Genomic DNA, 72,089 nt, shown 5'->3' on the forward strand with positions numbered 1-72,089 from the left:
TTTTCTAGGGGTGGGTACAAGGTAATTTAACTATATGTGGAGGTTACCCAAGTCCAGCGTACCAACCCACTTGCAAGTTTAATCCGGAGTGTTAGTCGGGTTAACTCATCATCCTCAAGTCCAGTCCCTTTCCAGATTGACCAACCGTCTAGTAGTAAAGCTCCAGTTCAGAGGGACCGATTGTCTAGTAGTCTGCCCCACGTCGGTCCTGACCCTAGATTGACCAACCTTCTAGTAGTCAGTCCTGACCCCAAATTGACTAGCCTTCTAGTAGTCGGACTGCTCATTGGGGTTAGTCTTGTGATCTGGATGAAACCGAGGAGATGGTGGATCCGGAATTACAAGAGGTAGAGGAAAATAGGGGGTGTTGATCCTGAGGGCATGAGCGATCAGAGTGAACATGAAGATACCAGGCATGTGCTAGGGTAGAGAAAATTTAGGAAGATACCAGGCATGTTTCAAATAATGGATAGTGGGTTTGAGCACCCGATTTCAGCTTTTAATGACACATTAGGGTTTCAGGAAGCAAATGCGGGTTTGTTTGGTATGCATGCAAAATTTGACGATGAATTGTCGGTGTGACAAGCCTATGACTCAAAAGAGCAAATGAAGAGTGCAATTGCCAAGTATCATATTCTTGTTGATCCCAAAGGCACTTAGAGGGGGGTGAATAGGGTCTTTTTAGATTTTTGTCTAATTAACAAAGTTCTAGCGTGTCTATAAGTTATTCTTGGCGGAAACTAGAATAACTTTATCCTAAACTAAAATGTAAAGTAAATAGTAGAGTTTATAGACAATTGACATGAGAGTTGTTTATGAAGTTCGGTACTAATGCTTACGTCTCTGGGACCCGCAACCTTCGAGATGGCTTGCCTTTCTTTACCCAATGAGGAATTATTACAAGGTGGAACCGGTGAGCCCTTACAATCTTCTGGAAAGTCACACGGCCCGAACAAGAGCACTAAAGGCTCAGAGAAAAATAATTCAATCTGCGAGGATTCAAGGATTACGAGGTGAGCACAAGGCTCGAAGTAGTAATTGATTTAATCATGCAGGATCACTCTAGGAGTTGTTGAATTGATTGAATAAGCTTGAGATTGATTATGAGTATTGAATTTGTAGTGCACAAGTAACAACAGCTTTCTCTAGATCTGTAAATAAGAAATATTGAAGTTGGGGGCGGCTAGGGTAGTTCTCCATACCTTAGTATAGCTTCTATTTATAGAGAGCTGATAAAAAAGAAGTAAGTGGTGCTGACTGTTGCAACAGTACAGGGGGCCGTTACAACGGTAGGTTAATCTGAGCAGTTTGGAGTGTAACAGTGGATACTGTTGACAACGGTTCCCACAATGATAATCATCGGACTGGTTTAGCGTTACATGACACTAAACCCTATTTTATGCGTCACAGGAATTATAGAGGATTTATTTATTCCGTTGCAACGGTTCCTGGATTGTTGCAACGGTAGGTCTTACGTAGGTCAATCTCAAGCTTATTTTAATCAATTTTATAGATTAATTATCCTTAATCTTGAGCTAATGCTTTTGCTATCCAATGTCTTGTACTTCATGACTACATCCTTGATATTGTATTGCAGTTCATTAATTCATCATTAATGTGTAATTACTGATCCTTCAGTTGTCATGAACCTGCACAGATTCTCAAGAAGGAAAACTGTAAAAATGCAATTATGTATATTTTGCAAATCCAGTCAAACGGATAAGTCGAGAGCTCCCAAAGACAACAATTCTTTGCAATAAAGAGATAAAGAATATCCATAGTGACAAAACAAGAATTAGGTTCAAGTGCAAGGACATCGTATGTTCTTGGTACATATTAGCAATGTGCTTGGACGGTGTGGGTAAGTATCTGGATCAAGATGAGAACGAGTGTCCAAAACCATGGAAGATATTTCAAGCACTGGATGGTGGTTACCGTTGGAGAATTATGACTATAAACGGGTCCGAATCACTAAATAACGACTTCAGGTCATTTCATAGGTTACTGGTAGTAGCAATAAGTGAGGACACATTTTACAAATGTCTCTCATGGTTTGCGCAAATGAGAGCAAAAGTGGAATTTGAAGCCAGCCAATGTCAACAGTTCTGATGTCATGTGCATAAGGTATTTTTATTTTTAACTTCATCTATTTTTCTTATTAACTTCATTTAAAAAATCATTTCTTTATCTTTCGTAGTTTATTAACAAATGGTTAGAGAGGTCAAATAGTATGAAGACACTTGGGGGATTTGGCAACTTCAACGAATTTGAGATAACATCCACACAAGAGAGAAGTCACTACTACTACATTCAGGCACTGATCAACACATGGAGGGAGTGAATGACCTGTGTATGACAATCAGTCATAATGGCTGGGAAACGAGGGCCCTGCCCTTATTCCACATGAAAAAAATATTACTTTGGGTCGAATGCGACATAATAGGATTCCAATGTGGCTGGATTTACTACATAAGAGGAGGAAAGGACACTAAGCCAGCCGAGATACATAGGAAAGACAAAATAGAGCTGCTCGAGATGCACGAGATAGTTAAATTTTTTTAATTCAATTCAACTTTCAAAAAAAATATTAAGACTTAATAATAACAATTACTATTTGTTTGTAAATTTTCAGGTTGAGAGGCAAGCAATACATATTTATCTAGGAGATAAATTTATGTTCTCATTGTATTATACCAAAAAAGATTGAGAGGCAAGTACAATATAAATAAGAGGAGGGATTCAACTACACTTTTTTTTGATAACACCGGATTACACCCTTTTTTTATAACACCGTATTACACCCTATTTTTCAAAGTCCAAACAGTCGATCTAAACCGTTCGACATGATGAAAATGTTAAAATGTACTTGCAGATACAATTTTATATTTTTTTGAATTTTTTTACTATTTATTAAGATGGGTACAAAAATTCAATGGTTTGAAAACAACGATTTTGATTTTGTAATATACTTAATAAATAGTAAAAAAAATTCAAAAAAATATAAAATTTTATCTGCAAGCACATTTTAATATATACATCATGTTGAACGGTTTAGATCGACTGATTGGAATTTGAAAACTTTGAAAATGAAAAGTGTAATTCGGTGTCACTAAAAAAGAGTGTAATTGAATCCCTCCTCTATAAATAATTTTAGTTGGCATCAGGAGTTTCTATATAACTCTGATTCATGTTGACATATCATCAGTTGTTATTTTTGTTTTGGCACCAAAGATGCCTATAAAAAAATAAAATAAAAAGAGAGCCAACTTGTGGTCCACATTTTGGGATAACGTCAAATTTTATATGTTTTTCATGAACTAGTTGTATTCTTAGGATTAATTTTGAATGTCTATCGAATTTTAGGAGAAAATTGGAGGTTTCTCATCTCTGAGGTCAAGATTAATTGAAATAAAGCACAAATGTTGAGCTGATCAATACTAAATTAAAAATATAACCTACCAAATGGTCTACCAATTTTGCTAGTGTTTGTGCACATAGCAATTTTTTTTGCCATTGTCTTGAACAATCTCATTTTCTCGCTAAGAAAGGAGGAGATCGCTTTTTCCTGAATTGCACTGCAGAAAATTCTTTAAAATTGAAATTGGAACAAAGAAATAATCCGACCACAATACAGACATATGGGATGCCCTCCGCCCAAAGGTGGATGCATGATTTTTATCAAGATAGACTAAAAAAGTATTGAATCGAGTTTAAATTATTGAATCGTGTTTAAACCTATTAAATTGAAACTAATTTTCAAATTATTGAATCGGGTTTAATCGCCAACATAAATTTGCTAGTGGAGTCAGGACAAAGAAAATCGTGCTAGTGGGTTATGCGATTTTTTTCCTTTAAGTTGTGCGAATTTTAAATAAAATGAGTTGTTTCTTAATTTCTAAACAAAATAGGATGTGCCTTAATTTCTAAACAAAATAAGCTCCACCTGAACAAGTTTTTTTTTTTTTTTTCGGAGCTACATTTGAGATTAGGTTGAGTCCATAATAGGAGAAACTAGTTTCCAAGGTATAGCAAGATTCCAAAATCTAGTGCCTAGAAACTGAATTTGAACCTTCAGTGAATGCCAACAAACCGATTTTGAATTTTCAGATTAAGACATTTATCCTACCCTACAATGCATTGGATTCGCCACTGCCTTTGCCACCGATCACGACCGCACTAATTTTGTTGATGCAATAAAATATTTTTTCATCATTATTAATAAAAAAAAATTGGAGTGCTCTACCACATAACTGATACAGGCAGAGACATTGAACATATTCTCTATCTCACATCATGAAACGATGCGTCAGGATTTCCAGGGAACAATACAAATCAAAAGTGATTTGGTCGAAGAAGTATCTGCACAATGGTCATATCTTAACTGATCAATCTGACCAGCTTTTTTTACTTCTTTTATTAAAGTTTTACTGTGTTTTTTGCGTTTGATTTTTCTACTTCTCAAAGGTCACATTCCTTTTTGAGACAGATTTTGTATCACTGTTTAAAGGTTCTAGTTCTGAACCCGGGCCTATGTAATTCTAATCGTAATTCTATTCGTTCAATATACAAAACAGAGACTTAATCTCTGTTTTTATCAAAAAAATTAGAACCGTTTTCGCATCATGATTTTACCTAATGACTCATAACTAACTACATTAGCTACATGCCTACATGTATGACAAGATGTGTATTCCATTTCTTTTGCTAAAGGCGATGCAAGGCCAAGTATAACTAAAAACAAACGAGAAAATAATTAATTGTTAGTTTAATTACAAAAGATAACTAGGACCGGAATTAGAAAATTTAGATAGGAGATTCACAAATAAAATGTAGAAACATATTATGCAGTAAGTTAAATTTTTGAATCAAGTTATCTTACAATCATATGAGCAACTTTACCACAAGACTACAAACAAACATTTTATGTTTTATAAGAGAACTAAACTATATAAAAAACTTATAGAAGAAGAAAATTCAATTTAATTTAAAATTTTTAATATACATAATTAAAAAAATTAGAATAATAAGGGTAGTTTAGTATCTTTTGGAGTCGAAATTTTTTTAAATACCACAATTAAACAAAAAAAACCATAGATTTGGGGATTTCCACATTTATTCAGTCCGCACAGACAATCAACGGCCCATTTATGGAGGACTGCAAATTGACTTAGAGGTCCCAAAACTTAAATATATTCAATATTACAGTGCATTTTTTGTGCTTTTGCGGGACATCTAAACTAATCTGCCCCCCCCCCCCCCCCCCCCCCCCATAAATGGGCTGCATATTGGCTATGCAGCCCGAATAAATATGAAAATTATCCAAATCTAGAGTGTTTTGGTTATCTTTTTTTTTTTGTGCTACAAATAAAATTTTTGGCTTATGGAATACACTAAGATCTACATCTAAAGGTAACGTAGATTGTGGGTTCGAAACTCAAATGAAAAATTCTATATAAATTTTTTTTTCTAGTAAATGTTGAAGATGAAGTAATCCATTTATTAATTTTATATCTACAAATAATCTTCACACAGGTATCAAATATGTAACTTGATCTTTATGAATATTGAAAATTTAAAATTTATCATCTTATCATCAGGTGCGTTTGGGTGAAATAAAGAATAGCTCGGAATAGCAGCTAACATGACATTTCTAAGGAATAGCGGAATAGCAGCTAATCCGAGTCATTTCTTTGTTGAGAATAGCATTTTTTTCACCCAAACGTGTTGTGTTGAAAATAGCTCGCCAAAAATAGTAGCTATTCTTGTGTCATCCAAACGAAACACTCGAATGAATGCATATCTCTAAGAAAGAATGAAATGCAGATTATTAATATCGCTTATAAGTTTAAATCTACGGTGGAAAGGGGAGTAGAGTGGGGACTGCAAAATTTTAATGTCGGCGGTCGATAAAATAATTAAAAAATAAAAAATATGAGATGAATTAAAAAAAAATCAGTAAACCATCTATTTTTTATTATTCTGTTTGAATTCTAGATCAAGATATTTTTGGTTTATCATTACAGTAAATTTTTAATGATGTATTTTTATATGTTAAGAATGATGATTTTTTTTTAAAGCTTCACATGTTGTAAAATGGTTAGAGGAGTTCGAACTCTCGACATTTGAATATTAAAAAATGTTACAACATTTTTTTAGCCAACTGTACTACCGTTCCATTTTCAAAGCATGATAATGTTAATAATAAAAAAATGCACTACAAAGTGTCACCACTCCTAGAGTCCTAGTGCCAAAATTGTTTGTTCAAACAATTTAGAATTAGTAAATAAATGAAATAAAATATTTAGTTTGATGTAGGAATATACTCATTAAAAAGTAGCTTGTTTCAAATTAATTTTTCTTTGATCTTGTGAAAATAGAGAAAGTACATAGGAATGTTTTTTCATCCCCATGTCTCTAAGGACGGTGTTATTTTGAGTACACGATTTAATTATTGAAAGCTAAGATACCTGACATCACTTTATACCCAATTTGTCCTTCAAATTTTTGTCTTCATATCTTGTGCAATAAATGCACAACACAAAAGGAAGCAACAAAATAAATTATAGTGGGATAAAATAAATGCTCCTAAAAAAGAAAATAATTAATGGGTCTTAAAAGAAAACAATTTTATAAAAATATTATACAATGCAAAAAACAAAGTACACAATAAGAATTTAACAATATGTTTTTTTTTTTATGTTTGTATGTTTAATTTAACATTTATAGAAATTTTATTGAAATCTTGTTCAATAAGGAACCATAATGCTAATTATCACTAAACTTTATTTTAAATTTTCAGTATGTTATATTTAAGTGAGACCAATTGTTATATCACAAATATATTTTCTTTAGAGAGAAACTGAAAGTTCATAATCCTAAAAGTCCTTTTCTTTGGTCCTATATATTACCCAATTGTTCTAATCCTAAAAAAAGAACTCATGCCATATCATTCCCTAACATCTTTTTATGTATTTTTTTTTTCATAAGATGTTTATACTTAATGTTATGAAAAGCACTCATGATAATTTTCTAGCCATAAACATACATAAATTAATTAATATGATAACATACATTCATAAATTAAGAATATTTATGAATGCAATTGAATTCAATACAAAGATTTATGCAATTGAACTGATTTAGTTGAGTGTGCGAATGAATCTTACATAGTTTTTGTGAGAAATCTGTGTTTGGAGATTTGTATAAAACATACAAGGTTTCTAAAATATTAACCGTGTATGGAGGTGTCTAAGCGTTCAGAGTTGACTAATAAAAAAACATGTGTACATATATAGATATCTTTAGTACACAGTTTCATTTTTGCGTGAGCGTCTCTTTACTTTACACACTGTTAATTTGAATTTTTATTGCATCTGTGTATCATATACTGTGTATGGTTAACGATTTTGTAGTAGTGAACTTTCATTTTAGAAATCTCATGCTAAAAGAATTTTCTTTTTAGAAAGAAATCGGATCAGATCAAATCGAATTCCTGAATATTAATTAAATCAGAGTTCGATCAATATTGTTGCCTTCACCATTTAATGCATGAATTCAACGAAAACATTATTGCAATTGATTAATTGGACTTCCGGGTACCGACAAGAGAAATCTGTTTCAAAGATTTGTAAATTGTACCCCCTCATTCGACTTTGACTTGGTGTACCTTTGTCCGGTAAGAACATTGCCCGTTACTGTACATATTGAACCATCAAGAATTCGTTCGTCTCTTCTCCATTTGAAGAAAAAAAATAGAGGAAAGTTGGCTCCGTTTTGCACGATTCCGATTTGAGTTAATACATATCAGTCGTTCGATTGTAAACGGAGCTCATCCGGCTCTATCTTAAAATATAGGGGATCTTTAATATTAGTGCAAATTTAATTCGTATAAATTTTAAAAATAATTGAACAGTTCCGATGTATTAACTCAAAAAATTCATTTTTGAGGATACAAATTCGTTTTGCACGATCCCCTCCTGCTAATAACAAAGAGAAAAATTGCTGAGCGAACTTCATTGTGTCAACTATGAATCTATTATGAGTTAGGCACGGGTAATATACATATTATGGATGGATCCGTATTATGGAGCCATATCTTTATATTTAAAGATTGAACAATCGATTTGAACTGTTAAACATAATCTTCATATTAAATGTAGATCAAATTTAATATTTTTTTAAAAAAAATACTATATTTTTATTTTAAAAAAATATAGCCAAGTAGAAAGTCATTGCTTTTGGATAACTCACAATTTTCAAATCAAGTGATTTTTGTTCTATCTAAAAAAATAGTAAAAAATTCTAAAAAATATAAAATTTTGTTATAAAGTATATTTTCATATAAAGATCATGTTAAACAGTTCAGATCTAAATGTTTCGACTTTAAAAGTAAAGATATAAGAGTTCGTAGTACGGGTTGTCGTATAATATGCATATTACCATAAGCATTATTATATATATATATAAATTATTATTGTATGTTTATGTTGTTCTAGCAATAATCTTTTTAGTCTATTTGACTAATTTGCAAAAACATACAATTATTGAATTTTACGATTTCTTCTATTTTAGAATTATGCAGGTTCAAGTCAAATGGAATTGCAATATGGAAATACTTGAACTGAAGAAATCATGAAGACTTATCAAGAATGTAAATTGTAAAATCTAAACTTGGTAAAGTATTTTTGATGTTGTTTCAACAGGATAAAAACGTTGGTAACGTTTGTAAAACGTTATAACGATTATACCTTAAGAAAACGCTGTGAAACAACTCGATCAAAGTCCAAAAAAGTCAAAAAAAGTCAAAAAACGTTGCTGTAACGTTTTAAAACGTTGGTAACGTTTTCTGTAACGTTTTAATTAATTTCCAAACTTCAGAAATTCCTGATTTTGATCAAGTTTTTACAGTACAAAACGTTATGTAACGTTTTATAAACGTTGTAACGTTTTGGATGAGTTAGCTGAGCTGTCAGAAAAGTGTAAACCTAAAATCGCATTATAAGTTAAAACGTTGTAACGTTTTTGAAACGTTTGTGTAACGTTTTGGTGCAGCTCTCGGACTTTTGAAGTTTCATAAAACGTTACCAACGTTTCTGGAAAACGTTGTAACGTTTTAGCTCAAACAGCTCATTTTTGAGCTGCCACTATAAATAGACTGAAGGGATCACTTTCAAATCTAACCTAGCCGTCCCTAAACTTCAAAAGAGGCGATTTTCTGAGAGCTTGGTTCCACCATTGTTGATTGAGCTTAAAACTTCAATATCTCTCAATCAATCTCAAACAACCTCAAATCCACTTCACTAATCTCTAGTTAGATTAGGTTAGAGTGATCTATTGAGTGTTTCTCTTGTTCTCGAGTTGCTCGTGTGACTTCCCTTGGTTGTAAGGGCTCGCCGGCGCTCATCTCTCGTTGGCCGTGACTTCCCGTTTTGTAAGGGCTCACGGTTCACAATTGTAATCCTTTCATATTGGGTAATAGAAAGGCGCACCTAGAAAGAGGTTGCGACGCCCCGGAGACGTAGGCCATTGTTTTGCCGAACTCCGTTATCATCCCGCGTGTCAATTTCTCTAAACTCATCTCTTTTACTTTCAATTGCAATTTATTTTCAGTTTTTGTTCATTTAGAGGTGCATTAAGTATAACAAATTGGTGTTGTAATTACGTTTTGATAAAATATGAATTTATAACAATAATTATATGATAGCTTAAACTTGTACGACCCGTTTGGCAATCAAAGATTTAGTATTATTCATATACTTTTCGGAAGAGTAGAAATAGTGAATGATGGGTTTAATAAAAATATTTGAGAAATTAACAATGGGCAAAAAAAACCTTGTATGAAAATTGAAAAAGTAGTCAAGTAACATAAAATATTTAAGTCCTAAATAAACAAATTTTGAACGTAAACAGCTTTTAATTAAATTAGGGGCAATTGTTGTCATACTAGTAAAAAATTTGACTGTACATAGAATAAAAATGTTATTACCTCTACTTTACTTTTCTTTTCAGTTTTTACTTCAGTTTTTTAAGTTTTTTCCTTTTATTTTATTTGTTTTCTCTTTTACTTATGTAAAACCGACACCACTAGTTTCTTGATCAATGAAATATAGAGGCTAGACCTCTATGTTTCTTTTTCTAAAAAAATAAAAATAAATAAAATTTAAAGAATCTTTAAATATATGTCTTTTTCACCAAAACTTAAAACTATTTATTTCTCACTAATAATAAAGAATCATTCTTATTTTTCCTTTCTTTAATGTGTAAAAATGTATTTCTACATACAAGGATAGACTAATTAGACGGCGATGGATGGTCCTGGAAACAATTTGGTGTGGAGCAGTTGACTGTTGTTCAATATATATTCTTGCCTCTCATCTCTAACCTGAAAATTTTGTTAATGACAGACAACAATAATGTTAATATTCTCTTGCACAGATCAGAAATATATATATAATAAATAGAATAAAGCTTTCTTTTTATGTGGATGCTTGCCTTGAGCTCCTACCCACACTTCTTTTTCAGTTAGATTACTTGTTTTTTTAACATAACTTGTGTATCGAAACAATTATCAATCAAATAGAAGCTCGACCTCTTTTTTACTCAAAAAAATAAAAATAAAAGAAAGTTCTCATAAACTATATATCTTCATTTCAAGTGATCATACCACAAAAAATATTTACATCTTTTATTTGTACAGCTGAAAAAAAAAATAGCTCGTATGAAGCTTGAATTTTAAGCTACTGTTCGACAATAAAGTTAAAAAATAATTTTCTTAAGAAAGTTTTAAACTTAGCAAAATGCTTAAGCCATGTGAATCCATAGCTTAAAAACTTGAGCAAGCTTAAGAAAAGTGGACAAAAGAAGCACTAAGAATGTGGCATTAAGCTTGATAAAGAAGCACCCGTTTGGTGAGCTTAAGACTCCTTAGTGCACTAAGGAGTACTAAGGAGCTCTAAGCCATGATTGCTGAACACTAATGTAGAGCTTACCAGTAAAGTATGGATCAGTTTCAAGTTTGATCCTATATATCCAGGTCTGGACCTCAGATCAGATCATGGTATGTACAATATACCAGCAGTTTATTTGTGGTTTTTTTCTTCTATCAAAATATATTAGCCTCAAAATTTGTTTAGTTTGTTCCTCGAACATCAACAAATTAAAAGAAAAGAAAATTTAAATACTCGATCACTTTTCTTACAAATTATAAATAATATGTTGGAAAGCTGGAATAATCTGGTGAGTAAAAAGTCACATGAAGGGTGTTGGTATAGGTGTAAAATTATTATATATATATCAAAATCGGCTAAACTGTTGTTTAGTTTTTCAAAGATAATTGGCCAAATTTTGATGATACAATAATAACTGGGCTTGTAAGTAATGTCAGTCACTAAATAAGGAGTAATGAAAAATCATTACTTAGATTAATCAGCAGGAAATATTTTTTGAGGAAAATGAGGATCATGCCCTCATTTATAACAAAGATTACTTAAATTAATCAGCAGCTAGAAACTAGAACAAAGAAATAAAAAAACACACAGAAAAAGCGTTGTAAATGCACTAATATTCCAGGCTTGAGTATTATTTATAAGAGTAAAAAAAAAATAACTTACTCCTTATTGATGAGTGTTAATTAACGGATAGAACTTACAAATTACTCCGTTAATCTTCGTGCGGAAGCGAATCTTACGAGCGTAGCAGTATCATTGGTTCTACAAGGAATCACAAGCCGAAGCCAAAAGCCCTGCGTTTTTCACGACCTAAAATCTTCAAGCCTTAACAGAGTGCTTCTTGGTGCTCTCTATCTTTTCTCTATTTAATTGGTTGTTACTATTCACACGTTTTTCAGAGAGATCTTAAGAGACAGAAGGATAGGATTTATATAAAACCAATACACCTCTTCATAACGGGTCAGCACCTCTTCATAACGGGTCATGTTTTGAATTCGGATTTCCCATAACGGGCGTACCATTTAATAAATCCAACAATGAGGGACAAGTCGCTAAGTATTTCGTGGGCCAGACTGTCAAAGAGAAGAAGGAAAGCAGGTCAAAGAAATTCAGGAAATCCGTGTTTATGAAAACCTTTCTGTTTTGGCTGAAATATTTTTTTCAGTCAAAAGAGTAAACTTTCAGTAAAATTCGTGTTTCTGAGAAACTTTTGGTTTTGGCTGAAATTTATTTTTTCGGATCAAAAAAATATTTTCTTGGACAAGATTGATGAAGTGACGCTATTTTCTGATTTTATCTTTTTAGGCAGTCATCCCTATAAAGGATGTCTGGATGTATCCCTTTGGATTATCTAAGAATTAAAATATCTGTTTCTCTCTTTTGGGCATGCTTGTAAAAACAGATATTCTCGCTACTTGCTGGCTGCTGCATCAGTTGATATAATAGCAGGACTTGATCCTGATTTGATAACAGGAAACGATCGATGGTGTACTGATGTGTTATTCCATGTATGGAATAGCGGAAGAGCTAAATCAGCTCATTAATCTAACACCTAGTTCTGCGTTGCACCATGAATTAGCTGGAATAGCGTATTATTTCGCTACTTCAGTCTGAAATGGAGCTGCCAAGTGCCAAACAACCACATAATATATACTTTCGTTGATCATTCTAAATGAGATATTTTTCCTTTTCTTTTTTCTTTAGAAAATGATACTTTGGTCAATTCAATTTATAAATAGATGAAAATAAATGAGAACCAAGCTTTTGTCTAGTAACAAAAGCAATATTTTTCATGCAGAGGCGGAGTCAGATTTTCGAACTATGAAAATTAAACAAAAAAAAATTAACTAAAAAGGATTATTTTGATAATACCAAGTCATTTTACTCTAAATTATATAGAAATCCATACGTAAATATAAAAAAAAATGGAGTCATTTTATCTTCTTCCCTTCGCTACTGTTTTCATGTGAGAGGTCGCAGGTTCGAAATCTGAATGAAAAAGTTTCTTGTGAATATTAAATAATTTGATAGTTTGACTTTCAATTAATCTTTACTAAAAAAAATTAAAATAAATAATTTGTATTTAATGTTTTGTGATAAAAAAATCCAAATAAAAAATATATTCCTATTGATATTAATTAGTGATAGAAATGATTTTTCTACCAATTGAAATTGGACGACTATAAGACAAGATGTATACGCGAAATCTTTAATGCATACTAGAAAAACACATCATATAAGCTTACAAGCAGTGTTGTAAATAACGGTATGCAGTCGTTGGACAGATAGGTTACCGCCAAGTGATTAATCAGAAATAATTGAGAATAATCAATCATAATTGAAAATAATCGGCCGATTAGTCAAAAAAAATTGTGACGCTTTGATCACCACAAACAATTAATCGACCGATTAATCAATCTAAACAGACGTTTTTTACAACACTGCTTACAAGTATGTAAATTTGAACCTATAGATATTATAAATTCATATGTTAGAATAAAATCAAAATTGAATTCATAGTTGTACGTGGCAGCTCGAATGAAACCTTTCATTACTTTTTATATTGAATTTTTTTCTTTTTTAGGAAAAATAAGGGTTAGAGCCCTAATTTTGATTAATAACTGCGGTTACAAAGTTTGCAACTACAAAAATTTAAGATGCAACGTGCTCAAAACATTTCAGTCAAAAGGAATGAGCAAAAAATAAGAAAAGATGAAAAGATAAGATAGAGTAAAATGGTCAAAGTGACCTTACAAATTCTAATTAAAATGGGAGCAATCCGAAGGAAATTTTTTATCTATAAAAATTATTAAAGTCATGGAAATGGAAATAGAAAGAGTATCTAATTTCCAATAAATTTGGAAAGATCTAGCTCAATGAGTCCAATAAATCTGAAAAGATCTGGCCAATATCCATATTAAAATGTACTTCAAGACCAAATTTTACATTTTTTAGAAATTTATTACTATTTATTTAGATTTTTTATTTATTTATGTTTTTCAATGGTCCAAAATTGCCTGAAAACAACAATTTTGTACACATCTTAATAAATACTAAAAAAAATTCAAAAAATGTGAAATTTGGTCTCTAAGCACATTTTAATATAGAGATCATGTTGAACGGTTCAGATTGTCTATTTGGATTTTAAAATTACAAAAATGACTTATAAAAATATGGTGTCAAGATGTGTCACCATAAAATGGTGTAATTGGATCCCTCCTCATATATATATATATATGAGCTACGCTACTCCATGGAGTAAAATAATTTTTGTACTCCACGCTGTATTTTCATTTTGAAAGTCCAAACGACCTATCCGAACCGTTAGATATGATCTCCATATTGAAATGTGCTTGGAGACCAAATTTTAAAATTTTTTGAATTTTTTTACTATTTATTAAGCAATTTTCAAAATGGCTGTTTTGCTGTGAATAGTAAAAAACAGTAAAAATTTCTAGACCATCGGATCAGGAATTTTCAAAATTGCTTAATAAATAGTAAAAAAATTCCAAAAAAATGTAAAATTTGGTCTCTAAGCACATTTCAATATGGAGATCATGTTGAGCGGTTCGGATCGGTCGTTTGAATTTTCAAAATAAAAATATAGTGTCATAGAGCACCAACTCATTTTACTCCATGGAGTAGCGTAGCTCATATATATATATATAGGATTTGGCTAATATGCTATGGGTAGCTAAGAGGCCTCCCGTGCTACGGCTCAATATTCGACTTTTCAAAATCCTAACGGTCGATCCGAACCATTCATCTTGTTCTCCATATTAATATGTGTTTGGAGACCAAATTTTACATTTTTTGGAAATTTTTTACTATTTTTTTAGATTTATTGAATATCGCTGTTTTTTATGGTCCATATTTGTCTGAAAAACAGCGATTTTCAATAAATCTAAAAAAATAGTAAAAAATTTCCAAAAAATGTAAAATTTGGTCTCCAAGCACATATTAATATGGAGAACAAGATGAACGGTTCGGATCAACCATTAGAATTTTAAAAAGTTGAATATTGAGCCGTAGCATGGAGGCCTCTTAGCTACCCATAGCACCGTAGCCAAGTCCTATATATATATATATATAGGGTCCGGCTAATTTGCTGCCGCCCTTTTTTTTATTTTGTGATGTCCAAATAACAAATCTAAACCATTAGATGTTTAATCTATATTATAATATACTTGGAGACCAAATTTTACATTTTTTTGGAATTTTTTTACTATTTATTAAGCTAGTTTGAAAATCGCTGTTTTCAGTAAATTTCTGCAGCATTGAAAACAGCGGTTTTCAAACCAGCTTAATAAATAGTAAAAAAATTCCAAAAAATGTAAAATTTAGTCTCCAAGTAGATTATAGTATAGATTAAACATCTAATGGTTTGGATTTGTTGTTTGGACATCACAAAATAAAAAAAAGGGCGGCAGCACCGCCGGCAGAAATGCTGCTGGCAGCAAATTAGCCACAGCCTATATATATATACTAGTATCGTGCTCGTGCGTTACAACGGAGACATATTATAAGAAAAACAAATATTTTATAAAAAAATATATCAATGAAAATAATAATTATCCAAAAATTAAGAGACATGTTAATAGAGAATTTATATGTTTCTGTATTTTTAATTAACCTGAATCGGATCTTTTATAATAATTTGATGATGTGATGATTCTTTATTTTTAAGTACCAATAATATTAAATAATAGCTCGATTCGAATCTAATATCAAATATCGTACAACATTCAATATCAACATATAATATGATATCAAAAAACATAAATAAAAAAGTGTTATCGTGTGTGTGTGTATAGAATATATATACACACACATTATAAGAGAAATATATGAGTAAAGCTAGGGTGTGACATGCTCACCAAGAAAATTTGGTGAGCATAACTCTAAAAATGTATCGGATCGACATCAAATACCGAATCCAAACCGTTGAAATCCATGTACTTCATGAGTGATGCATATACATGCAAAATTTTGAAAGTTTCGAGTTTATTTAATACACGGTCAAGTGGTCAAAGAAATAATAAAAATTGAATATATAAAATAACTTATAATAAAATGTTCGTTTCTTTGACCACTTGACCGTGTAGCAAATTAACTCGAAACTTTCAAAATTTTGCATGTATATGCATCACTCATGAAGTACATGGATTTCAACGGTTTGGATTCGGCATTTGACATCGATCCGATATACTTTTGAAGTTATGCTCACCAAACTTTTTTGGTGAGCATGTCACACCCTAGCTTTACTCGAAATATATATACACACACGTTCCAATTTATATTCTTCTTTGTTTTCAATCTTTGTTCTTCTTTGTTTCCAATTTAGAATATATGTATATATACACACACAGGTTGATATATATTCTAAATTACCCACAATAATATGTATAGAAACGAAGTAGAATTAAGAAACAAAGAAATATATTATTAAATTTCAGAGTCTGTTCAATTTTAATTGTAATGTATTGTGTTGCAGCACATGTAGTGAGTATGTTTTTAACTAAATTTAGACTTCTATACATAAAATAGATGTATTTAACCAAAATAAGACAAATTATGTAATTGGAGGGCTGAGATTAAATTCGAAGTTTCATCTTTCAATCGTAGTCGTTGGCGGATCGGACACCCAACATGCTTAATAATGGAATGGTGATATATTTAACGGTGAAAAATGAGAAATATGTATGCCTCATTTCATGGATCTGACTCAATGATTCAGATTCATTTTTTTTTTAAATTCGGTAGAGGTCAATCCTTCTAAATTTAAAAAAAAAAAAAAATCAAGTTGGATTTTCATTATTGAGATCGATCCATTTTTAATATGATTTTTTGTGACATCTATATTCCAAAATTTTCCATCAACGTCTATTTTTTTTAAATAAAATATATCTATGAATCTAGACCATTGAGACCCATTCATATATTTGGATCGGACTCATTGAGCCAGATCTTTCTAAATTTGTTAGAATTCAAGTACTCTTTCTGTTTTCGTCAAGGTTCTAAATAGCGATTATAGCGGCATAGCGGGGAGATAAAAAAAAAAGCTATTGCGAACAGCGTAGCTATAGCGGAAGCTATCACACATAGCGATTTTCCCTTTTTAAACTTTATATTATATATTTCTACTAATTATCAACATAATCAATATTAGATAATTGATGTAACAACTAAATGACAACTAATCTAAGTCTATACTTTTTATCAATTACGCAAAGTAACATTATTTAATAGTTTATACTTCATGGTATTACATATTATAATAGACAAAGAGCAATTAATTTTATAAGGTAAATGAAGTCAATATACATATTTAAACATTTTATAATTATAATAATAATCAAAATCAGCTTTCAATTGAAACGAACGATAATAATTTTACAAATGAATACTATAAAAAGAGTAATCAAAATGAAGAATTAGTATTGGAATATTTCTCGATATAGAATGATAGAATAAATCACAAATAAAAATAGAAACATATAATTTGGTTTAGTATACTTATCATAGAAGACCATGTAGCATTAGCAATAAGAATAGAAGTACAGAAGTCTATATAAATTGCAAAAAAAAAAATCATGTAGCATAGCAGTAGCTATAGCGGGTCTCATATAGCGGTAATAGCGATCAGCTATTATAGCTATAGCGGTTGTAGCTGAGTTAGCGCAATTTAATCTCATAGCTTAGCGTTTATGGTCTGAAAAAACTATAGCGTAGCTATAGCGCCGCTATTTAGAACCCTGGTTTTCGTACGTATGAATTTAATAATTTCTATAGATAAAAATTTCCTAGTCTGAAGCATGTTTCCTCTGTACCATGGTTACTGTTGTGCATGGTACCAACTGCTACAGTACCAGTATCACCTTTCCTCTGTACCAGAGCTGCTTTATATTGAAAATTTTAATTCCATTTAAGGAGAAAATGTATATAGTAATCTATCATTGTCCTAACTGCTGTATATGTGCATGAATTTTATAGCTGTTCACGCAATTTTGTGTGTGAATAGAACGATTCCGACCAAGCATCATTGGAATGCTTCGATTACTCCCCCCCCCCCCCCCCCCCCCCCCCCCCCCGCCCGAGATGGAAACATGTCACTAACTCTCTTTTTTTTTTTTTTTTTTAAAATAATAATAATAGAGATTAAGCCTTCAAATTTCATACCCATGTTATTATAACAAAAAAAATTCTCCAATACTATTTCGAACCCATAACCTCGCACTCATAGAACATATATCTTTACCATTAAACAAAAAACTGATTCTTAAATATCTCTTGTCACTAATTTTTGGAGACTACCAATGATTAACACCTCTTCAATGTCTGTTCTCTCTTTAGACCTGCGCTTAATAGGGATGTCAATGATACCCTTTTAGATAAGCAAATTATTTGTGGTTTGTGAGGGGTATACTTGAAATTCCCCCTTAAACAAAATTATTGTTCTCGTTGACACTTAGCTAATTCCATTTAACATTTTTTTTGTTTCTTTTAACACATATAGTTACAGTTTTCAAAATACGTCTTGTGAGGACACATGGGTATTCATTATTGCAATTCTGTACCATCTATGAATTGGCATGTCTTGAGTAATATAATTATATAATTGTTAAATAAAATAGAGTAATATTAAAATGATGAAACTAAGTGATTGAAGAAATAATATATTGTTAAAAATAACTAATTTAATGTTAAAAAAAGTACAATCATCCGATCATTTTATTATTATATGTTAGAAGCATCTAACTTATCATTAATAACAACTATACAATGAATCTTTACAACAACAAAAAACTAAGTACTAAACCTATATCCAAATATGAATCCCTAATATAAACAAAATGAACTCAATAAATTTCCCTATATCTAACTCGACGGCTTGCCTAAAATCCAACGGTCTGACCCCTGAATATAATGGCACTTCAGTGGATGGTCATCTCTCCAATATCCCTAGAAATGGAGATCATGTATATAGTCACCGAATATTGATTCACTTATCACTTAACTAATTAAAATCTGAGCTAGGGCCTAGGAGTGAAAACAGAGCAGATACGGTCATACGGAGCGGACAATGGTAAAACCATATCCACATTTTTTTTTTTTTTTTTTTGCATACAAATACGGAACGGATATTAGATATATATATCAGACGGATATGGATATAGATCCAGAACAAATTAGATATTTATTAAAATAATATAAAAAATATTAAAGTTCATAACATTTATTTAATTATAATGGTGAATAACATAAATTTTTCATAATATATATTAAAATGGAATATGCTAATAAGCTATGCGTAGCATATATAGAGGACCTCCGTGCAACGGTTTAATATTCGAGTTTTCAAAATCCTAACGGTCGATCCGAACCGTTCATCTTGTTCTCCATATTAATATGTGTTTGGAGACCAAATTTTACATTTTTTGGAAATTGTTTACTATTTTTTTAGACTTATTGAAAATCGTTGTTTTCAGTAAATCTGGACCATAAAAAAACAACGATTTTCAATAAATCTAAAAAAAATAGTAAAAAAATTCCAAAAAATACAAAATTTGGTCTCCAAACACATATTAATATGAAAAATAAGATGAACGGTTCGGATCGACCGTTAGGATTTTGAAAGCTCGAATATTGAGCCGTTGCACGGAGGCCCTCTATGCTACGCGTAGCATGCTAGCAGGTTCCATATTAAAATATATGGTATATATCTACTATTCGGATACAGATAATTGAAACGTAAAACCATATCAGTATCTTTATTCACACGAATATTCGGATATCGGATATCCACATCTAAATATTCAAATACGGATCGGATATTATCCATACCGTTTTCACCCCTAAAAATCACACCTTACAAGGCATTTAATTTGTTGAAAGAAAAGCAAAAGGCTAGTTTCCACAAGCACCAGATCAAAATTGATACCTTTGCCATTAATTCGAAATTCTTTTTTCTTTTCTTTTTGAACAGAGATTCCCCCAACGAGCTAGCCCGATCGACAGCTCTATAAGTAGAACCTTTGTACTTGTATTTCTTTCACAAAGTACCACCCAAGCACACAAACATATCTGGCAGTTGTTACCTCATAACCATGTCTAGCAGGTCATCGGAGCCACTTGTTGTCGGGAGGGTAATTGGAGAGGTTTTAGATCCCTTCACCCCTTCTATGAAGATGGTTATCACTTACAAGAACAAATTAATCTTTAATGGTCACGAACTCTATCCATCAGCTATCGGTAAAGAACCCCTGGTCAAGGTTCAAGGCGAAGATCTCAGATCTTTATTTACTCTTGTATGCACTTTTTCTTTTGATCGGTTTTCTATTCGGAGTTTTTTGGTCTCAGGAAGAAGAAAATAAATGGCATTAATTTAACTCTGATCCTACTCTTACATGTTATCTAATAATTATTTTGGCTTGTTTTCATTGTGTAATTTGTAGTTTGCTTGCTTATATTTTTTACTTTTTTTATTATAATATTTGCTTAATTATAGGTTATGACAGACCCGGATGTACCAGGTCCTAGTGACCCATATCTGAGGGAGCATCTCCATTGGTAAACAAAACTTTACATAACTAAATGTTTCTTTTCTTTTTTCTAGAAAAAAGTAGTATCATAGTAAAGTGTTATTTTGGATAAAAGGTAATAGAATATGCATGCACGTGCATCTCATGCCAATTATATCCACAAGTACATTAGATATAAGAATTTTCAGAAGCAGAAGAATTGTCAATGTATATGTATATATAAATGGAAATGTTTTCATAATAGATAGTGATATTTAAGTGCAATACAATGTGGCTGACTATTGTACCTTATCCTTGTCACAGGATTGTTACTGACATTCCAGGCACCACTGATACCACCTATGGTGGGTCCCACTCTCCACTTTCTTTTACAACTGCTGTTCCTTTTTTCAGCACCTTTTATTTTTTCTTAGATTTAATTAGTACTGATCAACTTATTAACGGAAGACACCCTTTAGTAACTTTTCTATATATAAAATGCTAAAGCAGGAAGGGTGTTAGTAAGCTATGAAAGCCCAAAACCAAGCATAGGCATACACAGGTTCGTTTTTGTGCTATTCAAGCAGAAGAAGAATAAGTCAGTGAACCCGCCTTTGTCTCGGGTGCACTTTAACACCCGCCGGTTTGCCAATGACAATGACCTCAGCCAACCTGTTGACGCTGTTTATTTTAACGCACAGAGGGAGACCGCTGCACGGAAGAGGTATTCATAAGTGGTAACGCACAGAGGGAATGCTCCTCATGGCAGCTCATGTAGTGCAGAGATTTTAATTAGTATATCTCTTGCAAATAAGATTTCCCTTGAGAGTATAATACATGGTTATTTGCCATGATTATAATTGTCTCTATGTTGTTTTCATCAATATATGTATTGTGCCAGTAAATTATGCAACACGACAGCATTGCCTCTTTATTGTTATTATTTGGTGATTTATTTTTAATTGATCCCAGTAAACATTTACTTTCAAAGGTTTTTGGGGTTGCCAATCCCGGAGAGGATAATGGTGAAGTATTTTAGTTCGAAGCGTCAAAAGAAAAAGAGTGAGTCTATGTTACTATGCATATTACGATTTGGCACTGTGCTAGGACTCTATATTCGAGTTTTCAAATTCTAACGGTCGATCTGAACCGTTCATCTTGTTCTTCATATTAATATGTGTTTGGAGACCAAATTTTACATTTTTTGAAATTTTTTTACTAGTTTTTTAGATTTATTGAAAATCACTGTTTTTGGATGGTCCAGAATTTTCAGATCAAGTGATTTTCTAAATATCTAAAAAAATAGTAAAAAAGTTTCAAAAAATATAAAATTTGGTCTCCAAACACATATTAATATGGAGAACAAGATGAACGGTTCGGATCGACTATTAGAATTCGAAAATTCAAATATAGAGCCGTAGCTCGGTAACAACCCGTGATATATATAGTACCATATACTCACTCAAAGAAAAATAGTTCCTCAATACTTATGACTTATCTACTCAGACGGCGCCAATTTCACCTATGATATAAAGTTCAAACACTGAAGGAAACCAGCCCAAAAGCAAAAGGTCTCTGTTCTAGACCAATCTGAGGTGACCGTGGGTCCCATTCTCCCCCTTTCTATAGTTGTATTAATTTTGAAATTGTAAATAATAATTTTATCTGTCATGTCAGTAACATTAAAAAATTCTCAAGTATTTTTTATTTTTGTATTTACATAATTGATTTCAATTTTAATTTATCAACATGTGAATATTTTAATGTATAACATACAAGTAATTGAAAATTGTGATATAACACATTTAAAAAATATTACCAAATTAATTAACAATTGCCCCATAATTCAACAATAGAAATTATAATTGTCACGATATACTTGTAATTTATTTACAAGTGGGATGTATATGCTCTTAATTCCACAAATATTGTCATCCAATGAATTCGCTTTTGATCTGATATATGCGTGCCTAAACCAGGTATGTTGTTGATCTAAAGAATAATTTATACTAGTTAAAAGTTGATTATGAGTAAATATCTTGTGGAAGCAATTATGCTGATTGATAAATTCTCAAATAATATATTTGTTCATTGCTTTGAAAACTAATTTTCCTGATCCTTTTTTTTTTTTAAGTTTGGTTGGTCAACCAACATTTGTATTAAAGAAAAAAGTGTTTAATTACAAGTTCTTAAACCATGCATGGCTATTCGTAGGCACAGCCTAGAACTAGACATCATCACCTCTCATTTTCATTTACCCTCGGAGAAAGTATGAAACTACCATAGGAAGAGAAGTATGAAAATATATTTTATAATGTCTGTGGCTATCAAAGAGATGAGTTTATGAAGATGATTGTACAGATACAGGATATTAAGAAAATGGTTTATTGTTTAGTTTATGTTAATTGATTAAGTCAATTTCAATTGAAAATATACCAACATTTTATAATGTCTGTGGCTATCAAAGAGATGAGTTTATGAAGATGATTGTAGAGGTGCTATCGGGTTGGGTCGGGTCCGGATACTATTATATTTGGACCCGTACCCTAAAAGTGTTCGGGTCCAAACTTTGATCCATACACTTATCTGTTTTAATCCGGGTCGGGTCCGGATCCGAATACCTATCTACTCGTAGATATTTCGGGTCCAGTCTTTCGGTTCCGGGTAGATATATACCCATAACTTGTTTGTAGATTATTGGGTCCGGTTCGGATACGGAGCGGTTCTGGATCCGGAGCGGGTATATGTCACAAACAAATCAGGAAGATGGAGAGAAAATAACTTTTAAAAAAAAATATTGAAGAAGAGATATAATTTTTAAAAAGTAAAATATTAGAGATGACGATTTTTTTTTCTATGGTTCAAAAAATATATTAATGGAATACTAATAATTTGTAGAAATGACATATCAATGAGAGCAATAAATTTTCATTATTATGCAGAGGATATCAAGGCAAATATTGAATGATGTATTCATACTAATAAATTTTATTTAAAAAATTAATGCGGTTGTTATGGAAGGAATAAATTTGGCATTTATCTATGTGTATAAACATAGCAAATATGTCACTGCATTCTATTTTCTCACATTTAAAAAAGTATTGGGCTCACCACAGCTTATGCAAAAATTAATATGCAAAGTTGTATTTGTATATATTAATAGTTATTAATATATGTTTTATCGGGTATTTATACGGGTATCGGGTCGGGTTCGGTTATGGGTCAGATAATTAAATGAAATCCATATCCTACCTATTACAGTATTGGTTCCGGTTCGGATCCGGGTCGGATATTAAATTATTAATTTTGTAACCATACCCATAATTTAACTGGTTATATTTTTTAAACCATACCCTATCCAAATTAATTAGATCCGGGTAATCGGGTAAAAGTAGCACCTCTAGATGATTGTAATGATACAGGATACTAAGATAATGGTTTTGTTTAGTTTATGACAATTAATTAATAAGTCAATTTCAATTTAAAATTACATAATTATTTTGAGATCCAAGAAAGATACGAAGAAATACAATCATGCTTCAGAAACTTGAGCAAAACCGAAGTAGAAAATCAAACAAATAAACTTAGGGTTGGCGCCAGAATATTACTTTATAAAATTAGTATCGGGTGTAGTGTCAACAAGAATTTTTTTTCTTCTAAAATAATATAGTATTTTAAATTACTTATAGAAACAATGAGGGTCAGCTAAGCCCCAACTAACACAGGTAAATTTAAAAAAAAAAAAAAAAAAAAAAGCATGAGCTCGTTTCATATATTTGAAACTGGTAAATTACACAGACTCCATTGAAAAAGCATAGTGCCTAATCCATGGTGTCTGACAATATCCCAAATACATACCAAAATGCAGTAAAATAGTCTAGGAAAGATGCATAAATGGTCAAACATAGCAAGGTGCACGCAGGCACAACAAGCGCATATATAGCAAGGATAGAACACACTCTAAAACAACATAAATGTCTAAAGATGCTGATAACAAAATGAGTGTGAACTATGGCTAAGGATCAGTCTTCATTGTTGTCGCCAGTAACCTATTCCACCATCAGATCATCAGCCGGCTCCACCATCTGAAGGGGAATCTGATCAAGGTTTTGAGGGACCCATTCTTGCACAGCCTCATGGATATCCTCCTTGATTATGCCTGACCAATAAGAAACGAGATACAAAATTTGTAAGATAAGATTGCGAGCAGTATATTCCCTAATATTATTAAAGCACAAGTCATTACGGTGTTTCCAAATACTCCAAATAACCGCAAAAACAACAATTAAAAATGTCATTTTTTTGGTATGTGTTAGAGTACAAGTAAATATGATAACATCAGATATAGAAGACCAAGTTTGATAGCTGTGTCGACATCTTCCCATCCACATCCATATTTGTTTAGCATAAAAACATCTGAAAAATAGATGATTAGAGGTTTCATCACAACTACAAAATTGACAGACAATATCACCATTCAGCCCTTGTTTTGCAAGTTTTTCCTTATCAAAATTCTGTGCTTAGTCACTAGCCACATGAAGGCTTGAATTTTTTGTGGGATTGGGAGAGACCACCAAAGCAAGGGCTGGTTAATCTTGACACCTGGAAAATTCAGAAAGGAATATAGGGATCTAACTGTAAAAAGTCCATTATTGTCCCAACACTAAGAAACATTGTCTTGTTCATGTGTAAATGACACACCACTAATTATATTTAACAATTGGCCATACTCCCATAACAGAACACCCCCTAGTGTCCTTCTAAAGGAGATAGCCGTCCTTTGAGTAATCATAGCTTCCTGAACTGAAATCATAGGGGTACTACAGATATCAAACAAGTTAGGAAATTTGATTTTGAGAGAACAATTGTCATGCCATTGGTCATGCCACATCAAAGTTTGCCCCTGACTGCCCGGTACTACAATACTACCTAATGATGTAATTTGTTCAGTTTTTACTACATCAGCCCAAAAAGAGGAATATGGTAAAGGGTTGGGATTATCATAATATTTGGAGGTAATCACTGTTTTCCATAAGCTTGTGTATGGTCTTTGAATCTCCATAACCATTTAGCCAACAATGAAAAATTCATTTGTTGAATATCAAGTATACCCATCCATCCAAACTGTTTTTTCAAGCACAGTGTCTGCCAATTGCATAGAGCATATTTTCTTTTGGAAGCGTCTAACTGTCCACAGACTTTTGTCCACCATTCGTCCACAGCTTTGACTTGCGCGAATACTGTAAAACTACTTCTACATGCTATATAATTATACAATATATCACATAAAATATATATGTTAATCACAAAACATCCAACAACTATTTGAAGTTGTCCCATGATAGTTAAAAACAGATTGCAATTTGCACTATAGGACAAAAAAATTGTACTTTCAAACTGTACTTTCGGATATTGCATTTATAGAAAGTTATTGGCAGTTAATGTTAGTTATTAGCAGTTATTTTGACAAAAAACGTGATAAAAAGGCAAAATTAAATTTTCCAATTAATTTTTTTATTCTTTTTTCTCGATTTAATGAACACATAAATAAATCATGAAAATATTGAATACTGTAAAATTGACCACTTTACCTATAAAAATAAAATGTACAAACTATAAAATTATAGACATGCAAAATTTACAGATGAAAATGATAAAATATAATGTTAGAAAATATCAATTTTCAATACTGTAAAAATATCAAGTTAAACTGTAAAAACAACACGTAAAAACTATAAATTTTTAACAATGTACAATTAGCAGATGAAAATGATTAAATAAAATTTTAAAAATATCAATTTTCAATACTGTAAAATTATCAACTTAAACTGTGAAAAAAACCCGTAAAAACTATAAAATTTCAATAATGTAACATTAGGAGATGAAAAGGATAAAACAAAATGTAAAAAGTATAAATTCTCAATACTGTAAAACTGTCAACTTAAACTATAAAAACAAAACAAACAACCTACAAAAAATCAATACTGTAAAATTGCTATATCTAAACTATCAATCAATTGCATGTATACAACATCCAGAACATTAAAAAAAAGACAAAAAAAAAACAACAATAGCTCAATACTGTAAAATTAACAGGGTGAATACTATAAAATGACAAGATCAATACTCCATATCGCCTCTCTATCATCTCTTTCCTCCAGATTTGCACAAGATGAATACTGTAAAGTCACAAGATGAATACTGTAAAATTAACAGGGTGAATACTGCAAAATGACAAGATAAATACTCCATATCGCCTCTCTACTACCTTTTTCCTTCAGATTTGCACAAGATGAATACTGTAAAATCACAAGATGAATATTGTATAATTAACCAGGTGAATACTGTAAAATGATAAGATCAATACTCCATATCACCTCTCTATCATATCTTTCCTCTAGATTGTCACAAGATGAATACTGTAAAATTAATCGAGTGAATATTGTAAAATGACAATATCAATACTCACACGGCGGAGTTGAGCACAAGGCCTCGCATGAAGAGATGATGTCAACAGTTATCGTTGTCAATCTCGATAACTCGACAGAGAGAGATATCGGCGAAGAGAGAGACCATCGCTGCCGTCGCTCCATCCAATGAAGAAATAAAGAATTAGAAAGAGAGAGAGTTCATTAATATAGATCCGCTTCGCAATATATACAAGATTGCCAGATTCTTCTACAATTTATTTTGACCTATCTTCCCTCTCTGGCTCACTCCAGACAATTAATTGCATAAGCTCGCATTCAAAAAAGTAGGATTCGAGAATGCAAGTAATATCGCTCACCTTCCACAGGATTAGCGGAGACCAGTCGCTCCTTTTTCGCTGAGCGCCAGGAATCGATTCTCCAGATTCGATTCAAGTTTTTAATAATTTGTTACACGCGAAGATACAGGTGTAGATTATAAGAGAACAAAACAAAAGGAGAGAGAGTTCATTGGATTTGATTTCTCTTATTATCAGATCAGAAGATAAATTTTGATGAACGAAAGAAAAGAGATGTAGATTTATCGGAGCAGAGAATTTGATGAAAGAGGAGATTGATCGGAAAAATTGAGAAGAGAAAAAAGAACGGAGAAAGAAAGAGATCAGAAAGTTATTAAATAACACGGTTAAGACAGTTTGAAAGCGTCGTTGGAAGTCTGTTGGTGGATAGTGTTGTGGACAAAACGTGGACAAATGTCTGTGGACCAAAACCTTTTCTCTTTTCTTTTAGTGCTGGTCCCTTGCCAAAGAAAAGATTTCCTAATTTTATCTATCTGAGCTACAATTGTTTTGGGGATCTTATACAGAGACATAACATATATAAGGACAACGAACAACACAGCAATCAATAAAGTGATCCTACCTCCCAAAGAGAGGAGTTGACCTGTCCAGTTTTGGAGTTTGTTATTAATTTTATCAATAATAAAGCCTCAATCTTGCACACTGAGTTTTCTATTATGCAGTGGTACTCCTAAGAATTTAAATGAGAACTGAGACAGTTGGCATCTAAATATGTGAGCTAGTTCATATGCAGTTTCAGTAGGCAAGTTAATGGAAAACATTTTTGTTTTTTTCTAAATTCATTCGAACTCCTGAAACCCCTTCAAACATAATCATTGCTCACCAAGCTGCTGACACACATTGAGGGGTGGCTTGAAGGAATAGGATGGTGTCATCAGCATAGTGGCAATTAGTAAGAGCTTTATTGTTAATGCAAGGTGGACCAAGACCAGAAATAATTGAATGTTCTCTACCCGATTGGAAAAGTTTGCTGAGGCCATCAGCTGCAAGATTGAAAAGATAGGGAGATAAAGGATCTCCCTGTCGTACTCCTCTTTTACAAAAGAAATATAGTGTAAGAGTACTATTAATGGTAATGCATGATCGAGAGCTGAATAACTACATTTTCATCCAAGTGATCCATTTATCACTAAATCCTCTACTGTGCATAAGAGCAAGCAAATAACCCCAGTTGATCTTGTCATACGCCTTCTCAAAATCAATCTTAATCACAACACCCTGTTGTTTTCTAACCTGACAGTAATGAATTAGTTCATGACTAAGCACTACATTGTCTAAAATAAACCTATTTTTCAGAAATGCAGTTTGATTGGTATCAATCAATCTTTGTAAGACGGGTTTTAGCCAAAAAGTGAGAATTTTAGAAATGAGCTTAAAGCTACAATTAACAAGGCTGATAGGTCTGAATTTCTTAATGTGTTTTGTTTCAGGTTCTTTAGGAATCAAACAAATAACTGATTTGTTGATTTTGGACAATTGCATTTGTTCAGACCAGAATTGGTGACAAATTAAGAAGGATAAGATCAGATTTCACTAGGTCCCAAAATTTTTGATAGAACGCAAAGGTGAATTCATCAGGGCCTGGGGCCCCGTTGGAATCAGATTGGAAGATAGCTTGATAAATTTCAGATTCAGAGAAAGGGGCTGTCAACACAGGTAAATTGGCTTCTGGCTAAATTGTTATAGCAGATAATAAGATAGTTACTTCAGCTGTCGGTTATATTAATAGTATGGGGTCGTGTTAGTATCTGAAAGGTAAAATAAAAAGTGATAACGGTACGATACCAGGCTGTTTAAAACTATGATGTCGTTTGAAAACAGGTATTTGAGGAAACAAAATAATATGCTTAGGTGCAACGTGTCGAGTAGTTAAGGATACTTGAGAGGGGGGCCGAGAGATAATCAGATAATGGACCAAAACCATTAGGCCGCCTGGGTCTAGAATACTTTCTCAATTTTGTACATGTATTATTCTACTGTGGTTTAGCAGTCACTCCGCTTTAACCGGATATGCTATAATCCTCGAGGTAAACAATCTCTACCAAAAAGAATCTTCGTTTGGCATCTCATTATTATATCCGGTTGCATCAAGTTCCTGGAGTGGAGATTTATTTTTATGGACACAATTGAAGACGTTTAATGAATTACTAGTATCATATCCGTGCGTTGCAACGGGCATATATTATAAGAAACAAATATATTAATAAAAATAATAATTATTTAAAAATTAAAACATATGTTAATAGAAAATTTATATGATTATGTATTTTTAATTAACTTTAATCGTGACCTCTGATAACAATTTGATGATGTGATGATTTTTTATTTTTAAGTACCAATGATATCAAATAATAGCTCGATTCGAATCTAATATCAAATATCATACAACAATTTAATATCAACATATAATATGATATCAAAAAACATAAATAAAAAGTGTTATCGTGTGTATGTACAAGATTTACACACACACATATTATAAGAAAAATATATATTTACACACACGTTCCAGTTTATATTCTTCTTTGTTTTCAATTTACAACATACACACACACACACACATTGACATATTATATATCGGAAATATATTCTAAATTGTCCAGACCAATATGTATAGAAACAAAGAAAGATAAATAAGGAAATAAAAAACAATGATTTTCATTGTGATCCGTATAAAAACGAAGAAGTAAGGAAACAATAAATTAGAAAATGGAAGGCGGAGTCTTCTCAATTGAAGAAGAGAAATATGGAAACAAAAAAAAATAAGGAAACGAATAAATATATCGCTAAATTTCAGAATTTATTCAATTTTAATTGTAGAATATCGTATGGCAGCATATGTGGTGGATATGTTTTTAACTAAATTTAGACTTCTATACATAAAACAGATGCATTTAATCAAAAGAAGACAAAATATGTAACTGGAGAGCTGAGATCAAATCCGAAGTTTCATCTCTCAATCGTAGCCGTTGGCGGATCGGACACCCAACGTGCTTAATAATAGAATAGAGAAATCTGAGAAATTCAATTTAAATTAGCCCTTGGTTATCATGGGAATTTTTCATCCATAGAAATTAACAAAATAAGAGAGAGAGAAATAAAAAGATTGGCCACGATGTAATATTGGTTGTAAGATTGGGATCAATGGTTCTGGTCCAAAGTTTTGGATCAGATCCAATCTTTTTCTTACTGCACACCTTGAAATTTGTGAAGAGCTTGGAAGCCACTGATTTTATTTTATTTTTTTATCGTTGGTATTGGATCAGATTTCAATCTCTGTTTTTTTTTTTCTTTTTTCTTTTTTCTTTTTTTGCTTTAGCACACACTTCTTGAAAGAAAGAGAGATAACATAGCTGTTTTGGAATTCAATGCCAACGATTAAAAAAAAAATTTATCTGTCTTCTAAAATCTACACAAATCAGGAGGTGTGCGATTAAATGGTTTCCGATCTTATTATCAATAGTACACTATGGTCACTCTTTCTATTTCTCTCTCTATTATTTTATTAATTTCTATGAATAAAAAAATTTCAATAATCATCGCTTAGTTTTGTTATTTTCTAGAATTTTGGAGAAAGAGCAAAAGATAATAAGAAAATATTTGGGGGCAATTTTCTCTCAACTCATTTCATCTAGAATTTGTGCACAAATGTATAAAAAAGATAAACTTATAAATATAACCTTCTAGAAATAAAAAATTACAAATGGTGAAATAAGAAACATATACAACAAATAGTACGTACATAATATGTAGTAGTAGTAGAAACTTTCAATTATGACTCTGAATCGGCTGCTACAAAAGTAGATGTACATTGCTACTTAATTTTTGTAAGACTCTGAATTCTTTGCCCCCTGGCTGCAGGAATTTTTTGCTCCTCAGTCACTGTGTGTGGGGTCGGTCACTGTTAAAGGCAGCCGGTTACTTTTAATTTTCGAACTGGGGGCCCACCTCGGATCCACACGCAGTGACTCTGGGGGCAGGAAATTCTTGCCCCAGGGGGGGCAGAGGATTCGGTTCCTTTTTGTAAGTCATCTGAAATCAAAATCTTAGACATTTCCATCTTTCAAGAAACAATTTTCTCTTTTTGAGTGAGGCTATGATAATATTACAGATCAACCTGTATTATAGATTCTTATATTTCTATTTATAAAATTTAATCAGTAGACCCAAACTGTTAAATATAATCATTATATCAAAATTACTTATAGACCAAATTTTATAGATTGTTTTGTATGGTTCAGAATTTTAAAATCAAGTAATTTTATATCAATATAAAAAATAGTACATTTTTTTAAGAAATATAAAATCTGATCTGCAAGTATATTTTCATATAATTGTGTTAGACAATTAAGATCAATTATTTGAACTTTTAAAAGCAGACATATAGGTTCATAGTGCGGACTGTAATATGCATATTCTCTCTTTTATTTATTTTTATTTTACCACCTCCAACTTTGAGCGGAAAAACCTAATGAAATTTCATTTAAACAGTGGAACACTAATGCCATCATTTTTTTTTTCTGACAATAAGTGTGAAGTTCTCCAATTTTAAACGAACATATGGAATAAAGTTGAATGTGCAATGTTGCACCACTAGTCCAAAATTCAAATCATAATCAACCTAAACACTTGCCCATCTTCTATAAAAAAAAAAACAAAAAAACTAACTATTTTCAAGAAGACTAGATAATTCTTGGTCAAGAAATTTTCACGTGCTCATGATATATTGTTTTAACTAACTTTTTATTTATTTTTTTGCTATAATCCTGTCACCTAAAGATAGCCAAGAAAAAATGTACATGGAAGAGGGATCCAAAAGTTAAATAAAAAAACAAGCCTCTTATTTCTACTGAACATGGAAGAGGGATCCAAGTTAAATACCATTGGAATAAATTATGTTTAACATCCGGAATGGTCACTGTTTGATCATGGAAAAGTGATCACTGCCATGTTCCATGGATACTTTTTGAAGAAAACAATATACATATATATTTATTGCAAATCCGGATAAAAACCAAAATGATTCGCTGTTTGCATAGCGCTCCGCCAAATCTTTGCTTGAGGCCCAGCTTAGATTCTCCCATGACCTTACACGTGCATTGTTGGTGACTTGACACAGATCATCTCCTCTTGTCTGTCTCTCATACAAAAATGAAAAAAAAATGAGAAGGTGAATATGAAAGGATATTGCGAGTCAAAAAAGTTTTGAGTGCCTGCAGCAGGTGTATTTAAAACTGCATGTAATTTGAATTTTAAATTTCAAAATTATTGTCCTGAGATTTGTGTCCGAATTTTAATGCTCTGCCAAAAATGATTTAGGCTTTTTTTTTTAGGTTAAAATGAGAAGGTATATTATTGTCAAAAATGATTTTGTGTCGGAATTTTAATGCTCTACTATAATACGAAGGTATACTATTGTCCTTAGATCTTGTGTCGGAATTTTAATATACCATTTACATTATATAAGAGGAGGGATTCATTTATAATATTTTATAATACAACAATCTTACAATATAATTTTTCAAAGTTCAGATTCAAACCGTTTGACATGATTTCTATATTAAAATGTACTTGGAGATCAAAATTTTCATTTTTTTGAAAGTTTTTACTATTTATTGAGATAGATACAAAATATAATGGTCTAAAAATAACAGTTTTGTAAAATAATTAATAAATAGTAAAAAAATTCACAAAAATTTGATTTCCAAGTACATTTTAATATAGAACTTGGGTTGAACTGTTTGAAACGATTGTTTAGACTTTGAAAAAAAATCATGTTGTAAGATATTGTAATTATAAAATATTGTAAGTGAATCTTTCTCATTATGTAATCACAATTATCTTTTACAAAACAATTTGAAAAACTGTATGATTTAATAGACCAAAAGGGATTTTCAGGTATAATACGAATATTATTTAAAATTCAAAACTTTAGCTACGAGCATTATTTCAGTGGCTCACATTATAGTGCACCCCGCAAGTCAATATATATATGAATCGTTTATTCTTCTCACAATCATAATTGTAGGTCTAAAGACTCAGTGGTTGGAGCCAAGCAACTGTCACTCAATAATATATGGTTCATATATATTTTCTAAATAAATTATATTTTGAATTAGGGGTGAAAACCGGATCGGATATATATTTATATTCGTTTTCATTTTTCAGATACAAATTAAAAAATAGATGGACAGATTAGATCGGACATTTATTAAGAAAATATATAAATATTATTAAAGTTTATAATATATATTAAAATATATAGTATATATTAAAATATATAGTATATATTAATTAGATATGGATAAATAAAACTTCAAAAACATATCCGGATTTGTATCCCATATGAATATTGAAATATGGATAATCATATCTCAATTTTTCAGGATTTTAAATAGCTAGTTATAGCTACGGTTTATTTTATTTTTTCAAACCAACAAAGCTAAGTTATGAGATAAAAGTGCATTATTTAGCTACGATGTCTTCTCCTAGTTATTAAATAACTATTTATGTATCTATTATTCTATTTATGCACTTGTACTTGGTTATACTTGTAATTTTAAGCCTTATATATCTGATATGAGGACCCTACTATTTGTAGCTTGGATTGACCACTTAAATACAAATATTAATATATTATATCATTTAATATAATGGTTCCGAATATTCTTAGGAAAATCATAATTTTTTTTATATTATGCAACCTTGTTGTTTGAATTTAAAATTTTAAAAATTGTAAGTATGTTATTTAGTTAATTATTTTTTAAATATTTCTTTTAATTATTTTTAAAATATTTATGTAAATTATTTTTTAAATATTTTCTAATTATTTTCTAATTAGTCGTTGATTACTGTACAGTTAGTATTTAATTAGCCTTCCTAATCAATTGATTACGCACATAATTAGCCTTCCTAATCAATTGCTGTCACTTGAAACCCTAGTTATAATGGCACCCAAAGTTGGAAAAAATAGAGAAAGAACTGAAACCGAGCGCGAAGCAAAAAGAGCACTCATTAATAATTTTTGGACGGCTGAAGCCTACGCGATGAGGAATTTGGACTGTTTAATATTTTTTTTTTGTAAATGTAGTATGCCTAAATCTAGACGGTGGGGACCACGGCCTACGCCTGGAGCGGGTTCGGGTGGAGCGGGCCCGTCGTCTGATGAGGATATGGCTGGAGATGGAGCAGGATTTGAGCATCCGACTGCAGTGGGTCAGTAGTCTGAGGCCGAGCCTAGTTATCGCTGCCACGATCCTGACAGCTTCAGTCCTCTTCTGTGGACCCATCATGTCAAGCACCATGTCTCATTGGCATCTCTTGAGGTACGTGATTATTATGCGTAATGTACATATTACTAAAAAAATAACACGATTTGAGTCTCAGAAATTTATAATAAATACAGGACGATGGCTTACTTACGGTGAGGCACCGCAGGTCTGAGATTCCGTTTGTTCCCCATCCGTTGATGACCCAATGCCTCTTGCAGCTTGGGTTGTATCAGATTGCCATGATGCCACAGAGTAATATCAATCCGTATCTGATGCACGGTCTAGCGGAGAGATGGCGACCTGAGACGCATACATTTCATCTCCCGCCTGGGGAGATGACAGTCACCCTCGGTGATGTGAGCGCCTTGTGGGGATTGCCTATCGATGGCGAGCCCATAGGTGGCGTCTCAGACCATCCAGACCTGCAGAGGATGATACCGGAGTTGTTAGGGTGTCATCCGAATCAGCTACAGAAGAAGTTCAACAAGAAGAAGGAGGAGGAGGAAGAGGCCCGGTCTTCTGCTTACTGTATTTCGCTGAAGTCACTCCGGGCTCACTTCTTCCAGAATCAGAATCAGATATTCCTCGAGATAGACGATGATGAGGCGGTCAGGAGGTACCATTACGCTTTTCAATATTGTTAATATTGTTCATATTCTTAATCTAAATAATTTCAATGTTTTATATTGATTGTTTCATGTTGCAGGTATATTAGGGCTTGTGTGCTAGATCTGTGTGGTGCCGTCATGTTCGTGGACTCTAGCGGTGATGCGGTCCTGATTATGTTTCTCTCATTGCTGAGGGACCTTGATAAGCCTAAGAGGTGGAACTGGGGTGGAGCCGTTCTCGCCCACTTATACAGATCCCTGTGTCACGCTTGCTTGGTAAGTCTGTACTAATTTTGTTGTTACTTTAAAGTTGAAAATTCATACCGAGTTCTTATTTACAGTTAAAATTTCAGGTGAAGAACAAGCAGATTCAAGGGCCACTTCTTCTACTCCAGCACTGGTCGTGGTCACATCTGCCCATATGTCGGCCAGATATACCACATCCACCTCCCCGTTGGAGAGATCCAGACCCAGACAGATGCCCCGCATATGCTGCTATATGGGACAGGGATCACGACTACCAAGAGACGGGCAAGGGGGTTTCTTATGTCCGTGGTCAGCTCCAGATGCTCCGACATTATAACATCGATTGGTTCTCGTATCGTGCATTTTATCGTAGCGGTCTTCTGAGCCGGTTGACATTGGAACAGAGACCACTCTGGTTTTATCAGGGACCGTTAGTTTGTTACTGGATAGTGGAGTACCATTATCCCGATCGGGTGTCCAGACAGTTCGGCTTGGATGCCTTCATCCCGGAGTACCCGCTGATTGGTCAGGATGAGACAGACAGGTTCTGTTAGTGTAATAATCTAGAAGTCAATAATACGATAATTTTTCATAAAGCTTTGTTCATGAATTGGATGATTAATATCATTTTGTTGCCTTGAGTATTATTGAATTTATGGATCATTTCGAGTTCATGACTGAAATTGTGAAACTCCATAATATAGATAATATATACTCTTAAAAAGTCACTGACCAAGGTAATTAGCAGGAACACTAATTACCGCGATAAGGTTAGTATGTGGATTAAAAGATGGTTAAGTTTTACAAACCACCTGACACGAGATGTCATTTTAATCACATAGATACATGTTCTAGGAACATGGTATTTGACAGACCCCGAATGAAACATTAAATAGAATTGTGTTCGTGTCATTTATGTTTTCATTCAGTGTCAAGTTCTACAGTATGAGGTATTCATCTTTCCTACTAAGAAATGTATATGTGTGATTGTTATCAAACGCTGTCGGTAAAATGCAGTTATAACGGTAGCTCTTCGGTATACATGGCTTAGCTGAGGTAGTGATGGTTTACCAAGAATACTATTTGTCCATCGTATCTCTATACGAGCTATAGCATCACTGGGCCCCTTGATAGAGTAAGATTATCTGCTAGCGGTATAATTACAAGAGTAATTATATTTGATAATCTGCTCAAGATCAAGAAAAAATTCAGTTAGCAAGGATGACACACATCTACCTTGAAACTAATCTGATAGCTATGAGACAGAAGAATAGACACAAGTAAATTGTTTACTGGATCGTGATATTGTACAGTACAGCATCATCTGTGTAATTGGATGATCATGATGTGTTGCCAGATGCCGCTCATGATTATAGAAGTTAAAATAGTTTTAACTCTATTTACCAACATAACACAGATCCTATTGGGTCACACCATATAGGAGTTAATCGGAGAATCTTATTGTGATTGATTATAAATTGGTTATGATCAATAGTAAGATGGTTATAATTAATTATACGTGTTATAATTAAATTATAAATGTTATGTAAAAATAACAAGCAAAAATATTGGTTAATTTATAAACGTGTGTGACACGTTGTATAAAAGTTAACCGGATAATTTATAAATGTGCAGGACACGTTGTATAAATTACCGAAACAACAACCGCAAGAAAAATATATATAATTGTTCATAATAATTATACGAATATTATTTGTATTCGGGCCGAGGGCATTCGGGTCTTTTCAGATTCGTCTTATCCGCATGACATGTCATCGATCCTATCCAGATGACACGTCATCGATACCGAAACAAACAACCGCAGAAAAATATATATAATTGTTCAGAATAATTATACAAACATTATTTGTGTTCGGGCCGAGGGCATTCGGGTCTTTTCAGATTCGTCTTATCTGCATGACATGTCATCGATCCTATCCAGATGACATGTCATTGATACCGAAACAAACAACCGCAGAAAAATATATATAATTGTTCAGAATAATTATACAAACATTATTTGTGTTCGGGCCGAGGGCATTCGGGTCTTTTCAGATTCATCCTTATCCGCATGACATGTCATTGATCCTATCCAGATGACATGTCATCAATCCTATCCACAAGGGCAAAATGGTCATTTCACACCTATGCCACCTTGCATGTGTAGAAACATGGAGAAGAGTGTGGAAGGGTGTGGAAGGGGTATTTTGGTCATTTCACATATAAAAGGATGAGGTGTCAATGGCATACCTTGTAAATAGGCCGAACTTGGAGGGCATTTTGGTCTTTTGCAACCGACCCTAAACACTATAAATAGGGGTGGAGGGGTAGAGAGAAAATCACTAATTCACTCATACCGGTTTCGTGTCGAAACGGATCGGTATTTTCTCTCTTTCTCAGTTTCTCTCTCAAATAGTGTTTCGGTTGAGAAAAGAAAGTTATACGTAGTTGACGTATAATCTTGCGGGTTGTTGTGGAGTATATTTACGGGATCGATGAATAGTGTTTTACCGAATTTAGCGGTATGTCAGTTTTGCATATTGATGAAACTGAGCAACCGAAAATTCGTGTTTACGAGTTTTCGTCTTTTCTCTGTGAATAGTGTTTTTGCATAATTATGCGGTTTACAGTATTTCTGGCAGAAGAAATAAACCGCTCTCCGGTTAGTCCTGGTGGATAACCGATAGAGGTATCATACGTGTGATACTCCGAGTCGATTCCTTCCCTGGTGAGGCTCTACTCGCTCGGTCTGCATTACAACTGTGATTTGGAAACAAGGTATAAATATGTTATATTAATCTATTTAATTGGTAAGTAGATTAAAGTTTTAGAAATCAATCATGGAGTAGATCTGTAAAATGATTAAATTGGGTTTTTGATGCCAAAGGAATACTGAAGGTGGACCGCCTTGGAAAGTTTCCTGACATACCCCGTTTAATCCTGAGCTTAAGTTGGCCGTAGAAATTTTTATTCTACGGTCATTCCGCAACTTAAGCCTAAACGGGTTTTTGGTTAGCACCGCGAAACCCCAACAGGTTCCACAAGTAAGTACAGTCGACAAAGGAAAAAATGTCGTTATCATTTTACTATTGTCATTTTAATTTCGTTTCCGGACTTTCTAATTAATTGTACTTGCAGAACGACTCACTGCAAGCCCAAAGTCGACTGGAGGCAGCGTTTCAGCTTGGAGTACGACTGGGCTGGACATCCGGAGCAACACTTATGGAGTCCGCCATCTCCTGAGTCATTGCCTGCAGGTCCCGGACGTTTGAGATATGAGGTCTGGTACCAGAGATACGGCATGCCGTCAGTCTACCTTACAGGCCATTACGGCGACACCCTTCGACGTAGATTGATGGAGGATTCATCTAGGAGTTTCTTGCCTTGGGGTCCAATCCATGCTCGCGCGGTAAGTACAACTGAAATATACTTTAATTAAAAATTGCAATTTTTAATTACTTATTGTTGTCATAATCATGATAATATGTTGTGTGCAGTTACTGGCAGCTGTGAGAGGGGTTGGACATAGCTTGGTCTGCATGGCGAGGGATGCTTGGCGAGCCATAGGATGCCAAATGCTCGAGCACACGGCACCAGTCGTGGAGGTAGGCGGTTGGGAAGGCCGCCTCATTGGCATGATGCGCGATGCTGGAGAGAACATCAATTGGCGGGAGGCGATCAAGACTACCAGGCGAAATCCGGATCAACCACAGGTCCCTATCTACGCCTCCGAGATGCCGCCACCTCCTGCAGGTGATTACAATTTAATATTAAAAGTATGACACACATAATCATTTCATTTTCCTCGAATTCTCGGTTTTAATTAAGTTAACTTTCAATTATGCAGCTGATGACTCAGGTTGGGCATTCCACGAGTGGATTCTGAATACCCAAGGATGGAACGCTTACTACAATAAATATGGAGTTCCGGTGGAGATTGACCCGATATGTCAGCTTTCTATATTTTATAGCAGAGTTTTTTTTGTATATAGCAGATCTGACCTTATTTAAATTTAGGATGGAGTACCTGCTCGGCAAGACCCTCTCGGTTTTAGCACGAACGACCTTCCCGAGGAGGATACAGATGACGAGGTGATTGCCTCTTCGAGACCAAGATACAGAGATACGATGCAGCACGACTATGAGGCTGGTGGGAGTACATCTCAGACCACAGATGGATTTGTATCTGCATTATTTGGCGCACCGCCTCCTGCCACCTGTGCACCTAGCTGGGCCGAGGATCCATGGGAGATGCGTATGCAGACCACCGATGCCCGGTCAGTCATTCCATTTGATCCATGGAGAGCCGAGACAGGTACGCCGTACATGTATACACAGGGCCCGGGGGAGGTTGACCTCACTGGTGATGAGAGTCAGGGTGGAGAGGAGGACTTAGGAGATGTGAGTCCTCACTCCCAGCAGATACCGAGGCGTGTACAGCCAGACAGGGAGCTCAAAGGCAAAGCAGCTGCTAGGTTCAGTCCCTCGGGGAAGAAGCATAAGAGATGTTTGCAGTTTTTTTAAGATGTATTTATTATGATTACAGTTTTTTATGATGTATTTTGGACTGTAGTATTATTATGATTACAGTTTTTTTATGATGTATTTTGGACTGTAGTATTATTATGATTGCAGTTTTATTTTATATTTCATGTTGGTTTTTATGTTTTTTCTGCTTTACATCGAAACGGTCTTCTGAAATTACAACATATCTGTTTCGTCAAATTATAACTAATCAAGTGTTAAAACTAAGCAATTCCATCAAAACGGTCTTATACCTGTAGCAATCGCCTCAAAATCGCCCAAAATTATCCAAAATTATCAAAATCGCCTCAAAAACAGCTGCTAGAGGGACCAGACCGCTGGTATCCCTGGCGGTCCACTAGTTGTCCTACAAAATCAGCATTTTCTCTCTCCAGCACACACTGCAAAGAAGGAGAAAGAGAGAGCGCAGGCGATTGTTTGGGCGATTTCGGACGATTTTCTCCTCCACTACTAAATCTACAGGTAATTTTTTTTTTCATTCCTTTGTAATTATTTTATAATTAGTCTATGTTTACTGTACAATTAGTCTATGTTTGTGGTTCTGTTGAACAGGATGGACAATAGCGAAAGAGGTACTCATGCTGCCAAATGTCACTGTAATGCAGTACTTCTTTTGAAAAGAGTTGGTGTCAAATGTCCCATTGAAAATCCACCCCTTTCAGACAATGACTTTGTTGAAAATCCATATGGATATGGTCTGAAAAAAAATTCGGCGAGCACATCATCGGGTGTCACCAATCAGAAGCCGGCGGCTAAGAATACTGCTGTTAAGAATCCGGCTGCTACGAAGTCAGTTGGTAAGAAGCCGACTGCTAAGAAATAGGATTTTAAATTCGTCAATTTGCAATTTCCGTTGTGAGATGTTTCTTAATGTATTTTATCATCTTGTGAGACAATTTATCATTTATCTCTGAATTAATTATTGAATATGCTAGATAATATAACTGTAGTTCTAAAGTAGTCTAACAAGTAAAGTTCAATGATACAACTGAAGGTCACCAATATTCATAAGTTAGTTCAAACCAAACAAAATAAGTTCACCCACGCAAAATAATAAGTTCATCTTTCACGACGTCGGAATAAACCCAATAGACGAGAAGATTTTCTGGTGCCAGCTGCAGGTGCGGCAGTACTTGTAGACCCTTGGCTACTAGATGATTGGGTCGCAGGAGGTGGTTGTGTTCTACCAGTTACTTCAGCAACAACTCTCGCATTTTCTCTTTCATTGTGTTTGTTTATGGCATCTGAACATAACAACATAATTCAGTTATTAATATAATAAAATCATAAATTAATTTTGAAAAATGCTACATACCTGCCCTGCGCCTGTAAGAAATGGAACGGCGAGCCTGATTTCCCGATGGCCTCCTACCACCCATCTCGTCCATGGTCATTACAGCACGTTTGTGTCTCCTCCTCCCCTTCCTTATCCATCCTTCTGAAGGGAGTATTCTATCACCGACATACGCAGGCCACTCATGCTGGTTGGGATAAGAATGGAAAGATCCACCCCAAGTAGAAGCAAGGTAATCGGTACGATACATGTCAGCGACATAGTGATCCTCGCAGAAGTTTCTCACGCGGCATACCGCCATCACGTGACTACAAGGTATTCCAGATAGTTGGAGTCCTTGGCATGTACAGGTCACCTCTCTTACCTCTCGGAATTGCACTACGTACTTGAAAGCCCTCTTCACAAACTCCATAGTGCCATCTGGTCTACGGCTGGAAGGAACGTACTCATTTGGATTGTGCACTTCGAATTCTGTACCATCATTACCCATCGGGATCACGGTCATAGTTGCACCTTTGTTCCTGTGTTTTCTGAGTTTCTCCTCCACCCTTGTTGAAAATAACTGGTTCATCCTTATTAATTCTGCGACCTTAGCACGCCGTTCCTGAAACCAGGTATTTAACTTGTAGAAAGTGTCTTCTACAACTGCAGCCACAGGCAACGTCCGGCTCTCCTTGAAGACTGCATTCAGTGATTCAGAACCGTTGGTGGTCATAATTCCCCAACGGTAACCTCCATCACGTGCTTGAAATATTTTATCATATGCTGGTGGCTCTTGGACATCTCTGGAGTTATTTTTGCCCACCTTCATTAAGTAGAGATTTGCTTTCGGCATATACTACATATAAATAAGGAAATAAAATAATATAAGTAAACAATTAAAATAAAAATATGTCCACAAAGTACATTAAGACATGTAAACAATCGACAAACACATACCTTTGCAAATTCTCTACTCATCTCTTCCACCCTTCTCGGCTTCTTCTTTTTGTAATTACTTCTGAATGTTTCTAGGACCCATGTATCGTGTCCGGTTGCCTTGCTAAGGTTCTCCACAACGTGTTGCATACACAACCTGTGCACACACTCGCCAGTGTGTTTTGACCAACCGTATTCTTCACGATCAAAAACATATTTTATTCCTTTGTGCTGGTCTGATATTACAGAGAAAAACTTTGTTGGCCCGACCACAACGTGTTGCAAACGCCAAAGGCAACAACTGGTTCTCAGCATCATATGCACATGCTATCAGTAGCCTCCCCTCATAATGGCCAGACATGAAGCATGCATCAATGCTGATAACGGGTCTGATTAATGGCACAGCTTGGATACAAGGACCAAAAGCCCATGCTATGCCCTTGAATTGTTGAACTCCCTCTATTAGTACTCCATTCTTGTCATAAATGGGGCCATGCCATCGCTGAAATACAGTGCCGGGATTTGTACTTGCCATAGCCTGGAGCAATGGTGCCAGATAGTTGTATGAATCCTTCCAACTACCGAATATTCTGCAAATCACAAGTTCACGACCTCTCCACAACCTGTTATATTTTCGGATTACATGTATGCATTTGTGTCTGACGGCCATAGCCACCGCCTTGATGCTCATCGATGGGTCCAACTTAATGTCTGCCTCAATTGCATCGGCAATTAGTGATGCTGTCAGATTTGAATGGTCTGTCCTTGTGGACGCAGACTTGCATGTATGAGGTGGTTCACACTTTTTAATTATCCATGCTTCCCCCGAACCCGCAGGGGTTGCATAAAGGCGAAACTCGCAACGAGGGGCATTTTTGCATATCACAACCAATCTTTTTGATTCTCTTTTTTGTAATATACATTCCCAGTTGCCGTGAACATGAGTCTCATATATTTTCTTTACAAGTTCATCTATGTTGGTATAGACTTTCCCTGGGGCAAGTTCACGATTGTATACAACACGAGGACCAAAGAAACTAATGTCAGCCTCTTCAAAAGCTATGGTATCGTTGAATATGGCGACAGGATGCCTATTCCCCCGACCCCTGATTGGGAATTTTTCTTCCCTGGACAAACCTGGTACATTTGCATCACCATATGATAAGTCATCAGATTTCCAAATTCCTTGGTATTCATCTCCAGTTTCCATTTCTCTTTCCGGTATGGCATCAATAGCATCAACATCAATATTAGTATCATTTCGATTAACGGATAACTGTATCGGTACTGACTCTGGTATAGCTGGAAATGTAGGGATTATGGGCGCCTGTCTGGGTCGTGGTGGTGGGGGTACAACTTCAGTAAACTCACGGGAGTTATGGTACCCCGGGTTGTCATAACAGGGACTGTGGTACCCCTGGGTGTCATGAGGGGAGTGGTGGTACCCCTGGCTGTCATGAGGGGAGTGGCGGTACCCCTGGCTGTCACGAGGGGAGTGGCGGTACCCCTGGCTGTCATGAGGGGAGTGGTGGTACCCCTGGCTGTCATAAGCCGAATTGTCATAACCTGAAGGTCCAGCAGGGGGAGCCCTAGAAGGTCCAGCCCCAGCCGCACTAAAAGGTCTAGCCCCGGCCTGGGGAACCCTCCTGGAATATAAGTCTATCATCGCGACCCCCCTAGACTCAAATTTTTGGTACACATATTTCCACAACTCCTCATATGTTATAGGAAAACTCACAAAGTAAGGTCTACCCGCCCCAGCCCGTTGTGTGTCAATTCGGGTAGCCAATTCTAAGTCATACCGGTTGGGGTTCACACCAGTCTTTTCATATACTAGTTGCTTAAGTTCAATAAATGTGGTTCTTTCATTAACCTGCAAGCCGAATGAGGCATCTTTCGAGTAATACACGCCCTCTACACCCTTAGTTAGCCTACCACCCACGTACAGTGCAACCAGCATTTTGTCCTTAACAAACTACATTTAAAAATACATTCATGAATTACAGTATAATAGATTCATTATTTTTTGCAATTTAAAAGTTAATTATAATATTAATTAAAGACTAATTTATAGTTTTTACAGACTGCGGGTATAATAATTCTTAATTAAAAATTAAACAGAAAATAATTAAATAAAAAATAAAATACCTGTAGCAATCGCCTCTAAATCGCCTAAAATCGCTTCAAAATCGCCAAAATCGCCAAAATTTTTCTTCTCTGTGGTTTAATATGATACTGTTTGCTAGAGAGAGGGTTTATATGCAGCATAGTGGACCGCCAGGATCACTGGCGGTCTGGTCCATAGTGGACCGCCCAAATCCCTGGCGGTCTGGTATGGAAATGGACCGTCAGTGATCCTGGCGGTCTGGTTAGATTTAAAAAACAACCAATTTTCAGGTTATTTTGGTAAAAATGTTTTTTTTTTGGGTTATTAATAAAAATGGCCGTATTTGTGATTTAGTTTATTCTTCTATATTGGAAAATATTCAAATATTAATTTTTCCTTTTGTTTGCTCTTCGTCTAGTATTCACTTGTAAAATTATTGCTTTTTGTTTCAATTAAAAGCTGATTTCGATTATTATTATTATTATATGTAAACTGACTTCGTTTCACTTATAAATTACTTGATCTCCGTCTTTGATAATTTATAATACTATGAAGTATGAACTACTAAAGAATGTTATCTTATAGATTCTTTTTATTCTTCTTCTTATTTGCATGATTGAAAAAAAAAGTAAAAATATAGATTAGTTGACAGTTGTCATTTAATTATTACTCTAATATTTTAATTTTAACAAAAAAAATGCTATATACAATATCTTCTGTTATAACTACGTTATTCACAGTAACATTTTTAGAATTCCTTCGTAATAATGTAATAATAGCTATTTAAAATCTTAAATTTTCTAAATACAGATCGAACATTATCCACTCGGCCACTCAGTTTGCACTCCTAATTTGAAGGCTTTTTCTTTTATCGAAAGCCGAAATACACGAATACACGATTGCTCTTCCTGATATAAGCTGTTAGCCAGTCAGCCTGTTACAAAAGAAATCCCTCAACTATACGCAAAGGATTGTGAACAATTAAAATATAAGGAGGCGTCTAATTGTCCACAGCCTTTTGTCCACCATTTGTCCACAGCTTTGACTTGCGCGAATACTGTAAAATTACTTCTACATGCTGTATAATTATACAATATATCACATAAAATATATCACTTAATCACAAAACATCCATCAACTATTTGAAGTGGTCCCATGATAGTTAGAAAAAGATTGCAACTTGCACAACAGGACAAAATAAATGTACTTTCAAATTGTACTTTCGGAAATTACAGTTATAGGAAGTTATTGGCAGTTAGAGTTAGTTATTAGCGGTTATTAGCATTGGGTTGAATCTTGTATACTGTAAAATTGAATATTGTATACTATAAAATTGAATCTTGTATACTGTAAAATTGAATCTTGTATACTGTAAAATTAAATCTTGTATACAGTAAAATTTTCAATTGAATCTTGTATACTGTAAAATTGAATCTTCTACACAGTAAAATTTACAATTGAATCTTGTATACTGTAAAATTGAATCAGCAGAACTGTAAAATTGAATCAGCAGAACTGTAAAATTGAATCTTGTATACAGTAAATTTTCAATTGAATATTGTTCGGATGAGTAAGAAGCATTTCTATCATCTTTTTCTTTCAGATTTTTACAAAATGAATACTGTAAAATTACAATATGAATACTGTAAAATTACAAGATAAATACTGTAAAATTAACAAATCAATACTCCATATCGCCTTTCTATCATCTCTTTCCTTCATATTTTCACAAAATGAATACTATAAAATGACAAGATGAATACTGTAAAATTAACGCGGCAATACTATAAAATTAACAGATTAATACTCCATATCGCCTCTCTATCATCTCTTTCTTCCAGATTTCCACAAGATGAATACTGTAAAATGACAAGATGAATACTGTAAAATTAACAGATTAATACTCCATATCGCCTCTCTATCATCTATTTCTTCCAGATTTCCACAAGATGAATACTGTAAAATGGCAAGATGAATACTGTAAAATTAACGGGGCAATACAGTAAAATTAACAGATCAATACTCCATATCGCCTCTCTATCATCTCTTTCCTCCAGATTTCATTTGAAATGCTAGATCTGTTACTGCATACAACGAAAACAACAAATTCAACAGAAATAACTTGCTAGATTTGAATTTTGCCGTGCTCTTCAACAAAAACAACTTCTATTCGATCGCGCTCCACGATTGAAGGTTCCATTGCGATCATGTATAAAAAACGAGATCGAGTCAGTAATCTCAATTAAAATCGACATTGCAAAGAAAAAATGAATCAGAGAAGGTAAATACAAAAAAACAACAATTACGATTTCGTTGCCGTCGCGACCGATCCAGATTTTTTTTCCGATCCGATCCAATCAAAGATGAAAAATGTCATAAGCAGATTATATAAGAAAAAATAAATAAAAAGTTACAGATTATTATAGGAAAAAGAAAAAAGTTACAAATTGAAGAAAGCGGACAAATTGAAAAATCGGAGCAAATATTAGTTCCAATCCTTTTTTGAGTAAAGAATAAGAGATTGGAGCAAATTGAAGAAAAAAGTTCCAATCCTTTTTTGAGTAAAGAATAAGAGATCGGAGAAAAAAGTTACCGATTGAAATCGCCTCAGAAAGGAAATCGCCTCAGAATTGAAATCGCCTCAGAAAGGAAATTGCCTCAGCTTTACGGAGAAGAAATCGCCTCAGAAATTTAAGATATCGGAGAAGAAATCCTTTTTCAGATATCGATTTTTAGATTCAGAAATTTTTATCTCTGTAAAGTAAAAAAGTAATATCGGAAAGAAATCGCCTCAGTTGATCGGAGAAGAAATATTTTGAAAATGAGATTCAAAAGGGAATAGAGGCACGGAAGGAAGGTTAAATAGGCGGAGTGAGTGGTTAGAAGTGGGGACCGGTGTCCGTTAAAATTAGTTAAACACGGGGTGGATAGCGCTGTGGACAAATGGTGGACAGAAGGCTGTGGACAAAAACTTTTTCTCAAAATATAAATATTGGAAGGGCTTGTTTGTAAGATGGATTTTATATGCATTCAATGCGTGTTGATCTTCACCTTATTCCAGAGAGACGTTCTGTTGATGTCACTCTAATCTAGATTCTAGAAAGCTTGGAGAATATCATCCCATAAAGCTTGGAGACGTTCTGTTGACCTCACTCTAGTCTAATATCGGAATTTTTTTCATAAACTATAATTAATAAAACGAATTTTACGGAACCAATATGATTGATTTTTTTTTTCAAAAATCATAAGAACCGTGTGGTTCTCACGGTCTCAATTTTTTTATTTTTTTATTTTTTATTATGAAACATAAATTTTTTCCAGACCGTGGGGTTCCCACGGTCTCAAATTTTTTTTTTTTTTTTATAAAACAGAATTTTTAAATTTTTTTTTATTTTTTGTATTAAAATATTAGAAATGTTGAATATATTTCTTTGAAAATAGATGAAATACAATATAATTTGATTTATTAGAAAGACTGCAATAAATAACCCGGATCAATATTTTTCAGGTCGGGTTTTTCGCGACTGTAAGAAAAATTAATATATTTCTTTGTGTTATTAGAAAAAAAAAAAAAATGCTTAGATTCTGAGTTATTGATCCCGGTTCAAAAGTCACTTCTAGGTAATCCAGAAAATATTGTGATCCTTCTAGTACATTTAATTTATGAAAAGTTGTATTTATTTTTGAAAAAAATAAAAACTTTTAAATTATTTAATGATTGTTATTCAAAAAGAATTCTCAAAATAGATATAACTTTTTATAAATTAAATGTCTTAGAAGGATCACAATATTTTCTGGATTACCTAGAAGTGACTTTTGAACCGGGATCAATAACTCAGAATCTAAGCATTTTTATTTTTTTCTAATAACACATAAAGAAATATATTAATTTTTCTTACAGCCGCGAAAAACCCGACCTGAAAAATATTGATCCGGGTTATTTATTGCAGTCTTTCTAATAAATCAAATTATATTGTATTTCATCTATTTTCAAAGAAATATATTCAACATTTCTAATATTTTAATACAAAAATAAAAAAATTTAAAAAAATTCTGTTTTATAAAAAAAAAAAAATTGAGACCGTGGAACCCATGGTCTGGAAAAAAAAATTATGTCTTTTTAAAAAAAAAAAAAATTGAGACCGTGGGAACTCCACGGTCCTTATGGTTTTTGAAAAAAAAAACCAATCATATTGGTTCCGTAAAATTCGTTTTATTAATTATGGTTTATGAAAAAAATTCCTCATATCGTCTCATATTCTAGAATAGGAATTGCTATACTGAGGGCATTATTTGTGATTTTGAGAGCTGAGGGAACATTTTCTCTTCAAATACCAGTTTTGCCCTTTTGCTCTCTCTTCCTTATTTGCCATAATCAATACAATAGTTAATAAAGAAAAAAATAACAAAAAAGGTTACTCAAAACAAGAAAAATCGTAATTTTGGAAACAATTGCTTGGTTTCTCTCTCTCTCTCTCTTTTTGGGAACCAACCTAATACCTAAATTCAAATCAACTTCTGCAACATCTTGAAGTTAAAACAGAAGCACAAAATCCTCAAACTGCACCTTACCTAGGTTTGGACCAAACATAGATTAAGGTACATGAAACGCAATCAATTAGAACGAAAGACAGCAGACTTGGTAGAGAAGATTAAAGTCTAAGAGAAAGCGTGCAAGTGGGAGCACTCGACATACAAAGGAGACGAGAGCTTGCAAGAGCATCATGATATATATTTTTGTGTGATAAATTAACCCAACAATCCAAATTTTAAACAATATCTATACAGCAGGTGGTGCTGCTGATCACTTTGCTTAATTCATGTTTGTGATGAGATCGAGTGGGGGATGATCTTCAAATGTCAGCATAAAAAATAAACTGTAGAATAGCTTAGCTCATTATATGTTTGTGGAAATGAGAATGTTGAGGTTTCTTTTCGATCGAGCATCCTATCCAATACAACTGTCACAATCGATCAACTTTGCCAAGTCTTAGTCAACCTGGCCCTCTACAACCCTGACGTTCCCATGACACATGCACAGATTGTTAATAATACAGAGCACAGAGGTGGTCATAATAATCAAGCAGAGAAGGATGAGATGGGATTACCAGGTCAATATTACTTAACACATAACAATGATTTGCGTACAAAATAACAAAAAATTATACTAGGCTACATTACACACTATATTGCAGTTTAATAAGAAAAAAAAAGAACTTACCTTGTAATTTATAAAAGCATTTTTTTGTTAATTTTTCTTTTTATGAATGAACTTCCCTTCGATATTCAAAATTTAGAGACCAAGGTAGAAAATACACTGCTTGATTCCCTTGAGAAAAAACTATACGGAGTTGGGAAGAAATTACATATAATAGACATGGAACAGAGATGTAGAAATACATAAACTTTAATACACTATATGTTTCTATACTAGTGTTTGGTTGAAACAGAGATAGAAATATAAAGAGAGGGAAACACAGATGACAAACGATAATTTGGGTAGGACTTGTTCTTCAAACCAAGATCGATACCAGAAAATAAATGAAATAGTGCTTATCTTTTGTTCAAGCAATTCATCGAACACCTTAAGGGCATTCAACTATTGTTAGCTATTGATAGTTCATATAGTCCAATCATCTTATTTTATGAATTTTAGAGATTAGAGATTAAAAAAATATTTAAGAGTTGAATTCAACAAATCAAGTACCTCAATTAATATGACTATTGAATTTATCATGATCCTAAAAGATTTAATTAGAGATAAGGCCCGCTCTCTTTATTAGCTCTATATTCTCCGTTTTCTAATTAAGTCCGAAGAGAGAGTAGGTAGGGGTAAGACAGTAATTTAAAGAGTTCAGCGCTCAAAAATTCAATTTGTGCCCTGAATATAGCACGCCGAAGAACGCTTGGAGAATATAGTCTCATAATTAATGTTTTTTTTCCTTATAAACATCCTATTAGTTTCTATTGTTGGTTTGTTTTTCTTGCTTTACATTTTGGGCTTTTATTTTTCATCGTTTTCTAATTTGCATTGAATTATTGGCAATTCAACTTTTCCCTACTATTTATCTCGTCTTTTTTGTTGACAAGACATGATTAATTTTTTTTAAAATAAACACATGATCATTTTCTTTGATATTTAATAGCAATGAAATATGTTCCTCGTAACTTAGCAATAAATTTTCGGAGCGAAATTAGAAAATTTAGATAAAGAGAGTTAGAATAATAAATATTAAGTAATTTTATTTTATGAAGAGAACTGTCACGTCTCAAATTTTAATTGGATTGTGCATGATAGAATTTGATTTAAGCAGTGTTATCAAAACCGGACCGGACCGGTTGGTTCGACCGGAAAAAACCGGAACCGGTCACTAGTCCGGTTCGGTTCGGTTGAAATATCACTTCTAAAGTTGAGCCGGAAAAACCGAGTTAATTAATCGGTTTTTATTCAAAAACCGTGAACCAATCTTAGAAATAAACCCGGTTTTATGCTTGTTTCACTTTTTCACGCATAACGAGAAGAAAGAGAGCACAAAAGAGGGGTATCACCTTTTGTCACGTGTCACCAATACTAGTACTACTTTTTATTTCATATAGTCCTCCCAACTAAATAGCATGCTAATTTTTTTAGAACCCAATCCTCTATTTGTCCAGAGAATATCTGAGCCGTTGATCGTATAAATCTCAGCCACTCATCAAAATAGATCTTAATCTCAGCCTTTAATAAATAGTTTTGATTTTATACATCTGTTTAATGTTGTCAATCGTGTAAAAATCTAAATTTAATTAAAACTGTATCCATTACACGAAACGCCGCATAGTAATTGCAGTTAATTCTCCACGCGTTTTCCCTTCTCTCCACGCTCTCCACGCTCTCCACGCGTTTCTCCACGCAAATTCCTTTTCTTTTTTTCCGACGACGCCATTCTTCTAAACCTAAGGGCTGTCCGGAAATCCAAAAAAAAAAAAAAAAAACATAGAAGAACACCGCCGCACCTCCTGGTTCTTCGATCTCTCAGTTACAAAGTTATTTGAAAATTGCAAGTTCAAACGATTGTCCCGCCATTCCAAGTTCAAACGACATTGGTTCTTCGATCTCTCCTCCATGGATTTGACAGGTAATTGTCCCGCCATTGCAAGTTCAATTGAACCGACTCTTCTATCTTTATATATCAATCAAATTCGCTGAAATTATAAATTGCAAACCTGATTTTTCATCTGTCGATTTGCAGTTGCAGAATCGCCCTCTTCCTCTCTTCACTCAAACCCTCTTTCTCTTTGTGTGCCTTTCTTACAGGATTTGATAAAGAGGTATTATGAAATTTGTGCAACTTGTAAATGTCCAAAAATATTATCACATCATTTTTTACTTCTCGAATTTTGCTTTGAATGAGTGGTGAGGTGATTTGTACTTTTGACCTGATAAAAGATCAGATGCTTCCTTGTTTATGATGTTGTTCTTTGAAATAATGTTATGGGTTGCAATTGTTGCAGTTCTAATTTTGATGCTGTATAGGTACTGGTAAAGGCGGACTGGTATGGTATCGGTACCAGTTGTCAGTTGTATATACCCTGATAGCTTCTGTCGGGTTTTCACAAAAAAAAGAAATAATGTTATGGGTTTACTTGCAACTGTAAATATATGTGTTAATTTCTTTTTTTATTTTTCAGTTTTGAGTGAAATGCTTGTTCATTTCTGGCGTTGTAAATAACATTTTGATCTTAAATTCTTTTAATTGGCTATCTAAGTTAGGTTTGCTCAGTGTTCTTGACATCTATTAGGAATCTTTAGCACATGATATATGTATATTGTGTGGTTCTTGACCTCTAGCTAGCATGTTGAGCTTCAAAGTAAAATTATCAATAATGGAATTGAAAAATTGCCAAAGTTTTAATTATTTCACTGAACTCAACATATCCAGACAAATATATATGCTACTTGAGGCAATTTTTAATTTCCATGTTTCCTTATTGGATAGCACATATATATCTGATATATTTAGCTATCACATACAAGTCATCTTAAATTAAGAAACCAAAGCCTTTTATTTTTCTAAATGAATTGCAGCAATAATGTTTCTGCTTTTAATGAACATATATCCATGTATCATGTCAACTCTTGGTACAGAGAATGATAGTACTGGCATAAAATTAATTAGTATTTTGTTTCATTTTTTTATCCATATGTTACCTGATCTATATAGTTTGGAACTCCTCAGGTGCCTGGCAGTCAGCAAGTGCACTTCTTGTGGAGCTGATTCTGGAGCTTTTTTTCGCTGGGTTGGTTTTCTTTTGTTGCCACCTGTCTAGATCATTCTGTGCATTTTTTAACTTCATTGTTTTTTCTAACTTTTTAATTCTTATATCTACAGCAGTATTGTAGAAACTGTGGAGACATATTCTGTGACAAGTGCACACATGGTAGAATAACCCTCACTGCTAAAGATAATGCGCAGCCTATGACCGATGCATGGTACCATTCCCTCCTTCACTCTCTCTTTTATTTGTTGTCTCGCTAGGAAAAAGACAGTATTGATCCCAATTTTTTTTTATTGAAACAAAGATGAATATAATATTGTTATTGGGGTTTAATTTTTGTATTGATTTTGTCTTTTGTTTGATGCAGATTGGGCAATTCAATATTTTTGAGCTTGACCTTGGGCAATTCAATACCCGCGAGTTGTCGGTAGTCCGCTTCTGCTAGCTTCAGTTCTACCGGTATGATTTTTTTAGAGTTTAATATGAGAATACCAGTAATTGAATGGTCAATTTGAACCGTGATTGCACAATTAAGAACTTGGCTGTGTTAAAATGGGGCGAACCATTATTTAGCTCTTTTGGTACAGCTCCAGTTATTTGATACCATTTGAAGCCAAAAATCATGATTTTAGTAAATATAAGTAGAAATGAAAGCGTCCAATATGTGGCATCTATTTCTTTTCTAGCTTTTTTGGTTTTGGTTCTCTAGCATTTAATTTTACTAATATGTGGCATCTACACTTAATATATGGCATCTATTATAGTGTGTAATTTTTTTAAGAGGTGTCCTGTAGTGAGATTGTTTTGATTATCTTTTTAGATTTAGATAGATAGATGATTTGTATGTACTGTAATTTTTTTTTTTTTGTAGTTCCAGGGGTAGATTAGGAAATGTGCCAGTATAGAAAAGCTAATTTTTCATGCTGTTGTGATTTGTCATCGTGTACCAGTACCAGCCACTGTAATACCTTTATGAATTTTGTACGAGTACCACTGTACCAGCCACTGTAATACCTTTATGAATGCTGTACCAGCAATATATCATGATCTCCCCAAATACCCTTGTACCTTAATTCTAGATTACTTACATGTTTGAACACTTTAAAGCAAGAATAGCTAGGACAAAATCTAAAAATTTGAATTATGGGTTAATTTTCTGTGTACCCTCCAACTCTTATGAATTTTCTTATTTGCCCCTCAAGTTTTCAATATATTTTATTTACCTTTCAACTCTTCCAATTCTTTCTTATTTACCCTTATAGTTAATTTACACATTTAAATTTTTATATTTCTGTAAAGAAAGAGAAGAGGATGAATTAGCATTTGAATCGTTTTCCATGACTATCTGATACCATGTAAAGAAAGAGAGATAGAGAGAATTGAAGAAATGAATTTCTTTATTTCATTCTTGATTTGTCAATCTTACAATTGAGGAATACAATCTCTATTTATAGAGCATTCACTAATCTCTCTTCTAATCCTAACCACTAACTGATTCTGTTAAGTCACACATCACTAATTACATTGAATGCCACTAATTTAACTAGAATCTATTTTACTGGCTGGTGTTGGCGCATAGCACAGATGGGTCTGTGCTATGGTGTGTTGACTCCTCTATTCCAGTAATTTCCAATTATACCCTCTTGTTATCTTTCTTCTTCAGTCATACATCGATCCTTTTATTTTATTGCTTTGAAGCCTGCCATTGAACAAATAAGAAGTACAAAATATTTGTGCGTACCAGTGCTCTTCATAGTCTAAACTACCCATTTAATTGTTACCCCCTTAAAACAAAATTGTTATACCTTATGAATTATGAACATGGGGAAAGTGTTCCCTGTATAACTCCACCCATTTGACCGACCATTCTTTGCCAAATAATCTGACAAAACATTTTAACTTCTTCCCACAAATTGGCAATCGAATGATCCATTTTCTACCAGAAAGAGTTCATTGATGAATATGTACTATAGATTCAATGCTCACCGAGAAGCTTTTCATTGTCTTGAATGAACTGCTTCGATTCAGAGCAAGTGCCTCCTTTGAAGTTTAGTAGTGCTCGAGTAATAAGATATAGCCACAAAGAGTTGGTCTTTCTACCTTTTTACAGTTGCGTCCTTCATGAATGTTCTTCGTTCAATCGTCCATAGACAGAGACATAAGTTGTAAAATTCGATCTGGCATGTCCTTATCAAACTTTTCACTGAATCTGAAATGCTGCCCCCCTATCATCCGTGTGATTCACTAATAACTGCCCTTTGCTCCTCACAGAATTCTAATTATTATACATAGGTCAATTATATAGAGCAAGTGTTGAAATAGGATTAATTAATCTACTGAGGGTCTACATGTCAATTATGTTCTCTATTTCTTATCTTTTAGTATAGGTCAATTATGTTCTCTATTTCTATTTCATATAGAGCAAGTGTCCCTATGTTCTCTACATTGCCTAGAATTGAACTTAGGTTTTAATATGACAAATGTAAACCCTAAACCCAAAACTCATTTACTTTATCAATAGTATTATTGGTGCTGTGTTAACTTCTTTTCAAAAGTATATGTTTTGGCTTCATGCAGCGCACAAGCCTAAATGATTCAGACTCACCTAGGGCCGGTAAATATGCAAATGAGTCTGTATCCTTTGCAATAACGCACCATTTGAGTTAACTTACTTTGAGACCAGTATACCTCACAAGTCACAAGTGTAACAGTACCTTATCTTAACTAGAGTGTCACTTCTTTAATTTTGGCAATTACCCCTATTTAGAACTGAAAAGGGTTAGCTTTAACAAATTTCAGCAATCTTAACTGAAAAAGGACCATTAATTTTGCCCAAGTTTGAATTTAGATTAATTTTCTCTTGTTAGTTTCAATTTATAATTGTTTTATAACCCTTGTATTTGTACCAATGTTTTTCCTCTAAATTATCCCATCTTCTATTCGAAGCAATGTTTTTACTCTAAATTTATTTTGAGTAATGTTAATTTGTAATTTTTTTTTTGTTTCCAGTGCTGGTCAGAAGTGGAGCCAATACTGTTTATTGGAAGGAAGCTAGAAAAAAAAAGGGTTAGATTTCTTTAATATGGTTCATATTTTGATTTGATTTATTGATTCTATAGATTTATAGACTAATTACTAATTACTTCCCTTTGCTAACTATATTAGTACTGTACCAACATGCATGTATTTCTTGTAAGACTGAAAGCAAATTATAGTACTAGACAAGGTTATAGTACTTCTTTTTATGAAACTATCCGCACTCCCTTATTTCTATAGGAATAATTATTATTTGATTTTATAGGAATAATTATTATCCTCACTACTAAATAGCACACAAAAATTTTTGGACTCCAAAGCTCTATTCACCCAAAGAGAATCTGAGCCATTGATTGTCTAAATCTCAGCCACTTATCAAAAATGTAGTTCAATCTCAGCCATTAACCATTAATTTCGATTTTATGTATCTATTTCATGTTGTCAATCGTGTAGAAGTCTAAATTTAATTAGTTAGATCCATGCTACGTACAATGCCACACAAAAATTGTATCACCTAAATTTCCTTTTTCCTTCCCCGAGATAGAAGACGCGTCCCTTTTCTTTTTCTCCTTCCCCACGCAACCTGCGTGTTCCTTTTTCTCCTTTCCGACGACGCCACAGAAGAGACCGACGAAAACCCTCCATCGCTATCTCCTTACCCATCTGGTTTGACCTTACAGAAATTCGCCCTGACGATGGCGACCGCCTGACGATGGTGCATGGCCTGACGACAGTGCGCGACCTTATAGAAACCCTAGCTTGATCGGTGCGCGGCCTGACGACGGCGACGCTGCCACCGCTCCCGTACGAGTACGACGCGCTGGAGCCGGTGATCAGTGGCGAGATCATGAGGCTCCATCGCCAGAAGCACCATCAGACGCATGTGACCAACTACTACACGGTGCTTGAGCTTCTCGATTCAGCCATGGAGAAGGGAGATGCATCAGCTGTCGTAAGTCTCCAATCGGCCATCAAATTCAACGGTGGAGGTTTACTACAGCTCACTCTCTTTTTTTCCTTGTTAAAATTGTTTAATGAGATCATTTTGTTTTGAGCTTTAATGAGGAATAAATTTAATTCCTGTGTTTTTTACTGTTAATTAATTTTAATAAGAAATATAATAGCTGCAATAATAAATTTAATTTTGTATCAATCACTCGCAAATCTGTCTTTACTTTATATTTCATGTTGGCCTATATAAACTTAGATGGTAACGACATCTCAAACCTATCAACACATTTCCTTCTTTTGATTGAAATTGATCATTTTTGTATTGGATTTTGATGTTTGAATTAGAGAGGAGCAGAATTTGAAAATGTTATTGCTGGTTCGATTTCCATTTTTTTATGTTGATCTAGGTTGTACGATAATTAGAACCAGCTATAGTGTGTAGAAAATGAGATTCGGCCTCTGATTATTTCATCACTGGCTCTTACAAGCTCCTATTATATTATTTTTGTTATTCAAGATAAGTTCTCTATTAAAATGAACTTAGTGTCTTATATTGAGATAATAATATAATGCAAACATCAGTAATATTTTGAAGCAAATTGTATATTTTGGAATTTAGGTCATCAAACATTTTCCGCACCGAGATGCTTTCTTCATTGACATCCTAATTGCCCATCTCTTCTCAAGTCTTCTAAGCTCTCCTTTCCTGGTTTCGGTTTTAGCACAATCAGGTAAGTGCTAGGATTCTCCGTTCTTACTTTACTTCGATTAATTGAGGGAGGGGCTGATTTGGTAATGCTTGGCAGTATGGCTTAGCGGTAATGCGGTGATGGCTTTACCAGTATGTACCAGTTTTGCTGATTGTTTAGTTGTTCATTGTTAATTTATATTTTGTAGGTTCGGTCTCGGGCTTCTGAGTCATTTTGTTGAGCATACCAAAGGGGCCCACAGGAACCCACATTCTATAAGGAGGCATCATTTGTTGAATCAGACGGGTTGGAGGAACTTAGGTTACCAAAACAGTACAACCGAATGTTGGATTGGTTTGACAATGTGTGACAATGTTATCAGCCTCTAGGTTCCTCTATTTCTTTCTCTGTTTGTTAAGGGCATATGAAGGCTGAATTTAATTTTAATGTACAGTTAAAAATAAATAAAACGACTTAATTTAACATTGAAGCATAGTCAAGGTAAGTATCCTAGCTGAAATTATGACATCTTATGGCTGAAATTACAACATCTTATTCTTATTATTTTTGTTGTTGAGTGAGTCTATGGTACTATGCATAGCACAGATTGGTCTGTACTATGGATCAATATTTTTGTTTTCAAATTACAAGATGACTCACCTAGACAAAACTTTTAAAGAGTAAATGTAAATTTGTTTTTTTTATACATATTGGGGAAGTGTATATATGTGATATTTTGTGCTCAACTTCCATGAACTTAGTATAGGTTTTGTCATTATTTTTTAAAAAGAAGTAATAAATTCGAGATTGCTACTGTTATCTAGAGAAATATTTTGATAGAGGCACCGATCGCTACATATTTTGAAGGTATAATAGTTAAGACTGTTGTTTGAATTTTACTGGTATTTTTTCTAATCATTGTATGAACTTGAGTTTTATAGCTTTTTGTTTAAGTAATACTTTTCTGGTCACTAATTGTATTTTTCCATTCGTTTATACCATTATCATTCAAATGAGTTTCGGAGAGTAATTTTGATGAATTTTGAAAATTTCCTTTTTAATCTGATTTACTGGTACACAAATTCGTTTATACCATATTATCTATCTAACTCTCTGATGACATAAATAATATTTTCAATCGAAGGAGATTCTATGAAAAAGAGCAAGTCAAAATCGGCAAAAGCTACAGGAGCTGTTGCAAGTGCGCTTGCTCCACCTAAGGATGTCGAGGACTTGCGCCAGATTGTTGTGTACGGTCGTGTGAACATCTTCACTTACAGTGAGTTACGTACAGCTACAAAGAACTTCAGACCTGAGGTGTTTCATTATATAATGTTACTTTAATTATGTTTACGCGCAGCTACAAAACCAGGTGCTTCATTCTATAATGTTTTTAATTAGGAGATCTGTACCGTTCTTTTTAACTTGGCACAAAACTCAAAGTACTGGCCCTTGGAATGGGACATGAAATTAGTAGATCTATATTGATTGCTTGTTACTGTCAATAGCATGTTGGAATGGGACATGAAATTTTTTTTTTCTATGAGATGCTTCACCACTTTTGAGATGGCTTCTTTTTTATCCTTTCCAATCATTTGAGATTAGTTAACAGGACCATGATAAATGTTCTTTATATGGATGGGATTAGTAGCATGTGAACTTTATGCATGTCTAATATGAAGTTTTTATATATTGTATAGATGTGATGAACATATGTATTCCGCAAGGGTCAACATGATATGTATTTACAATTAATTTATAGGACCATGATAAATGTTCTTTATATGGATGAGATTAGTAACATGTGAACTTTATGCCTGTCTAATACGAAGTTTTTATATAGTGCATAGATGTGATGAACATGTGTATTCCGCAAAGGTCAGCATGATACGTATTTACAATTAATTATCTCTACAAATAATATATATTCTGACTAATTTATTTACAATTAATTATCTCCACAAATAATATAGTATTAAGAATCATTTGTTTTTATTATTGACGAATACATAATAAAGAAATTAATTAAAAAATAATTACATTTGAAGAAAGTGACTAAAATAATATTTCAATTCCCGTTGCAACGCACGGACACTTGACTAGTTTTTATAAAAGACCCTTGTATTTCAAATATTATAAATAAGTCAATCAACCATACTATACACTACAATTTTTATATACACACACTATAATTATTTATATACACATCTTAAAACAATAATAATTATTATTTTATTAATTACATTTTTATGAAATTTGGTACTGAAAAGTTATACATTCATATATCTTTATAACTTAGTAAACTTATCATACACAAATTTAAAATAGTGGGATGTTATATTTTTCCCAAAAAAAAAAAAAACTTTATCATTTGTTGATAAAAGAAGTAATTTTATTATATTTTGGGGATAAAATTTTAATTAATCTACAAATTTATAATTATTATTATATATGTATGTTTGTCTTCATTCAATAAAAAAAATATTTGTACAATATATATTGTAAATATATAAGTAATTAAAAAATCAGCAATTGAACCGATTGAATCACCGGTTCGACCAGTGAACCATTGAACCGAAGCTTTAGTGGTTCGATGTCCGGTCCGGTTCTGATAACATTGGATTTAAGTATTTGTTTGACAGTTCGTTAATCTACATCGCAAACATAAATAAACAGAAGTCAACTGCAAAGCTTGATAACCGAATATTTAACAATGCGCTTTTCTATAACTGGTTTATTTATAACAACAATGCAAATAGAATTAGACTAATTCACACAAATATATTGGATTACGTACATATATTTACCGATTGGGTCTAGTTTCATATACTACAGTAATCAGACAGTTAAATTTCATAAACAGATTCAGATTCCTAGACCGTCGTTAATCTCATTAAATATACCCTCGTAATCCAATATTAAAAAACAATACAGTATCCATTAATCAAACAAATCAAAACAAAAATACAGATTATAAATAAATCTAGTTACCTGACAGCTAGATATTTAAGAAGATTAAATCGAATTGAAATTGACTATTTAGAATTAGCAGCGACGTAGACTCAAAATTTCAATTGGACGGATTACATTTTGTTTCTTTCTCATTTTCCCTTATTATTTTTCTTACCTTGTTTTATTTATTTATTTTTATTTACGAATGGTAAAATAAATGAGAGGGAGTGAGGGTGTTTTATAATGGGATTTGAAAGTGGGAATGTTGCTATGCATGGGGTAACACATGGCTGCCACGTTTTGTTTTTTGTTTCCCTTCAAATCAATAATTTAATTTTCTAATTGTAACTAAGTTTAAGAATAATAAATTTCAAATAGAGGAGGGATTCAGTTACATTCTTTTTTGGTGACATTGAATTACACTCTTCATTTTCAAAGTTTTTAAATTCCAAACAGTCGATCCAAACCGTTCAACATAATGGATATGTTAAAATATGCTTGCAGATCAAATTTTATATTTTTTGAAATTTTTTTACTATTTATTAAGTATTTAACAAAATCGCTATATTCAGACTGTTGAATTTCTGTACCCATCTCAATAAATAGTAAAAACATTCAGAAAAATATAAAATTTGATCTGCAATCACATTTTAACATATATTCATTAAATTGAACAGTTTGAATCAACTGTTAGACTTTGTAAATATAGAGTGTAATCCGGTGTCACCAAAAAATGATGTAATTAGATCTCTCCTCTCAAATATACAGAGGTATTATAATTTTACGTAGTGTTACATTTTACGTGGTGCGAAAATTTTAAAAATTCATATCATATTGCAATTAACTATTAGAATCACGTGCAACATAAGATCAAAACTTCAATCGGACAGATTACAACATTTCCTTTTTCTTCTCTATTTTTTTCTTTTCTTTTCTTTCCCGATTTTCATTACTTTGTCGATTCCCTCCCTCCCCCCAACACCCCCCCCCCCCCCCCCCCCCACACACACACACACACACACCCCATATAATAAAGGGGGTTATTATCGAGTGGGTGGTTGGAGAAAATGGGGAGGATTCAAGCATGACCGCCATTTGTCTTGTATATTTTTTTAATACTAATCCTCAAATTTATATAACCTTATAAATAAATCAAGAAAAATATATTTCAGAAATATAAATAAAATTATTAGAAACATAATTTCAATTTGATTTGATCTTCTGGAATATCGCACTATCAGGAAACCGGACTTTCTTATAATTTGTGTTTTCGTTTTGATTTGTTTGAGTAATAAAATCTAAATTATTTTAATTCAAATTGAATTTTTTTATGTGGTGAATATGTTTTCATTAATCCGAATTGATTTATGTCTAAACTGTTCAATTTTATTTGATATGGACTGATTGAATTTTGAGGGCAAAATGTTATATAAAGGGGAGGAGAATGTGATACCCGACAAAATTGTATTTCTAATAATTTTATTTATATTTCTGAAACTTTTTTTCTTGATTTATTTATAAGGTTATATAAATTTGAGGATTAGTATTAAAATAGTACAATCTAAGAAAAAAAATTGTCTGGACACATGGCGGTCATGCATGCTTGAATCCTCCCCATTTTCTGCAACCAACCCTCCACAATAATCCCCTTTATAAATCCTTTCTCTCAAATTTATTTGTGAAAGAGGAAAATTATAACAAACAAGGTAATGGAATTCGGAACAGAAAAGGAAAAAAAAAAAAAACAGAGAAGAGAAAGGAAAATGAAAAAAAATTAAAAGGGAATTTTGTAATCCGTCTGATTGAAGTTTCGATCTTAAGTTGTGGGTCATTCTAATAGTCAATTGTAATCTGATTTGAATTTTTGAGATTTTCGCTATCAGGTAATCGAACTTTCTTATAATTTGTGTTTTTGTTTTGGTATGATTGAGTAATGGGTACTGTACTGTGTCTGAATATTGAATTACGAAGGTATATTTTATGAAATTGAGGTTTAAGAATATGAATATTTTTTTTAGATTGAACTTACTGACTACTGAAAATCTAGACTTGGAAAATCTAGACTTGGCTGGTAAAATTGCATACGTAATATGATATATTTGTGTGGATTAATTCAATTATATTTGTACTATTGTTCTGAATAATAGTTATATTTGTACTATACGTAATATGAATCAGTTATAGAAAAGCATGTCATTAAATAATCGATTACTAGTTTACTTTATTTTGTTTTATATTTATTTATGTTTGCGGCAGACGAATTATTGGACGAATGCTAGGATGTAATTTTGTCGTTGTACGTCCGGTCCGATATCCGGAATTTTTTTATAAACCATAAATAGAAAAACAATTTTTAGGGAACCAGCATGATTGTTTTTTTTTTTTGAAAAACCACAAAGACCGAGTGGAGCATTCGGTCTCCACTTTTTTTTTCTCCAGACCGAATGCTCCACTCGGTCTCACTCTTTTTTCAACTTTTCCGTGCGGCAAACGGTGTGGCATATGTTTTATGTATATGTATAGAGAGTGACTTGAAATTTCAAAATCCAAAAAGTCGATCCGAACCGTTCATCTTGTTTTCCATATTAATATGTGCTTGGAGACCAAATTTTACATTTTTCTGAAATTTTTTACTATTTATTAAGTCACTTTGAAAATTGTTGATCCAACGGTGGCTTAACAAAACAGTAAAATTAGCAGCCACCGTTGGATCAACAATTTTCAAAGTGGCTTAATAAATAGTAAAAAAATTCAGAAAATGTAAAATTTTGTCTCCAAGCACATATTAATATGGAAAACAAGATGAACAGTTCGGATCGACTTTTTGAATTTTAAAATTTCAAGTCACTCTCTATACATATACATAAAAGGATTATTCGGATCTTATGTGGCCGAATCGGTGAAAAATTGAAAAAAATGGTGAGACCGAGTGGAGCATTCGGTCTGGAGAAAAAAAAAAGTGGAGACCGAATGCTCCACTCGGTCTTTGTGGTTTTTCAAAAAAAAAAAACAATCATGCTGGTTCCCTAAAAATTATTTTTCTATTTATGGTTTATAAAATTGATCCCCGATATCCAGAGCGTTACAGAAACTAATAGTAAATTTTTTTATAAAAATTAAAATTTTTAAAGGTCAAAATTATCAAATTTCAATTAACACGGGATGCTTGACACTTTGTGCCACCACATTCTGCCGCCCCTGATAAGTCCTTTCGAGGTCTTACATTTCTGTACCATTTCTCTGCCCCTGATGGCCTGATAAGTCCTTTCGAATTCTACATTATTTTTACCATTTCGTGGAATCTTACCTGTCTTTTTTCTTTTCTAATATTTGTAATTTTGACTCTGATTTCTAATTGCAACAAAAGCTAACCATGTCTTTGTTAACATAACAAAGTCCATATTTGTAGTGCCTTCAAATATACAAGTCACAACTGATTAGATCCAGTAGAACCTAGTTATTGGATTCTACTTTTAATGAGTATCTATATTTTGTAATGAATGATTTGAATATTATCTAAAATTTGAAACGTTGATCACAACGCAAAGGTATGATCGATGTTTAAAAACATATCAGGGAAAAGAAAGAGAGGCACTAAATATAGGCCTTACAAATGATCCGCTTGCCGAGTTTTCGTTAATGGGCTCAAGCGGGATGTAAAAATCAACCCAAAAAAATAGAGATGGACAGCATTTTGAAATGGGAGGGATTCTTGAAATATTATTAGAGCAAATATTGCTCTGATTCGCTATAAATATGAGTTGTATATATTTTTTTAAAGTAGTGGTAATACCACCGATTTCATTGAAATCAAACATACTTGATATGATACTCAAATTAGGTACCATAACTAAATATGAAAAAGTCTACAACAATAAATTGTCCATAGCAAAAGATATAAAACATACAAGAAACAACCAACTAAGTAATAGAAATTACACAAAACAACAACAGACCACTAAGTAAACAAAAACGAAAGCTAAACAGTTAGCATAAGAAAAGACTACTAATCATAATCCAGTAAGTCTTCATCCGTTAATTCTTCTCCAGACATTTGACTTAATTTCAAATATGGAAGCATTAGGCTTAATTTCAAATATCTGATCCGGGAGGTCCTTAACATCATATGGAAGCATTAGACTTAATTTGAAATATGATTTTTCAGATCTAGATTTACACCAAAAAGTAGTTAAAGAAATTATCTTAAAACCTAATGATTTAGCATAAATGAGAGTATTATCATTATTAAAAATAACTCTATTTCTTTCTAACCATACAGTCCATAAGATAGCTCCTCTTAGCAATTCTACAAGTAATAAATCATTTAAGGGAATAGAAGCATCAAATAACCACAGATCATCTAAAAAATTACAATTAAAGGTAAAAGAATTGTAGGATGCAATCCAATTCCAGATCAATCGTACATAAGAACAATGTATAAATAAATGTTCAGTACTCTCATGTTGGTCACAAAATGCACAAGTAAGATCCCCTGACCAACCTTTAGTTGCTAAGTTAACCTTAGTTAGAATTTTATCTCGTCGGACCAGCCAAAGAAAGATTTTGATTTTTAAAGGGATGTGAGATTTCCAAATGGTATCATATTCAGAATTTGGTATACCACCATACTCTAACCATTTATAAAAAGAATGAACAGTGAAGTGATCATCTTGTGACCATCTCCATATCAATCTATCATCTAAAGTAGGAGACAAAGTAAAATGTTGAAATCTAAATTGCAAAGCATTCCATTCTACTATGTAAATACCCGTAAGTTGTCTCTTAAAAGACAATTGTAAGAAAGAGTTATCAAAAGCATCTGCCACAGAAATAAACCTATTATAAACAATTGAAAACAAATTTGGTTATAGATGTTGCAAGGCATGTTCAGTAAACCATCTATCGAGCCAAAAAGCAGTTGTTCTACTATTACATATTTCTTTATTAAGTCCTAAATTAATTACAACATGATCTTTTAAAATAGATTTCCAAAAAGGGAAATATACAGAAGGGGCAGTTCTGAAACCGTATTTACAATGAATAATATCTTTCCATATACCAGTAACAGAATTGTCATAGAATCTTATCTAGCACTTGGCTAAAAGAGCCTTATTCATATTTTTCAAATCTAAGATACCGATACCACCTAGTAGAATATTTTTTCCTAGTAGAATTACCATGCTATATTCCATGCTACCAGAGAATATTTTTTCCTAGTAGAATTACCCCCATGCCATAAAAATTTTCTTCTAATCTTATATATTTTATGCCTAATTTTTGCGGGTAATCTATAAATAGACATCCAATATAGAGGAATAGTCGACAAAACTGAATTTAAAAGGGTAACTCGACCCCCTAAAGATAATAAATACCATTTCCAACTTAGAAGTTTCTTTTCAATTTTATCAATTAAAATTTGCCAATCTATATCCGTAAGAGACTTATTATTTATTGGAACACCTAAATAAGTAAGTGGAAGATTAGCTACTTTACATCCTAACATAGAAGATAATTCATCACATTCCGATACAGATAAATTGGGAGAATACATCTCACTTTTTTCAAAATTTATCTTAAGACCTGAAACATTATCAAAAACTAAAAGAAGTCATTTAATATAATTCAAGATGTCCTTATCATCTTTAAGGAATAACAAAGTGTCATCTGCAAAATGTAAATTCAAAATATTACAAAAATTTGGAAAGTTTCCTAAACCCTCAATATATCCCTCGACTTTTGCCCTGTGTAAAATTTTATTCAAAACATCCGTAACTAGAATAAAGAGGAAAGGTGATAGTGGGTCACCCTGTCTAACCCCCCTTTTACAAAAAAAAAAAGGACCTAAAGTACCATTTAAGTTAACACATGTTCTACTGTCTTCTAAAGTTAATCTCATTCATGTAATAAATCGTTGTCCAAAGCCCCTAGCATGCATTACTTCTAAAAGAAAATCTCAATTAACATGATCAAAAGCCTTCTCAAAATCTAATTTAAACAAAACACCCTTATGTTTTTTAATCTTGACTTGATGCAAGACCTCATGTGCACTAACTACATTATCAAGGATGAACCTTCCTTTAATGTATGCAGTCTGAGATGGTTCAACAATAGAATCCATAACTAAGGCTAATCTATTAGCTAGTAACTTAGTGATGATCTTATAACTACAATTAATTAAACTAATAGGTCTAAAATTGCATACCGTAATTGCATCATCCTTTTTTGGGATTAAACAAATAGTAGCTAGATTAAATTTAGAAACATCTAACTCATAATTATAGAAAGCTGTGAATATTCTAAGCAAATCATCTTTAATGACTTCCCAAAAAGATTGATAAAATTGGAAAGACATACCATCCGGGCCAGGTGCTTTAGAGGGATTACATTCAAAAACTACATGTTTAATCTCTTCTAATGTAAAAGGAGTTTCTAAAGAGATACGTTGTTCCAAAGTTAAATTATCAGAAGCTGACCATAAATCAGCTTGTAAAGAAACTAACCTAGTGAAAGAAGATCCCATAAGACTTTTATAATAAACAGTAATATGTCGTAAGAGTATAAATTGATCGTATATCATAGTACCATTAATTTCTAAACAACTAATAATATATATATATTTTTTTTTAGAAGAAGCAGTTATATGAAAAAATTTAGTATTAAGATCTCTCTCAAGAAATCATTTCAACTGAAATCGCTGTTGCCAATATGAGTAAATGCAATATAAATGTATTGAATATATCCCTTTTCTAATTTGTCCTTCTCTGGTTTTACTTTTTTTTTCTCAAATTTCGTAACACCTCTTAATTAAAATGAGAATACCACATTTCATTTTTCATATCAGAATTTTCCCACAGTAATTCAACTCACTCAGAAATTTCAAATTTGCGTAATTTTGGTATTAGATTGATAACCAGACTCCAGTTGCAACGAGCCTGAATCTCAAATGAAAGAAATAGCAAAAAGGATCAAACTGGAACAACGGAAACACTAATTTTAGGATAAAAGCGAAGGAGCTGACAGCCACCAACGCATCGAATGCCTAAGCAATTTGCCTATTTCATTAATCAAAATCTGGATACAACTCCATAGGAGTACTGGCCTTATATAGGCGATGTGAAATGTAAAAGAAACTAAGTAAAAACAATTACAGAATTCATGAATTGACTCTACGATTTGCCTTGTCAGCGGAAAGCGCCAAGCTGGTGAAACTAACTTCAAACGAATTCTGAAATTGTCGGGGACGAATCCCTACTCTTCATCTCCTGTATTCTCTCCAGTTCTTCTCTATTTCTGATCTAGCGAAGCTCAGCTGTCAGGATTAATGAGGTCCAGCGTGTTGACTGGTTGGGCCCCTTGTCAGTAACCCCCCCATTTTCTTTCTTCCTGCCCCGAGGTCCTGACCTTGCTGCCCATTTGTTCTCCTCCTTCAATCAAACTTTCAACTCCAACGGTCACCCCCAAATCACTCATATCTCGCTGCACCAGTACATCTCAGCACGGTAATGAGATTATATAAATACAGGGAATGCGTAAATGATCTGAAGAAAAAGATCAGATGCAATTTCACCTGAATTTGAACACACAGATCGGTTACAGGAGAAGACACAGCAACAGTCAGTGTTGTAATATTCGGTCTATTCGGCCGAATATTCGTATTCAGTTGGAAACCGAATAGGAAATGAGTATTCGGTCCAATATTCGGCCGAATATTTCCAAATAAAGAATAAGAATTCGAATAAGAACTGAATATGAACCGAATATGAACCGAATATTTCCGAACAGAGAATAAGAATCCGAATAAGAACCGAATATGAACCGAATATTTCCGAATAGAGAATAAGAATCCGAATAAGAACTGAATATTTCTAAATAGAGAATAAAAATTTGAATAAAAACCGAATAAGTTATAATTTTATTTATTTAAATTTGAACTTATGTTTTATTTATGCTTATTTGTAATGTTTATCTATGTTTATTAGAGTTAATACCTATGATTTTTCATTTGAAAATCCGAATATATAAATCCGAATATTCGGCCGTATACTGTATATTCGGTATTCGGTGGCTTTTCGAATACCGAATAAGAACCGAATATTAAAACACTGGCAACAGTTGAAGAGCAAAGGAGATTTTTAAGGCATGAATAGAATGATGACATGTCAGAATGTCAGTTTGGGGCTAAGTTTGATCAGCTGTTGAGGTAACATGTACTGGTAAGGCCCCTGAGAAGCTAAAAATTACATAATCTTATAAGGGAATGCGGAGAAATAGATCTAAGAATGCTTTAAAAACAATAATTATGGTAGCTTCGTACAAGCTCAAAAAGATAACTGAGTAATTTTGGGATACAGAGCTATGCATTGTATGATTTTAAAACTTAAAAAATAATATTAACAATACTTGAGTTTTTGTTGTTTGATCCAGTCAAATTGTGTCATACAACAACATAATTATAAATTTAATCTTATGTATATAGAGTGTGAGATTTAATTTTTAGGGTTCAGTCTGTAATTAAACTATTTTTTTATCAATATATTTGTCGGTGACATTTCGCTACCGACCTTCAAAAAAAAAACATAATTATAAATAATAAATAAATGCTTTCATCCTTGAAAGGTATTCATGGTGCTATGATCTTATGGTAAAGTTATAGCCTTCATACTGTGTATAACAGGCGTTATTAGCATGCTTAATGGGTACTTTAATCCATGGTTTCGCCAGAAGCATTATCTTACATTTATCTAGATCATACACTTAAAATTACCAAACCAATTTTCCAAAACTTATTACCCTTCATAAAGCATGATAATACTAAATATCCCAAAACCATAGCATTATTAGATAACTGACAAACAACATAAAACCTCAATTCCCATAACTCACTCATCAACTGCTCACTGCAAATACAACTATAGAAAACAGTTATAGTCTTTCTAATTAAATGGAGCCAGTAGACTCCTCTCGCCTCTGCCGCTGCTGCTGTTGCTGGTGCTGCAGCAGTTGTTGTTGCTGGCGTTGTAGCAGTTGCTGCTGCTGTATTATTAATTCCTGTTGATGTCACCATTGTTTGTATTGACGGTGTTGTTCAATCCGAGTAAGAACACCAATCATAGTGTTGTTCTCATTTTGAGTTCCTGCACTCTTGCTGCTGTCCTCTGGATTTCTTGCTCCAGGCGGTAGAGATCGAGCTCATCGGGTATCTCTACAAAACAAACAAAATTAGCTAACAAAATACAGTGTTACAAAAGTAAAATCACACAAGAGGATATTACATAGACCGTCTTTTATAAGTATATATGATGAAGTTGACGAACATTAATCACGGAAATAATTTCTATTAGGAAATAAAGAGTCGTAGAGAGAGACAGATTGGTGAATCTCAGACGAGCGTAAAGGAAGTTTACTTCTACTCGGATGGATCATGGACCCAACAGTGGAACGGAGGTATTGGTGTTGTTATTGAGTGGGTCAAAGGCTCTTGTCCACTACACCGAAGCAATTGTGCTTAGAGAAGGCATAAATATGGTCAGTAGTATGGGTTTAGGCACAAAATGTTTGAAAAAATTATTTTTAGAAGCATTTGTGTAGTACGTACCTTGTTATTTCTCTCTCATTCTCAACAAAATTATATTCATACATGATAATAACTATTATATAAGCTAAAATAACAATTCCCTTTCTAATTATTCTCCAAAAATTTATACAAAATATGATCACCTTATCTTCTTTTTTTTATTTTGAGTTTCGAAATATTGTACAGTGTACTAATGGGGTCTATTTATTTCCCCGAAAACTTCATAATTTTATAATTAAGTGAAATTAATTAAAATGGATCTGATGAGCAATTAAGGCGAGATTCTTCATCTCCTAGCGTATAAATGGCAAAACCATCTCGCACGAAAATTTCTTTGCATGATCTCCACAATAATATTAATTAGATACATTGGGCTCGTTTTATATTGACGGTTATGTTTAGTTGAGGTCTAAATTATGAAAAGATTTAGGTCTAAAATAAATCATCAAATGTGATTTAATCGAGTCGGACTGAAATAATATAAACTGGTCTTTAGTCCATTTATTAAAATGGTTTAACATTTAGTTCACATCCGTGCAAGTATAATATAATTCAAATATTGTATCAAACCTGTTAATTATATGATTCCTGAATTATGATAAATTATATGCTTGTTTAAACAAGGAAATCATTTTTAAATTTATTTTTTTGAAGGAGAAACATGAGGGTCCAGCCCTCAAATTCCATTAATTCTTACACAAATTGTGTAAGGTATCATTTTTAAATTTATATGTTTGTCTATCTGTTAACAAGAAGACATTTGTGCTGTAAGAATTTGATTGGATCAATGAAGTGTGCGGTGTGCCTACGAGCTTATAAGCAAAAAAAAAAAAAATGTTTTTTAGAATTTTGTTCTTTTCTTTTTGAAATTACAAGAGAATGTGTGAGAAATTACTATTGTGAGTTTTTATCTCTTGTACTTATAAGACTTTTTTGATCTAGTGGATTTATGTCGTATATTTTCGTGGTTTTCTTCCGAAAGGATTTTTACCTAAAATTTTGTTTCTCTCTTTTTTTGTGTACTTGCTTTCTTGTTGTCGTAGTATCTTGTGTGACTCTCTATTTATTTGAGTATTAGTGTTTAGGGTTTAGGGTTTAGGGTTTCTCAGAATGTGTCTTTTACTTTGATTGAGGTCTAAATTATGAAAATATTTAGGTCTAAAATAAATCATCAAATGTGATTTAATCGAGTCGGACTGAAATAATATAAACTGGTCTTTAGTCCATTTATTAAAATGGTTTAACATTTAGTTCACATCCGTGCAAGTATAATATAATTCAAATATTGTATCAAACCTGTTAATTATATGATTCCTGAATTATGATAAATTATATGCTTGTTTAAACAAGGAAATCATTTTTAAATTTATTTTTTTGAAGGAGAAACATGAGGGTCCAGCCCTCAAATTCCATTAATTCTTACACAAATTGTGTAAGGTATCATTTTTAAATTTATATGTTTGTCTATCTATCATAGATGCAACATTCATAAATTGTTCAAGAAGAAATGTATATTTTTGTCGTCGAAGTTGTTAGAAAAAACGTTATTATTATTATTTTTTAACTATCACAAATACATAATTTGATTTTCTATAAAATTCAATATATATATTATATTAAACAGTGAATTGAACCATTTGAATTTCAAAAATAATCAAATTGTACATTGATATTAAGTATATTTTAATATTTTAGTAACCTTAATACATTACTTGAATTGAAGGTGTTTGGATCACTTTAGTAGTGTATATGGTAAGATAATATGGCATAATACAACACTCCAACTGAAGGTGTTTGGAGCACTCTAGTAGTGTCTCCAGATTGCAATATAATTGAGCATTTATAAACCTAATACAACACTTCAATTGAATATGTTTTGAGCACTCTAGTAGTGTCTCCAGATTGCAATATAATATGACATTTACAACCTTAATACAACACTCGAATTGTTGGTGTTTGGAACACTCTTGTAGTGTCTATATATGAAAAAGGACATTTACAACCCTAATACAACACTCCAATTGAAGGTGTTTCGAGCACTCTAGTAGTGTCTCTATATGTTAAGATAATAGGGCATTGACAACCCTAACATTGCACTCCAATTGAATGTGTTAGGAGCACTCTAGTAGTGTCTCTATATGGCAAGATAATAGGGCATTTACAACTCAAACACAACACTCCAATTGAATATGTTTGGAGCACTATAGTAGTGTCTACAGATTGCAATATAATTGAGCATTTATAAACCTAATACAACACTCCAATTGAATATGTTTGGACCACTCTAGTAGTGTCTCCTGATTGCAATATAATAGGGCATTTACAACCCTAATACAACACTCGAATTGTTGGTGTTTGGAACACTCTTGTAGTGTCTATATATGA

At 33.1% G+C, this 72,089-nt stretch overlaps 1 protein-coding gene and 2 long non-coding RNA genes across 4 annotated transcripts; all 3 read left to right on the forward strand.

Moving 5' to 3' along the window:
- Positions 1 to 19,940: 19,940 nt before the first annotated feature.
- On the forward strand, positions 19,941 to 21,206 carry LOC144565019 (CEN-like protein 2). 2 transcript variants are annotated; one of them, XM_078314630.1, is made up of 4 exons: positions 19,941 to 20,254; positions 20,455 to 20,516; positions 20,792 to 20,832; positions 20,975 to 21,206. In XM_078314630.1, the coding sequence occupies exons 1-4, from the start codon at positions 20,054 to 20,056 to the stop codon at positions 21,199 to 21,201; spliced, it is 531 nt and encodes a 176-aa protein (XP_078170756.1). In that variant the 5' UTR covers positions 19,941 to 20,053; the 3' UTR covers positions 21,202 to 21,206. The 2 variants fall into 2 exon arrangements, with proteins under 2 accessions (XP_078170756.1, XP_078170759.1); XM_078314633.1 differs by having other exon boundaries at positions 19,944 to 20,254; positions 20,978 to 21,206.
- Positions 21,207 to 52,369: 31,163 nt separating this feature from the next.
- LOC144551383 (uncharacterized) lies at positions 52,370 to 52,951 on the forward strand. The gene is made up of 3 exons (XR_013510814.1): positions 52,370 to 52,523; positions 52,616 to 52,716; positions 52,870 to 52,951. It is a non-coding gene; the product is annotated as an uncharacterized LOC144551383 (long non-coding RNA).
- A 3,144-nt stretch (positions 52,952 to 56,095) lies between these two features.
- LOC144551376 (uncharacterized) lies at positions 56,096 to 58,740 on the forward strand. The gene is made up of 3 exons (XR_013510813.1): positions 56,096 to 56,527; positions 57,109 to 57,220; positions 57,387 to 58,740. It is a non-coding gene; the product is annotated as an uncharacterized LOC144551376 (long non-coding RNA).
- The last annotated feature ends 13,349 nt before the right edge of the window (positions 58,741 to 72,089 follow it).

The sequence above is a fragment of the Carex rostrata genome, chromosome 1 (assembly GCF_964058835.1).
Source record: "Carex rostrata chromosome 1, lpCarRost1.2, whole genome shotgun sequence".
NCBI classification, from domain to species: domain Eukaryota; kingdom Viridiplantae; phylum Streptophyta; class Magnoliopsida; order Poales; family Cyperaceae; genus Carex; species Carex rostrata.

Coding starts and splice junctions, on each gene's coding strand:
- LOC144565019 (XM_078314630.1), top strand. CDS start 20,054: ATGTCTAGCAGGTCATCGGAGCCACTTGTTGTCGGGAGGGTAATTGGA. Junction 20,517..20,791: donor CTGAGGGAGCATCTCCATTG/GTAAACAAAACT, acceptor TCCTTGTCACAG/GATTGTTACTGACATTCCAG. Junction 20,833..20,974: donor CACCACTGATACCACCTATG/GTGGGTCCCACT, acceptor AAAATGCTAAAG/CAGGAAGGGTGTTAGTAAGC.